We start from the raw sequence: 60,948 nt of genomic DNA, 5'->3' as shown, positions 1-60,948 counted from the left end.
TTTGGGAGATGCAAGGGATTTTGTACTGGGTCAGACGTAAGAGCCAAAAGCAAGATTTAGTCTCCATTTAGTAAATTCGTCTTTTTCCCTCAAAGGCACTGGTTCTGTGCTGAATATGAAAATTTGCTGAATGTTGTATTGCTGCGTAGTTGCAGAGAACATAAATTTAGTTTAAATATTGGAAAAGTTTGGAAAGCTTTTCTGTGTAATTCCTCTCTCACCCCTTCCCATACTACATCTGTGTGTTGTAGTCACAAAGTAGTTGCTGAAATCTAAATTTCTTCATGTGTTTCAGCCCAAGCAATGACTTAGCTGTAGCAGTAGTTCATCAGACAGTTTAAAGTCACTCTGCTAGCATTTGTTTTGAAATAATCATGTACACAAATGCATTGTACAACAAATGCATGCCCTGTTAAATTAATGTTGGCAAAACAAGTTCAGATGAAGAATAGCTGCACAGTTAGATCAGCGACCAGCAGGAGAATTCAGAAAATAACCTGAGCTTAGCACCAGTTTAGAATTCCTGTGTCTTATGGCCATAGGCAATCAGGTATGATAAGAGGCCATCTTGCTTATCACACCACAGACCTTCTTGTGCTCCCAGCTGCTACTGACTCACAGATTAACACTGAAAGTTATCATTGCATTTGTGAGTTTTACTTTTCTGATATGAAACATGATACAAAACTAGGAACTACTCTGAAAACAAATTGCCCCCAGCACAGAAGCCCCACTGTTATACAATTCTATTTAGCTAAAATCCCCACTTGCAAGATATACTGTTAAAAAACTCAAGCTAGTGTGACAGGAAACAGGTTTTCACACTATGAGGAAGTCAGCACTAAAGTGGTATCACAGTAACATCTCAGTTGGGGTTTGAAAATCGTGGGTGGTGAATGACAGACCAGGACAGGATTGTTTACAGTTATGTTCAATACAGTGTCAATTTGCCAAATGCTGGAAAGAATGCTGATATGATACTTCACTTACTGAAGGGGAGCAAAACATGTTTGACATCCTCTAAGCTTTGTGTACTCGTTTTTTTGGTTCGAACCAATTTCTGCAATCGTTTTAGTGTTCCCATGGACTCTGCTTTATCATCTGGTTCTGTACCCTGGCAAAAAAACCCAAAGTTGTTAAAAGTATCCAAACCCTACACATTAAAAACTAAAGGTAGCATGGTGCTTATTTTGAAAATGTTAAAGTCTCAGATTCAAAGACTTAATAATTTACACAATGCTTTAAAAGTTAGGCACTTCCTTACATGGGATCAGTAAATACAAAAACATGAAAAAGGCGTCACAAGAAGAATCAAACTTACTTCAGTGTTCATATTGCTGTTTACATATTACTTTTTAATAATAACCCAGTATTACTTAATGCTTAATTCCAGATTAGTTCCAGAAAACGTTTTATTATATGCATCCACTACATTACCCAGAAGCATTTTGTATGCACAGAAATCCAGAGGTGCAGTAAAACCTGTATGGGAGTGTGTTCTGAAATACCAATGTCTTCCTTTATTCAAGGCCTTATTTGTTTTCTAGACTAAATGCCAAAAATGTAAATACAATTCAGATCTGTTATTGCACATTCCAACAGTGTCCTGCTGGAGAAACTCAAGATTAGGGTACCGCAGACTCTTAGAGCTGGAACTTTGTGAACATGCGGCCAACTCACAAGCTTCCACTTATGTTAAAGCAGCTGCTATCCTGCAAATCAGTCCAGAATCACTTGAGTTTTCTTGAATCTGATTCTTAACTTCCCTGTGATCTTCAGAGAGAAATTTCATACTCTGACAGCAAATAACCTCACTTTCATAGTCATTTGCTGTGTTTTGTATGGGATATATGCTTTTCATTAGAAACCAAAAAAGTATATACATTAGAAATTAATAAAACTGCAATTCACTGATGGCTACTTTTTGGATCAATACTATCTGGCTTCTGTGGATGTTTGCCTCTTTACACTGATAACAAATTTGGCCTACTGTGTCAATGGAGTTTTGGAAATATTATGAGTGATTAAGTGCTTGTGCTGATGTTATCAGAAAGTAGAAATGCAGAGACCTCTATTGCACTCTCCCCAACAATTAGGTCACACATCTTAGCTCCTTTCTGCTTCCTCTTATGCATAATCCTTTGAGACAGTCATCATGGAGTTTGCCAGCACAGTCTAATGTGTATTGGGAAGGCTGTTTAGGGATGCGTCTCAAAAGAGATTCTGAAATCCTCAGCTTTCGTTTAGGTTAGAGGCTTTTAACTAAGTCTTAGTGTGAAGCATGTCTGAAGCCCCAGCATTAACATATTATAAGTTACATCCACCCGCTGTAGCAATGATAAGGGAGAGGGTGTATGTTAATTTCAGGTTTAAAAAAAGACCATGGTTCACTTGACAGATAACTGCTTAAAAAGATGGCTGTGCTTCAAGTGCCAAAGGTTCAAATACTCTTCTATGAAGACATGAGGTTCTGTAAGCAGAAATAGAAAGCCCAGGCAGAGGACATTTTCATGTGTATTTAGTTAATTTTGTATAACTAGAAAATTGTGTCAAAATTATAATAAATTAAAGCAGGGTTAGTGAGTCTAAAAATAGGTGTGATGTTCCCCTGTATATTTAGATGTTTTATTTTAAAACTTGAAAGGATTTATACCAAATGATTTGCACTACCAGTTCATCTTGATCCAGCTATAAATTGGCATGAGGACTTAATAGTCTACAGAATCTGCTATATACTCCTCATGTAAGACCAATGGACTAACAATATTAGAAATTGTCTTGAACCAAGCATCAACAAATGAAATAAACATATACCCACATGTGTAAAATAACACACACGCACACAAATCTAAAGCTAGTTTCTTTTTTCAGGCACTGTTCTGATGGAATATTCTTAGCTATGTAAAACATTATTACAACTAGTAGTAGACTATCTCTAGATACACCTGTAATAGTTTCTTTCGTGGCAAGATTCCACTTCTGCTGATAAAGCTATAGTGGCTTTTTTCCTTAAAGATAGGACCTTATGACTCCAAAAGTCCTTCTCTTGCTGAACACATTGAGTAATGCAGAAGTTCTCATAGTGAATAGCACTTGGGTTTAGACTCCTTTCTTCTCAGTAGCGTCTTACATTCCTTGAAGCCTGCAGACTGTCCTGGGAACTGGGACTGAACCACAGGTACATAGCAAGAAGCCAGAGAGTTGAATGTATACACCTTAGCATGTCTCCCATGCCTTTTGTAAGTCATGGCTATATTAGCATTTTAATTTCGATCAGGGGCATACATTTAAGGTGAATTTCACAGTAAACTGTGTTTTGGTCTCAAAGAGACACAGAGTTCATCACAAATGAACTGAAGATGAAAGGTGCGTTCCAGAAGTGCAACTGATGAACTCCAGCTATGTCCAGCAGAGAGGACCTGAACACAGGTAGACCACCCACAATGCATATAGTATGGACATCAGTTCATCAGCACCAGCCACCAGCAGTTCTCCTGTGCTGATACATATTATTCTGTGCTGGTTACTAATAAAGACAAAATAGAAGTGCTTTCAACTTCTGCCATTTGAAGAATTTATTTTATTTTGTAGACTAATAAAACCTAGTGGATTCGGGTTTTAAACTCTTTAGGTCTTCTTGAGGACTTTAAATGTAGAATAAGATGGGTAATGGTTTTAAACTGAAAGAGGGGAGATTCAGGCTGGATGCAAGGAAGAAATTCTTTGCAATGAGGGAGGTGAAATACTGGCACAGGCTGTTCAAAACTGTGGATGCCCCATCCCTGGAGGCATTCAAGGCAAGGCCGGATGTGGCTCTGGGCAACCTGATCTAGTGAAGATGTCTCTTCCTGTGGCAGGGGGGTTGAAGTAGGTGACTTTTGAAGGTCTCTTCCAACCCAGACTATTCTATAATTCTATAAGGTCTCAGCAGATCCATGTTAGAGTTCTAGACTGCTCAGGGCCCTTTTACAGCTTGTATCTGTGTATTCATCATCCACTGTGGGCCAAATCCAAACATCCTTATATTAGTAATATTCTGACTTGTATTTCAAGTCCCCTCTTCCCCCTTCCAAATTCAAAATAGCAGGACTGCAGTTTTACCTTAGTTAAAGAGGGAAATTGAGGTGTTATTTTTCAATCTCTCATTGTGAGATGTCTTTGCAAAATAAATCACAGTGGGTTTAAAATGCTAATATTGTTCTAATTTAAAATCTTTTGTAGTAATAATCATTTGTTCACTTATAAGTAACGATACAAAAGCAACATGATGACTTTGAGTTATGATCTGGGACTTTCATCATGGAGACATCAAGATAAATGGAAGATAATCTATTCAGATAATTTTATTAATGGGAAACTCTAATCCTCTTTACCTTAAAAGCACTCATTTGGTAGAGCCTATTGTTAGTGAAATGTCAGAAGTGCTTAAATAATAAATACAGTAACCCCCTTTTATGGAGAAAAAAACTCATGTAATATCAGTTAATGATGGGACAGCTTTTAAATACACAGTATTTTTATTTACCTAAGCATTCAAATCCAGAAGTTTAGCTGCTTGTCCAAACAGAGGTAAAACATTTTTTGATGTAGAAATCTGACAGACTATCAGGTGAACTGACCATCCTGGTCTCACAGTTTTAGTGTGTGTTCCGGCAACCCTCAGCCACAGCTTAGTGAATGCATGCATAAAAGTGAGAAAAACCTACTGAAAGGTAAGCTCTGGTTCCAGACAATTTTATTTCTGTTTACATTATCCGGAATCTGGTATCTCTAGCTGCTGCTGCTGAGGATATCAGAAAAGTGCAGTGACAGTATGTGCAGTGCTACTGGTTGAACCAGTAATGTAGACTAATTTGGAGTATGCTACTTTCTGGTAGCTTCCTTCTCTGTGGAAGGGGAAGGATCTTCCAAAAGGAACTCTGGGGGAATACTGAAGACCAGTGCACAGAGCAGCAAGTCTCCACTCATAAAAAGCTGTTCATTTAAAATACATTTAAAGACTTTGAAATTTCCACCCCTCTATGTTCTAAGGTCAGAGCATTTGCTCACTTGAATATTATAGCTGTGCTTTTGCCCAGTCTATAAGCAAAGCTATCTATAGGGAAGAAATCTCTCATGAATAAGAATATTCTTTATTTCCCCACTTAATGGGTTTTAGCCATGAAAAATCATGTCACACCACAAATAGAAACGAATGATGTAAAAAAATAAATCACAGGCTGCCCTTTAGCTGCAAATAATTCGCATGAAGTGTGCATGAATTCCTGTGGACAAAAATAAACATTTAAAAAATGCACTCATAAAAATGTATTACAGAAAAAAAGACCTAAATTGTGTCTGTTAAACTATTTCCAGTTTATCCAAAGATATTCTAAATACTTTAGAAATCTTTGCTTACTGAGATGTTATGGGGATTAACCTGGTGACAGAAATTCAGCAATTTGGAAGCTAAGTGTAAAACACTGTTGGTCAGATTCCAGCAATTTCAGTCCTGTTGAGCACTCTCTTTCCTGGGTGTAACTGCATTAATTTCGATAAAAGTACTTGCACAGCATGTCATTTTTCAGCATGAAGAATTTAGTCATGGCAGAGTTTAATCTCTGTGATTTTTCCTCAACTGGTTTGCCTTTCCCAAAGAACTGCAATGATTTAATCATGATTATCTATACATTTAAATTGAGAGTAAATTGTAATAGTGAGAAGACAAAAATTATTGGATGTTTTCTGTGTCAGTGGTGCTATCATGATTGTATCATTATTGTTTAATTTCTGGAACGTTCCAGTAACACCCTTGCTTCACAGAATGAATGTTAAAATAATACATCATGATAGAGAACTTTCTGCTTTATTTATACAAAAAGCTAGTTCTGTAAAATGTATTGAATTTGGATAAATTTTATGCTACAAAATGTCAGTAAAGCCACAGACGAGTAATCTATGGACAAACAGTACAAATTTTTTTCATGTGAGCCTGCCCCGTATACATATCCAACCTTTATATATTCTCATTATTTAGTCTGGTATTCCAGCTACACAAAAATGACTGCAGAGTCAAACTAAACAGGCTATGATTATAGGCAGATTTTCTCCTGGGAATCACAAAGCAATAAGAATAAGATATTCTATAAAAGATAAAGAAATCTCATGATTTATAATATGGATATGGATAAAGACCTTTCAACTTTTGCAAAACAACACACAGTAAAGGCAATCCTAACTAAACCATCATGTTCTTCTAGGTCACTGGCTGTTGGTGAAAAAAAATGAACAATTTTCATGGCAACTCACCATTTCACTGTTACCAGCCACGCTTGGAACGTGAACTCGTGGTGGAATCCACTGCTCATAATTTATCACCTAGATGGTAAGAAAAGTAAAATAAAAAATCCAACATAAATAAGATGAATAAACATAATTAGTATCACGTCACTGAATACAGATTGAGAGCTCGGCAGTCTGTCAGCCCAGTGCTGTGTGCATATAAAAGCAATGGCTGACATACGCTAGCTGTTAGCCATTGAAATCAGTTCGATATTGAGCTGTCTTAATTTCTTTAGTTATCTGGGACTCAGTAACATCTTTGAGACATCACAGCATATATGGTACAATGGCAGAGCCATGCATTAACTCATGGGATGTTTCCTTTCTCAGTGAGCAGGAAAGCCACAGAAGGCTTTCCTCGGCAGCAAACCCCCAGCTGAGGAGCAAGTGTCACCAAGGCATTTCTAAAAAGGGTCTTGTTCAGTCTGCCTCATCGTGTCTGGGATGTTGAGCCCCAGGGGTGTGAACTTGAATGGGATTAACAATGCAGAAAAAAATGGGAGGATCCCCAGAACTAAGCACAGACAAGACTATATACACTTTCATCATCTGCCCATAATCCATTTCTTGGTCATAGCGTCCTCGTGCTAGGAGCACCGTGAGAATACACTTTCCCTGGGGCACTGATGCAGTCCCTAGCGGGCAAGCATGACAGTGCTTATAACTTATCAGCGAAAGTAATGAACACTAGCCTTTTTTCTTCATGAATATGAATGACACTTTGAAGGCTGATTGCAACCTAAGAATTTATGTGAGAAATGAGGCATGAAACATTTTTGAAAATGTATTAGCCCAAAGACTGCATTACTTCATATTTTATGTCCTTCCCAATATGCTACAAAGGGTTTGACCCATTAAGGGAGCCCTGCTAGACATGAACAAACAAGAACAAAGATATGAAAAATAAATGCAGAAAGTAAAGCTATTTTTGATGTTAAGGTATTATTACTACAGTGTTGTTCATGCTGTGTCCCTCAACCTGCGTTTATGTTTTCCAGCACTTACAGAATGAATGGAAATAAATGAGCGTCTACTTACGAAAGCACTCAGAGATACTTATTTGCTCTCTTATTTTAGCAAGAGGATAAAAAAAACCCAACAAACTATAATGTTCATTCTTTGTGTTAAATGAAATTCCCAGTATTTCAGTTTGTGCCCATTGCCTCTCGTCCTGTCACTGGGCACCACTGAGAAGAGTCTGACTCTGTCTTCTTTACTCCCCACCTCAGGTGTTTGTACATATGTATAAGGTTCTCCTGAGCCTTCTCTGCTCCAGGCTGAATAATCCCAGCTCTTTCAGCCTCACCAGGTATGACAGGTGTTCCAGTTGCTTAATGATCTTCACAGCCCTTCATTTGATTTATTCCAGTATTTTCCCTATTTGTTTTGTATTGGAGAAACAATAAGCAGAACCATTACCCATATGCGGCAGGTCAGCTCAACACTGCTGAGCAGACTGGAAGAATCACCTCCCTCAACCTGCTGGCAACTCTCTGACTAATGCAGCTTAAGACACTATTGGCCTTCTTTGCTCCAAGGGCACATCACTGGCTCATGGTCAAGACTCCAGGACCTTTTCTTCAAAGCTGCTTTCCAGCCAACTGGCCACCAGCCTATATTGGCAGAAGAGGTTATTCCTCCCCAGGGTCAGGACTTTGCACTTCCCTCTATTGAACACCATGAGGTTCCTGTTTGCCCAATTCTTCAGTCTGTTGAAGGCTCTCTGTTGGGCAAGCACAACTTTCTGGTGCATCAGCCACTTCTCCCGGTTTTGCACTAACTGAATTTGCTGAAGGTACACTCTGTCCCATCATTTATCTGAACAATGAAGATGATAAACAGTACTGGACCCAGGACTGACCCTTGTGGTAAATCATTAGGAACTGGTTCCCAGTGGGACTTTGAGCCACTAATCACATTCCTTTGAGTCCAACAGTTCAACCTGCTCTCAGTGCATCTCACTGTCCAATTTTCTAGTCCTCATTTCATTTGTTTGTCCATATGGGAGTTATGGGGGAGAGTGTTGAAAGCCTTAGTAAGGTCAAGATAAAAAACATTAATTCTTTCCCCGCTTCCACCAGGCTAGCCATTTAATTGTAGAAGGCTCTCAGGCTGGTCAGGCATGATTTCCAGTTCATAAATTAATGCTGACTACCCCCAATCACCTTCTTGTCCTCTGTATGTTTAGGAATAGTTTCCAGAAGAATTTGTTTCATCACATTACTAGGGATAGAGGTAAGACTGACTGGCCTGTAGTTCCCTGCTTTTTCTATCTGTCCCTCTTGAAGACAGAAGTGACACCCCTGGCAGCTTCCACTTCAACTGTGTGAGCTATCCCACTGTATTTCTGTGATCCTGAGACCACAGCTTTGCAGCTGCATGCAGACCTCTAATTCCTCGTGTTTGCTCCCCATACTGTGTACATCAGCATTTGTGCTGGTTTGCAGAAGTGTGAGAGCTTCCCCCATAGTGCTCTTCTCTCAGTATTTCCTTATTCGTGTGGATAATGCAGTACAACAAATGAAAAAAGACATAATGAGACTATTTTGAAAGCTGAAAAGGGCATTATATCACTGTTTTCTTGATGATAATGAAAGCCAGATGTAATAATCACTAAAACTCAAAATAATGCCATTGACCCTGAAATTTTTAAAAAGCAAGTTGAATAGGTCTTAAATTGGTACCAAAGCTTGGAGGTATCCAAGTCTTTACAGCTCCTCAGTCGCATGCCCCAAAAAGCATACTCAAAAAACTAGAGAAGTCAAAAATAGAACTTTGCTTTTAAAATGAGGTGAAGGTTCATGGGGAGATGCTTTAATGGATTTTAAAGAAACTTATACTTAAAACCCCATAAGCCTTATTTCCTGTTATTGCTTCTTCCCCTTTTCCCTCCATATTTTATCAAGTCTGGGAAATGGCCTCTGAGATCTTAACCGGGAATCAATTGAGAGGCTGTCATGGCAGTATAGGGGTAGAGCCAGAGATTTGTCACACTGAGGAAAGGACTGATGAGGGAAATCAAAGAATAATCTGTCTTCTTTATACCTACAAGGTGAGAGAAAGGGAAAAATAGAATGACAAGAGGAAGAGTAAAGAGTTCTTTTCTCCTTTCCTTCCTCCTCACCTACATTTTGTCAGTGCAGAGAGGAGGTAATCGTGGGAACAAACTAATACAGAGATAGATAAAACCCTGAGGGAATGCAGGAGAAACCTGGAACATACTGACTTTCAAGTCACCAGTTCCTAATATGCAGATCACTTGACTTTTCTTTTTAAGCCAGATTGTGTCTCTAACCTACACTGGAGCTTAGCACAGTCTAATGTCTGGGTCTTCACAGCTCTCTGTCTTATCTCAGATGCCTTCAGGGTGATGCATGTACATTTTTTTCCTACTTTTAACGTAGGCATCCAAAAGGACTCCTGACACTGTTTAGGATCAGCAGAGGAAACGCAGCTTGGAGTCTTTTAAAAAGCGTAATGCTCACCTTGAATATAATACCTTCCCCCTAATGGAAAATTGGGCCAGATTTCCAGCATTTAAATAATTTACTGTATTAATTCATCATTTAGACACACACATAGGTGTGTGTTACACTCTTTTGTCAGATTCCCAAACTGAGTAAACTGTTATGTCTTGTGAAACCAGCAGAGCTAAGCTGATTTGCAACAGATATGAACTGGTTATTTAAATAACATATTATCAGGGCAAACATTGGTCTGGGAAAGAAATAAAAAGCAAATGCCAGTCATTTTAATTCCAGAGCTAGAAGTCTTTCTGTTCATCCCTCTGTTCCTCACCAGCTGATGGGTTCTTACCTACTTTTATGTTATTATTATTATTATTACTATGCAAGCCCAAGGATCATAATTCCTTAATTGCTCATACTAGTGGGATAACTAAAGTAGTAGTGTGAAGAGGAGATGCAGTATATGCTTATAGAAATTCAGAATGCATTACGATACATATGCCAGTATGGATCATGTAAGACTGATCTTAACACTTAGTATAGATCTTGCTAGACAGAATTCCAGCACATAATTTTAACAGAAAAGTATTTGCTCAGGAAAAGAAAACATTTTCAAAGTATTAAACCCTATATGATCTCCATGATGAAAATGGTGAGCAACATATGTAGTCAACAAAGTCTTGTTTTAAACTGCTTCTAAAAAGCAGAGGTATACTGACTATGAAGTTTAGACTAAGTAAATACTTACTGAAAGCAAGAAATATGCATTTTATCTGAATGAAATTTTAGATTCTGAAAAAAAATAAAGAGTATTCTTTCACCTGGCATGTTGTTTCTTCTATCTTCTTTCCTTGAAGCAAATGTATCCCATCACCAATAATATTATCTTTTGTGAATGACAGCAAAAAAAGAAAAAAAAAAGAAAAAAGAAAACATGCTTTAACATGTCCTGGTTTAAGTTTTTCTGAGGTAAATAATTTAATTTGATGTTTTCAGATGACATTTTCACCCTCTGAAGTTAATCTTGTATTGTTTAAGCATGCATTTTATTTCAAAGTGCTTTGAAGTAAGGCTACAGACCAAACTGGCAAACTGACTCACATAAAGAAAATTCATTCATGCTTTCTTAATCTGTACTTAGTCCTCTAAGAGTTTGCTAACCCAGAAACCCACCAGGTGGTTCCTCTTGCCCTACTAATTTACAACAGAAATTCTAGAATATTCGTATAGAAAAATTAAGGACAAAACCGAACTTTGTAATTGGGAACTGTTTAGCTTAGGTTAGAGTGGAAATTGCTTTTAAAGGATGAATGTCCTCCCATTTCTTCCAAGAAATTAATGGTTTACATGGGAAGAGTATTTACCTGCATTGCAAAAATGAACAATAATAGGTCAAATAACTCTTTGAAAAGTTTATTTTCAGTACATCTGTTCTGAAAGATCTACTTATTCCTAATGTTAATGCAAAGCATCCACCATTAAAATACTGTGGAAAGGCCCTATTGATGAGATGCCATCAACACAGATATCAGAGGCACTTCATTATTTTGTGGGGAAAAATATAGTTGCTAATCACAGCACATAATGCTATCCATTTTTTCAAAGTTACTAGAAACCAGCAGGAATGTTTACTGGTTTGGGGTTTTTTTCTGACATGAATCCTAACTTGGCATCTTTATTGCTGCTGAGGAATACCTTACAATATGAGTAGTTCTCCTGTTTTCAAAAGGACAGCTTGTTTAACATATAGATTCACAAAAACAAGCGAGGCTGATTGCATTGTTTTCTCTAGGATCAACAGGAAAAGATTAATTCAGTGAATAATTCCAAGTGAATGAGATTCTTCTATTATTACGTGAAAGTGTTTGAATGTGATAATGAAAATTTATATTCAAAGAAATAAGCAAAATCTTAGTTCTCAAAATGCTTATACTTATGTTGGGATTAAATGACACTACAATGTGTACAAAGCTATACAGGAAAACCCTAAATCATGTGAGTGAAACAATTAAAGGGCCACTGTACAGGCAAGTTAACACATACATTTTCATGTTATTTTTAAGCAAATTCTGAATCAAGAGACATTTTTAGGATTGTAATTTTTTCCTAAAAGAAAATTCTCTGCAAACAAAAACCATAACAAGTAACAAATAATCTTTCTCAGTTTTGCAAACTCACAAATTACAATCTGGACTTTGGGCAAAAAAGAGCAATAGTCTTTTAACGTGCTAGTTCCATCCTGAAACCATAGCTCAGATGCTTAGAAAACCCCATCAAACAGTTTCCTTTACTCACCATGTGCGTCAACAGGAAGAGGAAAAATGAGTCACTGAAAATTTTATTGCATGAATGTTTCTTTAAAGGCTTCTGCAATAGTTTCTGTGTTAATAGGACAGTGTCTTTCTCCTACAGACTTCATAGTTACTAGAAAACCAAAAGCTTTGCAAAAAAAATATGTTACATTCCCAAAACTAATGTGACTGACCAGATTTTAAGTTGTCTCAAGCATCTACAATTCTTAAAGTCACTGAGGGCCAGGTGTCTGACAATCCGGTTTACTTAAATATAGAGCTAGCTGGACCTCTAGAAGCAGCATAACTCACTTCAAGCAGTGCTTATGCAACACCAGATTAACATAACTGGGTTGTTCCTTGTCCTCAGGCTAATTTGTTTTCATCTCCTGCAGGCATCTCTGCACACTATAGCCCTGTGCTCTGAAAGCTTACTCTAAAAATGGAGTCTTGAAATGTTCAGCCCTTGCCCACACATCGTCTTAATGTCTAGCCCAAAATAATATTACTTGGTAGCTGTTTGCAGATGAATAACAAAGAACCATGGGGCAACATACAACATCCTTAGTCTGAAAGACTACATACAGTGACACTGTTTTTAATGTAATTTCATTCAAAACCAAATGAACAACAGCAAGATATTAAAGCAAACCTTAGTGGTCCCCCCAGCCATGAACTCTTTTGCTATCCATAATAATATGCACCCACAATACTCTTAAATCTTGCTTAAATCAGCTCTCCAATTCACTGAAACATGGAATAGGGTATTTGAGTAAACAAACACAAAAACACACGTGCAAAATATATCTGAAAGTTGCAGTGTTCTTTTCTTCCTGTTCTGGCAACAGACACCAGTCACTTTACTGTGGAATGAATTGGGCACAGTGGAGAATTAAGTCTGCTGACTCTGAGAGGTGTCAGCTCTTTTCTCTTTGGCTCTGTAACACTTTTGTGGAAGACCAATAACTGTGAATTGCATAGTCAACTTTTTCAATAGTGATGCTTTTAGGCAAATCTGGTACTGATGATTTGGGTTTGGGCTTGTGAGCAAAGATGATTCCCACTATTTTATCTGTGGAATATGTAAGTTTTTACTGCCTTATCACTCTAGAAATCTGATTTTTTAAGTGGTAATACAGCAGCATTAAGGACCTAATCCAAAGGCTTCCAGTGTCAGTGGATGTCTTTTAATTTAATTCAGTGAGATTTGGGTCAGGTTGGTGAATACAGCTCTGAATAAAGCAGAGAAGTCTATGCTGGCCACCATGCACGGCTTATTATCATATTATGCAACACACTTACAAACCTTGAAGATCATCTCTGTTAAGAGAAAGGTTTGATCAATAGTGCCAAATTGATCGATAGTGATACACTGTAAATCTCCTTGCAATGGTTTTCACTACCGTGTGAAGGCGACTTCTCTTAAAATAATTTTACTGCAGTAGGGGAAGGGAGACTTTTATTTAGCTGCCAGTTTTGCTTCCTGTATCCCTCTGGGCCCCTGCTCTTCAATTACAACACTTGTCAGCTTTTAAAATGTGCACTGCTTCTTTTTCATGCTTTGGATGTTTTAAAGGGTAAAAACATCTTGAGTAGAAAAGAGACTGGAGGAAGCTAAAAAAGTTCTGCTTTCTCATTCAGGCTCTTTCCACCTCCAAACTGACAATCTCTGAAGTATTTTGAGGAATCATTTAAAAAAGTTTTTGTTTAAAAGTAAAGCTTGTCTGGAGAGAAATCCCTAATATTTCTTTCACCTATCATTACAACCTTTCCCCTTGAAAGACAATAAGATTTACTGAAGGCCCCTTTCCCCCTCATCAGTTCAACACAAGATGATGAAATTCCTGTAAATGTTCCTGTCATCTCTTCTTTCTGGTTGTGGTTCAAGAAACCAAATTTGCCTATACAGTATTGCATTTTCAGATCTATTTTTCCAGCATTTCAGAGTTTATCTTCAAATGGTGAAGTGAATAAAATCCAGAGAGGAAACTGCTGCCCTATCCTCTGCTTTCTTTGGCATATCAAGGTAACAGTGGAATCTCCCAACAGTGGAAGATATCTAGATCATCTGTACAGGAGATACTAAAAGTAAAGGTATGGCCATCTTCTCCTGTTGTTGGCATTAAGCAGAGACAAAACATGCATCCACTTTAATCTCACATATCTTCATTTTTGTTTCTGCTCAGCCTTGTCTGGTTTAGTATGATTAGGCAACTATAACAGATCTGCCTTGACTTTAAAAAATACAAATATAAATTCAATTCCTGGAAGCAACATTAAGCAGATTATCAAGGCATTTTGGTTTTTAAAAGTCCAGTTTGTGTTTAAATAGCCAAGGTGACTGCTCACTTGTTCTCATTTTAGTGAAGTTATACTGATCAACTTAACAATGTTACAAGTAACTTCCCAAATATTAGCTATAAGGTTGCTTCAGTAAAGTTGGTCAAAATCAGTTTAGAAAGTGAACTGGACAAAACAGTTGCCTACAAAATTTTGCCAACTCTCTTTTGCAGTTGTCACAAGAACAGTATACAGGGAAAATGGACTCCTACTATAGGTTCACATTAGAGTTGGCAATCCCAATACAACATGACTATGACAATTTACTGTAGCAGAAGTCTTCTTTGTTCTTTGGCCCATGGACTACAGTGAGTTGCTCACCGAGTATGTTCTTAGCTTCTCAGTTTTAAGGTAAGCTTTATTTTAACTGCATTTTTTTTTCTTGAGGACAAGATAAATCTCAAAAGGTCCTTACAAATTATTTAGCTAGATTATTGGTGAAAAATGAGAAATTTTCCTAGGTGCCCTTTTAAATACTTCGTGAAAAATGCAAAATCAGCTGAAAAATGCTTAGCAATTACCTTCAAGCTGACAGTGCCTTCTGATGTACGAATCATTCTCTGGCTTCCTGGAAACCTGCCAAAGTGTGCCATTCAAATTTTTCCTGTCTAAAGTAAAAACACAGAGCAGTCACCTGAATTCATAGCAAACCTGTGAAATTACAGGAAAGTCTATAAAAATAGCATCAGAATGCAAATCAAGCTTGCAGAACACTGTAGCATCTGCTCAAACACAGAAATGAATCGATAATTTCACGATACAGGAAATTCAATTAATAGATGGTATTTACTGAGGGCAGACTTCAAGATTTATCATCTTTTTCTGCTGTCTAATACCTCATTTAACACTGTTGAAACATGATCAGAATAATTGTTATCTTAACCCTTATTTTAAGACCTAGGAGCTCACAGAACATCTGTTCCTTTATTTTGCTTCCAGGAGTTGTATAAATATTACTGAATTTTACAATTACAAGTTAGTGTGTTAGCAAGAAATTGCAGCAAAGATGCTCACACATGCTCAAAGACTAGTACTGTCTCAGCTTGAATGGCAGAAACTAGGCTGTCTTGGAGAACAAAATGGCCATTGTCCTGTTCTCTCAGTGTACTTCAAAGTGGTCATGCTTTACAGTATATTGATAACCATTAAGATTTTGTGTTTTCTGGGGTTTTTTTCTGTTTGTTTTCTTGGTTTATTTTTTTAATGTTGAGTTTAACTCTATGTTAGAAAATGATCATTTTGAAAGTACTTGTAGATTCTGTAAAGTTCTACATGAAAGTCTTCCCATTGCAGGGCTACCAAATGAAGCCTTAACACGGGAAATTTCATCTATAGATGGGACACGTTGTGATGAAATATAGCTGTGTTGTTACAGGCAGATATGATAAACTTTTTACTCAGTAAAGACTAGATACAGCAACTAAACCCAAACTCCGAAGAATAAATGAACGTTAACTGGAAGCTCTCACTCAAAAACCAGGCATTCATCAGGTTTTAAGAAATTGATGATTATTTCTCATAGAAGTTTTACAAAATAGAGTCACAAGTGTGAACAACAATATTCAGTGCCAGGATGTGTTGAAAAAAAAAAAAACAACCAACCCTGAATTTCTTCTTTAGTGAACTTTTTTTTTGTGAAAGCTGAAGCAAAGTAGTTTAGGGCATGAATCTGAATTTGATTACATCAGAGACATTTCATTTTTTAAAAGTGGTTTAAAGAAATACTGGACATGCTGAGTATTTCTCATGCTGTCCCATAATGCGTTATTTAAATCACAATTTGGCTTTTATGTTTAAATATTTATTTTCAATATCTGCCTACAAACATGTCTGTGAAAAGCAGGGAGAGGAGGAGAATATGTTGACAGTTTAACTGTACTTTTTCCTTTCCTTTAAATTTGCTCCAACAACTGTAAAGCAAATCAGACCCTTAACTGAAATTGTCTCTGTGAGATTAGCACAGGTATACAGCAAATTATTTAAGCAATTACTAACCAAATGCTTCATTTTCAGACATGGACTTCTGGATGGATCTAGAAGAATTAAGAGAATTTATAATTAGCTCAGTGTCAGAATGAAAAATGAAACCATACAATCAAATATGGATATTTTCAAACTAATTATTCAAAGCAGGGCACGGGGTTTTAGTTGTGCAATTCCCACCAGCTTTAATTGGAGTTACTTGGCTTTTCTCATTCACTCAATCATCTATATTCCTGTATATTCTATATTTGCGTATCACACAAAACTCTGAAAGCTTCTGAGAATTCATTCTGTAAAATATGTTGTTCAAGTTTCTTTTTTTTTTTGTGAATGAAGAATCAGGGAGCCCATGAGGAAGAAAACAAGAGGTACTTTTCTTTAGGTATGATCTGAAGTGTCCTACAACTTTCAGAAATTTGTGTCTGAAGTTTGGCAACATAATAATGGATTCAACCAAGGAGATATGTATGAACATACTATCCCCATAACCTTGAGTGGTGTTGTATTGCCTGAATATACCTTGAGCCTTTTGCACATTTACATCAAGGAATAGTCCTAACTCACATCTGTGGTCAATGGTTTACAGACAATGATTTACAGAATATACTAATTTAACAGAAGAAAAAAAAATCCTTGAATTAACAAAGCTCTACCCTGTGAATTATTTTGTTTCACTTTAGTCATAAAAAACCCCAATGAAGAGTAATTTATGAGCTGGTGGAGGAAACCAGAAGGTTATGTTACATGGGACCAGAAACTCTCTAACCCATGACAATGATCAGCAGAAGGGAAAGAGCACAGAAATGGAGATCCATCTCCCAGTTTCAGGCATGTAGGTGCTGCAGGTTTTCCTGAGCAAGAAGGTGCAACTGAACCGTTGTGTTTTTTAAGGAACTGGTCTGTAAGCATTAGCTCCTTTTGAGACCACTTGGATTTATTTATTATTTTTTGCTTCCAGAGTTCCACAAATTTATTCTTACTGCCTGAACAAGGTGTACTTCTGTTCATTTCATTGGTGCTTCCTTGTTGCCCGTTTTAAGAAAAACAGAATAATAATTCCTCTTTCTCCATATCCACAGAAAAGCCAATGTGAAAATCTCCATTTTATCAGTGGGGGTGTCATGCCAGGATGACACTGGATGTCTGGATGTCTGGACATTCACAATGAAATAGTCTTCATTACAAAAACTTTTCATGTTGAATGAAACTCTTTTCATCCAGCCTACTCTTTTTTTATATCAATTAGTCAAATGATCTAGACAAACCTTGTAAATTCTGATAACTAATTTAGAATAAGATTAGTTTTGGAACAGAATAGTTTTAATTGCATTGCAAGATTTGACAATATAGCTACAGACTACTATTTCTACTCCTGGAACAGACTTAGTTCTGATCTAGGTGATTGCATCATATTTGGTAGAGCTTGGTATGGGAATACCTGGGTAAGGCCTACACAGTAGTTTGGGTTCCTTAAATACATTAAAGAATGATGAGGAAACCGTGAATAATGGAATACTATCCATACTTTAATTAATGCAGTTTTAGGATCATTTTCACATGGCTCTGGCTGGTCACAGATAGCTGAGATCTCACAGCTCTGAGTGCATACATCTCTCTATTTGCAGTTAATAAGTTACTAGTGTTTTTGTCAGATGACCAGAAATAGATTAAAGCTGTTACTTAAGACAAAGGATCCCTTCATTTTCTCTGAAATTTTAATTTATTTTGAAATTTCTCAGCAATAGATATAGAAAACACTGATGTTCTGAATTTAGTGTAGCCCCACTAAAAATGAAGGAAAAATCCCTAATTCCAGGGATTTTCGTGTCTGTTACAGCAGACAGATAGGATCTGTCTTTATCATTCCATTAGACAGGATTTCAGATTTCATCTGAAGGGGATCACTTCAGTAATGCAATAGCCTTTAACCTGAAGCCAACAAAGAATTTTCAGACAAAATTCCTCTGCTTACTAATATAAATTAATCATTAGCCCAAACCATAGCATTGTGTCTTAATAACTGGATGCAAAGTGTGATGCTGACACAAATATACATGATAAAATACAGTCTGACCTGCTTTATCTGAATAATATCACAGACTATTTTTTTACTTGGATTAAAAACACAAACAAAAAGAAACTATTCAGGAGATTATCAGGTCAGTGGTGCAAATGTGTTATAAAATAGGTTACCACTTCAATCTTTCAGAAGAGCAGACATATGGTTAAACCAAGCTCAGATTAAGTATGTTTGATTTTAATTGTCCTTGTTCTGATATTTTGGAAGAAAGCTTTATGTATATAAAAAAATCATGGCAAAAAAAGCTTTAGTAATGCATTACAAGCATGTTACTTGTTTTCCAACTACAACATTAATACATGTAACTGTAAGGATTAAAGCAACACCGGTAAACATTAATAAAACAAGCATAAAAGATTCAGACAAACATAGTGACACTGTGTAGACCTCAGACTGGTCTCAACTTACTTTCTTTTCTTGGTCAGTGTGTTCTCAAATTCAGGAAATTCCTTTTAAAAAGATAGAGAAAAAAGTCTATGAAAATCAAAAATATTTAATTCAAATATAATATTTTCCTCACTGGAAAGACACTGAATGATATACTTTTGATGAATGTTTTTAGTATCCACTAATATTTACAGTCTTTCCTTTTCCAGCACCTGAAGCTATGGAGCTTAGTGCAACAAAGAATATATGTAATTATGTGTCCTGATTTAGGAGGCTTCACTATCCATGGCTCCCAAGAAGCTGACAACAGTAATACCCCTGAAAGAAGAGAGAACAATACTCTTACTCCAAAATGAATATCATATTTCTTCAGTAGTATGATTCTTTTACATTTTATGAGGATAAAATAACCACACATTACAATGGGATGTGGCTTTCTGAGGGACACGGAAGGATGTAGACTGTAACCCCATTACATGCAGAGTAATGTGGAAGAGAGTATGAAATTCTGCAAGTAAAATTGAAAGTTGTGCATGTCAGCCTGGCAAAGCTCTGGGGTACCCCAAATAAGAATCAAACACTGGTTTGGAGGTAAGATTACACAGCCCCCTAGGCCAAGATTACATGTACCCTGAGAAGATGTGGGAAGGGAGATAAGAGTTACATGGGTGTTGAAAGAGTGAACAAAAGGCTGCCTCACTCTGCAAGTAATGCCAAAACATCTCACTGCATCTTTGCTATCACAGTTACCCTGGGACTAGAAGTTAATTTTAACTTTAAGAAAACCCGAGGATGTCATGCTAGGACAGAAGAGATCTCTGATCTATTTTGATATCTCCTGAGACAGAATATCAAAGCACTGTATCACTTTCATATCTATTTCTTCCAGCCTGGAAAGCAGAAACTGGGATAAAAATGTCCATGATGAATGCCACTTCAATCTGCTGTGAACAAGAGACGTTAAAAAAGCCCAACAAAACCATTCATTATTTTATAAATATGAAAACTTCAGTGTATAGACCTATTTTTCATATTCTTATGTTTAATTTATTTCCTTCGTGTAATACTATCTAAATCTCCATGGCTCTGACCACAGTAATTTAAAAATGTCATCCAGGTTGCATGATGAAAATCCAAAACATGCACTAGATAAAATAATATAAGTGAATAATTGAGCATTTTATATTTTTCTCCTTCTGCTGTTAAAACCCACCATAGATTTTTTTAAGCTTCTTCAGAAGAGGACTGTTTTACTGCACTGAGATTATTTTAACTGACTGTAGGAGGTACTGTTAGCACCTGGATATTTGTGAATACTGATAATTGTATGCAGTTTCCACAGATTTTTGGGTTTTTTTGCATGTATGGATTAGTTCACAGACACTGTGTGCAGACCAAGAGCATACAGAACTTATCGCCTACTTTGAAATACTGCAAGCAATGCAAGATAAATTACTTGCTGAAAAGAAAATCAGCATTTTAGTCTTGGGACAAATCTTTTCAGCAGCTCTAAAGAAATGGCTAGATGAGGTGCACTGGCACACAGAGAAGTTGAAAAACATTGAAAAGGTGATTTTAAGGCTCCTTTAAAAGGTAGTGTCAACATCTCATTAAAAAAATATCAAATATTTGATTTCAGAGAGGCTTGTTAGAGGAAGCTTTATGCATGGAGGTCAGAGACCAAAGGATATTGTAAATTAGAATCTGTATATGACCCAGGGCAAAAATTGGAGACAGGACCCCCTCTAAACCTCAGTGTGGCAATGTACCTGGAAAGACTATTAATTCTTATCTTCACATGCCAAACACCTGGTGTGGAACATATATTGTAGGTTTAATCTTTTGCTCCATGATTTGAAACCAAGGCTTAAGCATCAGTTTCTTAAAATCCAGCAAAAGATGCATATATGGCGTAACATAATACATTGAGGTGATTCTGACGTGAATTCACTTGATATCGAGGGATGCAGTGCCACAGTGAAAAATGACAGCGGGTTTAAATGATCACTTAAAAACGGCACCTTTTATACAACCCATTTCTTCCTGCTATGTCAGAATCAGCTGGTTAAATTTGGTGTCCTGAATTCAGCTGGGATAGAGTTAATTTTCTTCCTGGTAGCTGGTACAGTGCTGTGTTTTGGCTTTAGTCTGACTAAACAATAACCCACTGACTTTTTAGTTGTGGCTAAGTAGTGCTTAACCTGACCAAGGACTTTTCAGTCCCATACTTTGCCATTAAGGAAGGACACAAGAAGATGGGAGGAAGCATACCCAGGACACCTGACCTGAACTATTGTTGTACATTGGGGTACAATAATAAATTACCCTTGTTTGTACTTTTTTTAAAAATATAATTTCAGTATTTGACTACACTTAAAACTGTAAATAACTGAAACTAGAAATTAAGCAATTTTGAAACATTTTTTATCTTAGAATGCAAATTAAGGTCAATCTAGACTCTACTCTCCATATTCTCCAAAGTGCATAATTACCTTGTTTATGGGAACAATTCTTTCTTTCCCTATCTCCAGTATGAACAATCTGCTTCCTAGAAACAAACTGCACATGACATTCAGCATTATGAAATTATTAATAAAGTCCCTTCCTCCCTGCTTTTTCCAAATAACTCTGAATTAAAGAATTAAATGAGTCCCTCTGGTGTTTACAAGCTCACTGAGAAAGCTAGAGCTCTTGTGTCTGTTCAGACTTGCAAACAGGAAGATGATCATTTCAGATAACTAGCCTCTTCTTTCTCTTACTGGAATCAAATGCCAATTATAACGCTGCAGATTAAAGCAGGTATCATGACTGATTGTGGTTTTCCTGGCAATAACTTAGAAAGACTGATAAATTATTTGGCACTTTTCTGATATACAGGGTAGTTGATCATATCACGGTCAGCAGTTGAAAAATACGTGCATCTCATGACTTTGGGTGACTGCAATCTGACAGGAAATATATGAAAATAGTTTTAATACTGAAGACCCTTTTCTTGAGAAGCTTCAGACAGTTCATGAGGTAGAAGTCTGTAACACCAAGGCACAAGAGGCAGGAATTCAGTTTCCCAGTTAGTAGCATAGCTACAGGAAAAGAGTATCTGTATGATTGATTACATACTGTTGGCTACCAACTGTTTCTGTGAAGGTCCAGTTCAGCTTTGATGTGCATAAGGTTCAAAAGCAACTCCATTACCAATTTTCCTTTTGTTTTGAGAATATTACTGAAGATGAGCAACAGCAAAGTAAACAAAATGTTAACCAACCAGTTCTCTGAGAGGATTAATATCAAAAGGCAAAAGTGTGTGACAGGCACAAGATAGTACCACAGGAAAACCTGAAGTGGGAAGATTCAAGGCAAAATATTTTGTATACTAAATAGACCTTATGAGTTATGTGAAGGAGAACAGTGTACATGAAAGAGAGATTATTCTTCCTCCATGATGTGTCATCAGGGCAGATATTTGGACAAGAGCAAAAATAATCATGGTTCAAAAGGTATCCAAAGAGTATGTTCACTGATTATGTCCTGCACAGCTTCAGTGACCACAGTACCCTATATTTCCTATGTCTCCAGAAGAATGTCACAGCTCAGCTATGATTAGGACAAATCACAACAGACAAGATTATTGCAAGAAAATAGCTACCTTGCTGCAGTATAAGGAAAAATTTCCTTTAGCCCTAGCCTCTCTTTTTTAAGTTGAAGGGAGCAGACCTTGAACGCCTGTCCCTGTGATTTCTGAAGCTGTATAGAAAAAAAGAAGAGGCAAAGCCTCTTAAGGAGGAAGTGTGGTGCTCCAGGTTCCTCCACCCCAGGAGATTTAACAGGTCTGTGGAATCTGCATGGCCATGGTTCAGCCAACCATTTAAACACGCACTTGAGCCCGTACCTACTTAGCAGTGCACTTAAGTATGTGCATTACTGAATAATGATAGATGGCTAAATCAGGGCCTGAGGGAGCCAATAATGTTCTGAATTTATCATGCTGTGGGGGCTGCCCTGCAGCCTGGAACCAAGTGACGGAATTAAAAATGGGAGAGAAGTACAAATGGGCTCAGTTAATAAGCTTAACGGCTTCATCCAAGGTGTAGGTCTAATAACTCACATGCTAGAAATAGCAGATAAGATTACACATAGTCCTTTGGCCTTAGTGACATTTTTCCGTAGGTCCCACTGCTGACACGTCACCGCTAATCTTGTTTTCCATTTCTAGAGAGTATTTTATAAATAATCATGTTGATTCTACAGCCAGCACAGTGACACAGCATCCAGCCGTTATTTTTAGTTAAGTGCTGAGCTGAATATTCTCTCAAAACAGAGCAAAATAAATCCTACAGCTAGTCTTAGAAAGCTTCTTGTTAATATCTAGTGAGCCAACAGTTTGTTTACCCATTTGGCATTGCTTTTAATGATGGTGAAATTCAACTTGGCGATGACTAAATGTGCCATCACTAAAAAAAAAATCACCTTTAGGAAAACAGAAATGTAGGATAAGAGTTAGCAGAAACCAAAGTTCTGGATTCTTCTATTCATTGCTGTAGATGTATCTTCATAGTCGGCTGGTGCACTGGTACAGAAGATCTCTACTGGTGCCACCAGGAAAAAGCGACGGGTTGTAGTAGTAGGGGACTCTGCCTTGAAAGGGACAGAAGCGCTCATCTGTCACCCTGACCCGGTCGCAATGGAGGTGTGTTGCCTACCTGGGGCACGGATCAGGGATGTTGCAGAGAGGCTGCCTGCTCTAGTAAGTCCCTAGTCTAAGAAGCGGACTATTACCCGCTTCTAGTGATACATGTGGGTGCTAGGGATATAGATAGTAGTAGCCTGAAGAGTATAAAGAAGGACTACAGAGCCCTGGGGGAGGTGGTTAGAGGCTCTGGAGCTCAGATAGTCTTTTCGACAATTCTCCAGGACACAGGGGTGGACATTCCAAAGGCAAGGAGGATTGGACAGGTTAATAAATGGTTAAAAGGGTGGAGTCATAGTCAAGAGTTTGGGTGTCTTGGACATGGGGCCTGCATTTGTAGGCCAGGCCTACTGGGGGCTGGTGGAACTGCTCTGATAAATAGAAGAGTGGCTTTGCTGGGAGGCTTGCCAGACTTGTCAAGGATGCTTTAAACTAGTTGTGTTGGGGGAGGGGAGCATCATTCCATCCCAACACACCCAGTCAGTTGCCAGCACCTATAATAAATACTCTGAGCAATGTAGTAATATTCTAGCCACTCCAGCCACTCAGCTGGCTTCATTTGGAGCTCGGATCAGATGCCTCTATACAAATGCCCGTAGCATAGGGAATAAACAAGAGGAATTAGAGATGTGGGCACATCTACAGGGCTATGATATAATAGGCATCACAGAAACATGGTGGGATGGCTCCTTTGACTGGAGTGTTGGAATGGAAGGTTATAGGCTTTTTAGAAAAGACAGGCCCAGTAGGAGGGCAGGGGGAGTTGCCCTTCATGTTAGTGATAGGCTGGAGAGTATGGAACTCTGTCTGGGGACAGCTGATCAGTTAACAGAAAGTTTGTGGGTCAGGGTTAAGGGGAAATCAGTGATGGGACACATTACTGTGGGGATCTGTTACAGACCGCCTGATCAAGAGGAACCTGTGGATGAAGAACTCTACAGACAAATAGGAAAAGCCTCACGCTCACAAGCCCTTGTTCTCATGGAGGACTTCAACCACCCTGACATCTGTTGGGGTGACGGTACAGCCTGGCACAAGCAATCCAGGAGGTTTCTCGATTGTGTGGAAGACAACTTCCTTCTGCAAGCAATAAAGGAGCCGACGAGGAGAGGTGCCCTGCTTGACCTCGTGCTCACCAACAGGGAAAGGCTCGTTGGAAATGTGACGCTCCAGGGAAGTCTTGGATGCAGTGATCATGAGATGGTCGAATTCGAGGTCCTCAAGACAGTGAGAAGAGCGTGCAGTAAGCTCACTGCCCTGGACTTCAAGAGAGCAGACTTCGGGCTCTTCAGGAACCTGCTTAGCAAGGTTCCATGGGATATAGCCCAAGAGGGTAAGGGGGCCCAAGACTCTTGGTTAATATTCAAGGATCACCTGCTACAAGCTCAGGAGTGTTGCATGCTAACTAGAAGGAAGTGCAGCAGGAGGGCCAGGAGACCTCCTTGGATGGATAAGGAGCTGCTGAGAAAAATTCACAAGAAAAAAGAGGCTTATAAAAGGTGGAAACAAGGACAGGTGGCCTGGGATGAATACAGGGATGTTGTCCGGGTAGTTAGGGACCAAGTTAGGAAAGCTAAGGCCCAATTGGAGCTAAACTTGGCAAGGGATGTTAAAGATAATAGGAAGGGATTTTATAGGTATGTAGCGGCTAAAAAAAAAAACACAAAATCAGCACTGAGCAATGAGAAAAATGTTTTGCTGCAGTTTTTTTCAGATTAACATACAGGATTTTCTAACCCTACACTAGTAGCAAAATCTGCTTCTCTAGGCTGGCTGAATGAAAATAAAATTCTGTATTGGGTGGGTTGATTACTTTCATGCAGACAAAAAATTCATAAAGCCTAACTCTATATTCATATAATGAAGAGTCTGAAATAATGCTGCCAAATCAGAAAACAGAACAAACCAACAAAAAGCAAGAAACAAAAAGCCTGACAAGCATGTTCACTGTAGTTTCAATTTCTAGTCTTACACATTGTGAAAACCTTAGCAGAGCACAGTGCTGTGAATGTGTCTTTTCCATATCTTGACAGGATAAAAAGTAAAACCAGAAAACAAAATCTGCTTTTCATTTTCATTTTAATTTTTCTAAATACTGTTCCTACCAGATACACATCTATTGGACCAGGAAATATTGGTGTGGTTGTTCTTAACTATGAAGTGGTGTTGTAGTCACAGCAAAGTTGAAAAAGACTGAATGGATGTAGGAACTGAACTATAATGTCCACCTTTGTTAGTAGAATTGCATGTTTCAATACAGTTGTGTAATACAGCCCTAGCAAATAGCTAGAGCCTTATACAGCTGAAATACTACAAGTATGCTAGGATTGAGTTACAGCTATATTCCACAACCATGATAAAACACATTTAGCTGGAACAGTGTAGTAGTTTTATACTAACAAGATCACAACCTGATAATGGGGGAAAACCTGTCACACAGGATAGCATCTCCCAGCTACTACAGTAAAATTCTAATGTAGGCACATATCAGAGCCCAGGTTCATAGATCTGTGCCAGTGTTATGAGGAATCATCTTGAGATCTCTGCCCTGCTACGCTCTCAAAACCAGGACCATTATATAAAACACCATGGCGATTATCTGGAAGAGAGGGACATGTGCAGACTGAGATGGTTGCAGCAGAAGGGTCCCAGAAGAACAAGTTATTTCCATTCCTTTAGGAATTTGACAAGTGCATGCCATAATTCCCCAGCCATTCTCCTATCCCACCAGCTCCAGCACTTTCTCCATGCAAGTTCTGTGTGCAAACCTGCTTTGTGATATTGCAAAACCAACAGTCTCATAGGTACAGAGTACCTAACCCAGAGTGCACATGGGTAAAGCCTGGCATAATTTCTGAAGTAAGCAGTCTCTCTGCATAATGAACATCTTTTCTTTTTATTCCTTCACTGGACAGCATCATGTGTTGCTGTAGATAGAGATAGTAATTATAAATGAAGGAGCATTGTAAAACAGAGAACAGATATTATTAAATGAAAAAGATTATGAAATTTAGTATACTGTGTTAAAGTATGTGTCAAATCCTCAATGATATATTATACCAACACCATACCAATAATAAAGGATTAAGCAGGGTAACATTATTTGGGAAGAAAAAAACCCAGCAGAATACAACCTCCTTCCTATTTGCCTAATGAGGTCTTGTAAAATGTCAATGTTATATCAGCAGCCATCAGTTACAAAATTCATACCACCCACACTTTAGAAATACATTTATTAATTAATAAAAAGGACAAACAAAGACAACAATAGCATATCCTATAGCAATAAACTCTTCTAATAGCTGTACTCAGCATTTTCATATGCTACTACTTACAAAGAGAAATTCCCTCGCACAGTGAGGCTACACTAATCTCACTTTGCTGCTAGCTGTATAGGAACTCATGACCTGTTTTTCAAGTGTGCTTGTTAAGACTGGACAGAAATTGGGTCATTGGCTCTAAAGAGCCTAAATAGTTTAAACTGCCCGCACACAGAGCAATAGGTTTTTGAAAAATACACAGCATACTTTGTAATGAAATTTTACTTACCAAAGATGTAGACCTATCAGGTGGTCCACAGCTTACGTGCATGCTCACAGGAGTGTTAGCCTGGCCGTCAGTAGTAGTTGTATCCTTGGGTTCTGGATGTTCTGGGACAGGCTCATACAAGCTGTCCATTGAGCCCTCCTAAAACACATTTAAACAGATTTTCAAAGATGAACACTTGGAAACACACTGAAGTAACAGTAATTCAAAAAGCAAGCAGTTTGTGTGATTTACAAAATAGAGTGATTTCCCCTCCCTGTCTTTTGAAGTCCTTTACTTACTTCTTTCTCTGAAATAGCATGTAGAAATTGATTATAGTAAGTACCCAAAAGCTGGAGTTTACAGTATCATGGCTTAGATTCCATGGATTCACAGGGCTGAAAATGAGCACACAACAAAATCTAATATTATCTGCTCATAAGGAGTAAAATCAGCTGTGTATATCCATCTGAAAACCACATGAACATTTCTGCAAAAACTATAAACACAAAAATTTCTATATGAACTATAAAAAGTGTTTTCTAGTTAGAAGAAAAAAAAATCTATTTGCATTCAAGTTTATTTTTTAACTGTATGCTATAATGCACATGGAATGGTTCTGTTCCTCCAACCACCAAGAATATCAGCCTTTTAACAGAAACAAAGATTTTCACATTTATCCCACAACTCCAGGAGCCAGTATTACACATACACACCACTATTACATAATTCAGGAGCTAAATGAAAGCAGATGGCAAAACTAAAAAAACTCTTAACTAATGATCCTAGATTTTAGATGTTGCCACTTTGATCTGCACTGAATATTTTCTCAATGAATTTTGATTATCTATTTTAACTGCACCAGTTAAGGGATAAATCAAATTTATAGCAGTATGACATACAGCAGTGCAAGACTATTGAAATTAACATGGTATATTATTATTAAAAAACATTTGTTCCTCTAGTAGAGAAGATAAACACAGATGTATATCTGAAGTTATATTGTTAATATGTAAAATTTTACAGGAAATATTAATGACTGGTGAAACAGCAGTTCAAAGATATGAGTAATTTTTGCAAGCACAGTGTTTATCTATGGTTCCTTATTTGCTTCAGTCTACTACCATCTTGATAACCCAAGATAAATGTTGTAGGAGAAATATTACAGTTTTAACCTCTTGAAAATACTCAAGTTATATACCAGTTTATTCTAGGGATGAAATAGCTAATGGCTCCTGGGAAAATGGCACACGGCTTACAAAGCTCCCTACACATGGCTTGTGCTCCTAACAGCCAGTTGCGCCTGGGTTTTGACAGCAACAGCCTTTATTTGTAAGAATAGTATTTTTTCTTACTATAACTATGTTGCCATGTAGTTCAGACTTCCAGTCTGAAGTTGTGGATTGAGCACTTCTACACAGCAATCTTGTTGCACAGTTCCAGGATTATGCAATGTTATATGCAACCATACCTTCTCCCTCAATGGTGAAAGGACTTTGATGAAGAGGTATTTAATGGAAGTGTAAAAGAGAAAGTGAGAGAGGGAAAAGAGACAGAAAAGAGAGGACAAGGAAGACTGAAGGAAAAAAAAGAGGACAGATGGGAACAGTGATGGGGAAAGAGAAGAAGAGGGGATAGACCACAAGAGAATAAGGGAGAAAAGGGCATAACGGGTTGCATATGGGGAAGAGTGCTCAAGAAGGAAAGGAAGAATGTAAGAAAGAGTTCAAATGAGAGAAAACTCATGTGAGAGAGATGGAGTGCAAGGGTGCAAGAAAGGGCAGGTGTGTAAGAAAAATTAAGTATGTGAAAAAAGAGCAAATGCATATGAAAAGGCCAAGGCATGAGGAGTCAGAAATGCATAAAAATAATGAAAGTATGAGAAAGAGGATGCATGCAAGAAGTAGAGCACATGAGAAACCATGAGTGCACACAAGAAAGGATACAAGAAAAAGTGAGTGCACAACGAAGAGCGAGTACACAGAAGAGAGAGCAGGTAAAGAGGAGAAAGGAAGAAGCAAGACAGGAAGGAAGGGAACAGGAATGTGAACATGGACAAGAAAGTGAGCAAAAGAGCAGAGACATGAAAATGAGTGTATGCGTGGAACAGTGTGTGAGGCAGACCATGTGGAGATCAAGGAATAGTGTATAAAAAAGAGAATGTGTTGAAAAGTGCAAGAAAGAGATGGCATGAGGAAGAAAGTGAGCATGAAGGTGTGGGGGAGTGCACCACTGTAGTAAAGACCACAAGGTCACAGAAAGAGTGCAAGATTATGAGAAAGAAAATGAAGGTGCAAGAGACCAGGCATGAGAAAGAGAGCAAGGGCATGGGAAAAGTAGTGGGCATGAGAAAATATGTACCAATGTCCAGAAAGAGCAAGTGTACAAGGAAAAGTCAGCATGAATGAGAAAAGAGTGTGAGTGTGACGGAAGGGGATAAGAGAGAAAGGGTGAGAGAGAAGGAGCAAAAAAGAAGGAGGGGCTAAATCAGGTGAGAGAGATGGTGAGATCAAGTGGAATAAAGAGGGAGGGCACAAAAGATGCAAAGCCACAAGAAAGAGGGGACACTCCAGAAAGGGATTGCATAATAAATAAAGAGGGAAACAGCACAAGGAGAGGGAGTGCAGGGGGTGGTGAGGGGCAGAGAGATGAAGTGAGAAAGCAAGCATGCGGGTGTGAAAAGAATCAAGAAAATAGTTGTGAGAGCGGGTGTGAGAGCTCAAGAAAGTAGGCATATGATAAATCAAGGGCATGAGAAAAATCAAGGGCATGAGAAAAGGAGAGGGTATGGTAAAGTATGCTTGCATGCAAGAAAGAGTGAGCATGTTAGAAAGAAAGTGCTGGTGAGAGAGAGAATGAAACCGCAAGTTTGGGAGGAAAAGGGAGAGAGCACACATGAGAGGGAATTATCACCAGAAGGAAGATGCTCTTGTGTGAAAGAGCAAGTGTGAGGGCACAGGAAAGGGTGGGTGCAAGAAAGGGCAAGGTTGAGGGCAAAAGAGCATGAAAACACAAGAAAGCAAACACACAGGAAGAGCAAGAGTGCAAGAACATGAGAAAGGGCAAGTGCTTGAGAAAGGAAGTGTGCATAAAAGGTGCAAGCATACATGAGAAAGGGCACAAGAAAGTGAAAGAGAATGTTCGAAAGAATGTTCTGGGAAAACATGACACAGAAAAGAAAGCAGGCATGAGGAAGCAAGCATCAGGGGATGAGAAAAACAGAGTGCAAGAGTGCAAGAAAGGGTGTGAGGTCACGGGAAAGGGTACAGTAGTGTTAGGAAGCACTGGCCCAAGAAAGGATGTGATGGGCTGAGAAAAGGAGCAGGCACAGCTTTTGAAGCGCCTTGCATTGGGAGTTTTATGGGAATAAATATCCTAGCTCAGATATAGAAGAAAATAATTATATGTACCTCTATTCTTTGCACAACATTATTGTCATTGTATGCAGAGACTACATCAACCAAAAGGCTGAGAGATGAGTATTTAGTAATACAGGCATGTCATTCTCCAGCTCAGTGTTTACACACGAATTCCTGTGTATAGTGATATGATAGCAATCCAGCTAAAATGAACCAAGGAATATATGAAGATGATTACATGGGAAGCACTACAAAACTCAACCACTCAGATCACTCCTATTCACATTGCACATTAGAGGACGGTCTTTCCACATTGAGGTAATCCCTCTTCATTAAAACATATTTTTACGTCAAATCAATTTCTAAGTAGCATCATGTGCCATAGCAGGATTCACATCTTTCTATTTACTCTATGGATTCTTTCAATCTAATTAATAATTTATCTGTTACATTACTTTTACTAATACTTATTTTCTCTGCATCCTGCACTATAGAAATATTAGTTTTCAGTGCCATGGTCTGTTTCAGTTCATAACATTAGAAATAATATATTTTACATTGTGATAACAGCACAACGTTGAACCAACTATCAAAATAAAATATGTAACTAGTTCAATGCTACTGAAAGTCACTAAGACAATTAGACTTTCATTTTGTACTTTATGTTTTACTAGCAAAATTGATGGTTAGCAAGCTACCATATGGAAGAGAAATAGACAAATGCGAAGTATCTTAATTGGCTCAAACCCTAAGATCAGTATTGAACTTAAAAAACTGATCTGAGCAACCCTGTGATTAGGAGTGTTGTATCCTTTCTCTACTGCCCTTCTTACACAAGTTTCTGGCATACAGATGTCAGCACTTCCTAAGTATATGAAATACTTCCCTGACTTCATTAGTTCCATTACTAGTGTCACTGTTCACTGACAAAGAAAGTAGGATCTAGTCTTTAATTATTGCCTTATGTCTTTCATGCTCCCCACATGCACTTTTTTATGGAGACTTTATTCAAATTAAATTTTTCTTTGAAACAAAAATACATCTGGCTGCAACTCTCAGTAAATGAAATGATGGGCAAGAATGAACCAGTGTACTGTAATGGGATCATCTACACTGGTTCCTCCTGATGGAATAGTCCCTGACCCACACTTGTCTTGTGTCAACCAACAGGCATCCAAATGACTCCTTGGGACAGTTGTTAAAACACCATCAAAACCATACTTGACAGGGAGATTGCATGCAGCTACCTTGTCTTGGGGGTTTGCTAGAACAGACACAATCCCTGTGTGCCAGGAGTGTGCACTCACAGCCCAGAAAGCCAACTGTATCCTGGGCTGCATCAAAAGAAGCGTGACCAGCAGGTCCAACAAAGTGGTCCTGCCCCTCTACTCTGCTCTCATCAGACCTCACCTGGAGTACTGTGTGCAGTTCTGATGTCCTCAACATAAAAAGGACATGGAACTGTTGGAACAAGTCCAGAGGAGGGCCACAAGGATGATTAGGGGACTGGAGTACCTCCTGTATGAAGACAGGCTGAGAAAGTTGGAGCTGTTCAGCCTGCACAAGAGAAGGCTGCGTGGAGACCTCATAGCAGCCTTCTAGTATCTGAAGGGGGCCTACAGGGATGCTGGGGAGGGACTCTTCATTAGGGACTGTAGTGATAGGACAAGGGATAACAGGTTGAAGCTTAAACAGCAGAGGTTTAGACTGGATATAAGGAAGAAATTCTTTCCTGTTAGGGTGGTGAGGCACTGGAATGGGTTACCCAGGGAGGTAGTGAATGCTTCATCCCTGGCAGTGTTCAAGACCAGGTTGGATGAAGCCTTTGGTGATATGGTTTAGTGTGGGGTGTCCCTGCCCATGGCAGGGGGGTTGGAACTAGATGGTCTTAAGGTCCTTTCCAACCCTAACTATTCTATGATCCTATGACTTCAAGATACAGTAATATATTTTATTTCTCAAATTTGTGGGTTGCTGCCATTTATTAGTCAGGATATCAAAGCAGATAGTTTGGTGACATGATTTCTTGCAATTGTATAGAGGAGCAATGCTTGATTTGTGCACCTTTTTGTATATTGTCTATCATAGAAACAGTATTGTTCTGACTTAATTGTCTGACAAGCTAAGCACCATAAGATAGAAAATACACTGCAAATTCGGAGTCTAAGGTTGACCTTTTAGCATAATATGCCTACAAAAGAAGGGACACAAATGATAGGCCTATGATTTTGGAAATGGAAAAGGGACACGAGGTTTTGAAGGCAAATCTAATTTGCCTGAAACCCCCTTGAGACCAAGGCAATGAGCTGATGCAAAATTAATCTCAGTTGAGAAACCAAATCATTCTGAAGTCAACTCAGGATACAAAGTGCTGCTGCGGAAACACTTCAAGCTGGAGCACTCATACTAGGAGATCAAAGGGCTCCAGGTGGCAAAAAAGTGAAGTAATTTCTGTTGCCTCTCTGGGAAGGGCAGAGTCTGTCCCAGGCTTCGCAAGACCTTGCAATCATCTTGTGACTCTTGAATGTCTTCAGCCTCCATTGTCACCACTTGCTACACTGGTCCTAGAGAGACATGTGTCTCTCACGCTAGATATATGTCTCAGTTTTATGGACAGGTATGAAAGCAAACCCACAAAGAGTCAAATTCAAAGGCATAAGCTGATGTTGCTTTAACTACCATAGTGTTCCACTACTTTGGATCAGCAACTCTGTATCTATTCTGTTTTTAAACAGAATATTTTTGCCATTCTCTCAGACTACAGCTTACTTCAACCACTGTACTCAGTAGGGTAGAAAACTAGTGTCTGAGCTATAAACCAATGCATTTTAAAAATATATGCATATGTAAACACACACACAAGCATACACTTGTTGCAGTGTGAAATCTTGTCAGTCAGTCTACATGAGGAAAATGCTTGCGTCAGAATACTATTTTTTGGACAGGTTTTTTTTTTGTGTGTGTGTTCATAGTCTAACTTCACTTCCATGATTTCAGGATTAGCAGTTATCTAGATGTTCACTTGATGTAAATGAACAGTGGCTATTTGCATCTACTAGGCAACTGTCTCCTCTAGTGTCTTTAAGTCTTTTTTAAAGTCTAAATATTTTATTGCTGTACATTATTTCTGGCTTGACTGTCTTGAGGAGAAAAATATCCTTATACTGATACTTCAACCACTTTGTTGCCAGCTTTTTCACAGTCACTAGCCAACAGAGCAAAAGTAGCTGGTGCACATACTTGGATCACTAGCTCATTTCCAAGCTAGAAAATCTGATTACAGGAAGAAACTTCACTGTGGCACACGCACAGGGCTCTGAATTTAATGAAACACACTAGTTACCTAGGAGTTAGCTTTAAATCTTGATAGCTAGTGAGGTGTTTTGCTAGGTGCTCAAAAAGACTACCAAAGCGGAAAGAATGGCTTGCATGCAATCTTGTAAAGAATGGAGTTTATCTTCTTAGCAGCAATCTTTAAACAGAACTAATTATTTCATTACAGAAACTATCATTGCACTAGTTTTCACTTGTCTGAACCATCCATTATTACTGCAGTGATTAACTCTCTCACAGAAACTCCAATTGCTGCATACCCAGTTTAACAGAGAAGCTGCAACTTGACCTACTCTCACCCACACAATCTACTTCACATCTTGTCTAAATCCTGACTTGTCAAATGATACGAGGCTCAACACCTTTTTAAGAAGTGAACAGAAAGCAAGAAGCTGCTCCAATGGAACAATAAGAAAATACTGATGAACAGTTCTGTCCTAAAGAACTTCAGAAACTGGTATTTTCAAGCTGTCACAGATTGTACCACAAAGCCATTGTTAACTTTGAACAAATACACAGGTATTCACATTAAACTATGATCAAAAGTGTTATTGAATTCCCAGAGAACTCTTTTTTATGAGTGACTCCTTCCACAGAATCCCCAAATAACACTGGGTTTTACTGTAAGTACTCCAAAACAGCTTTTAATCCTTATGATCTGGAGAACACCAGTACTGCCCACTAAGACAGGATTAGCTATCAGGAAGAATGGTTTAGACAAAGCAGCTCCCCTATTTGAATTTGTGTCAGTGCAGTTTGAATACTGATTTTTATTGTTCTTTCTAAACACAGAAGGAAGATACATTGTATGTCTGGACAAAAGATGGGAAATGGCAAACATCTACTCTTCTGTTTAAATACAGCAAATATACTAATCTAATTACCATTACTAATATGGAGCATTGCTATTGGCAGATGGTTAAGCTTTGAAAACAGAAACAGTTTCCTTGGATTTCCTACCCTGACTTACTTGTTCATTCTGACCAGTTGTCTTGGGGCAAAGAAAGAGCAGAAAAGCAATAAAGAAAAAGTGGGGGAAAAAAACCCCAAACCATGAAGAAGGTCTTAAATCAACTCCTCTGTCTGTGAATAAATATTGCCATATGAATTGTGTAGCCCTGATGACTATGTATTCATGCTTGGCTTATAGAAAACTAATGGCTGAAAAGTTCTAGCAGTTCTTTCAAGCTACATAAAAAGGAAAAAAAAGATGCTATTATGTAAAACACCACTATCCTAAAACAAATTATAGAATAAATATATTTAGTAATTTTAACATATATATGAGCTGTTTTCTGTGTTGGGGTCAAATGCTTCATGTTTGAATCTGCATATATTTCAATAGTCACACACAGTGCAAAGTACATTTGTTATATGATTTTGCTTTACCTTATTTTTACTGAATCATCTTTTGCTATATATAATTTCTCATACATAAATTCTTTCATCTATGCTAGAGAGACTCGCTGTTCTTGTGCAACCTTTGAACAGTTTGTGATACAACATCTTGATTTTTTTCCATCCAAACACACCCACCAGTTCAAGTTATCCATTTAGCAACCCACCAAAAAGTATGTGTGTGCACACTTACCAGAGAAAAACAGAAAAGATTCATGTTGTTATTGAGATCCACTCCAGCACCCCCAAATTCTGCCCCACGAACTGCTGCAGCACAATGCAGCTTCTTCTTGCTCTCCCAGCTGTTTGTACATTTCTCCCTGGAGATTACTGCAAGATAAAATCCCTGCAATAATCCACTGGATTCAGAGCCCATTATCAAATGAGACAGGCTTCCCCAGGCCAGTACAAACTCTTTCTGAATTAAAGAATGATGTTTACCAACAAAACACAAGCATGGTCTGAATGATTATAATAGACTTGGGAAATGCTCTCTTGCAATCTGTTGTTTTCATTTAGTTTATCATCTAGTAGAAATAAAAGTCTGTCTGCCTAAGACCACTGGAAAGCACAGCTAACTCCAAGGCAAATCTTCTCAGTTTATTCAGATTATCAGAAGATGCACAGAAATTCTTGGTAAATGGTGATTTTGTATGCAGATTTATTAATTTACAAAATTCAGTAGTTATTGTTGACTGCATTTTGCATGAAAGCATCTTACTTAGGGACCTTGGAAAAGAAACCTGTGGGCCACAAACTATTAAAAATTAAGAAAACATAACTGCCCCAAAAACCTCACATTCTGGGCCTGTACACTAATGAATAATTACCAAACTGGTGTCTAACATGTTGACTGCTTGATGAACGCGGGTTAGGACTAAACCAATTCTGCTATTAGAAAATATGATAAATATTGTAATTTAAAAAATTGAGAGTATTCAGAGCTGATTTATGGGTTATAATGAGAAGTATTATAGTGTATATGGACAGCCAGCTAAGGGATAAGCAATTGAAAGAAAACCAGTAGCCTACATCACTAAGTGGTATAAATCAGTAAAACTCCCTCATCTCTAGGGGAGTAGAACAGCTTGAAGAAGAAATAATGCTAAAAACACTGTGAATCTCAAGTTGTTGATTATGATTTACCTGGAATTAGTCTGGTTTTGGAATAATATTGTCTCCTAAACCACAATCAATTTCCCATAGCTCCTATTTAAATGCTATACTATTTGATTATGTGAACAAACAGCAGCTGGTACCAAAGGCATAAGCTGAAATTCACCACAATTGGAGAGCTAGTGTCATTTTGTGACCAAGATCTTAATTTTCTTTCTTTGGGCCCAGAGCACATTGCAGGGGGGTTGTCTAGATAACCTCTGAAGGTCCCTTCCAACCTGAATTATTCTATGATTCTATGATTTGTAGATGTGAAGCATCTCTTTCATTGCTCATACTTCTGACTATTTCAGTTTATTCTAATAATTCTGCAGTTTGGTCCTGCACACCAGTGACTTTGAAATATCTGTATTTTGTCAGGACAAATACAAACTGAAGCAAGGCTCACAAAAAAGCATTCCAACAAACACCAGGAGACAGATAACATTCAAGATTTTAAAAGGAAAACATCTTTAGTCTGCACTTTTCCTATTTACTGTGAAATATATAGAAGTCTTCTTTGAAGGCTTTTACCAGGCCTTCTTTTCAGTTATTATTTCAGGTTGGTTTCACATAGTAGAAAAGTAGTGTTGGTTAGGAAGGGCTTAATGAAAAATGTTACAGTTTATAGATGCCAATTAACAGCACACTTCTCATTTATTTGTACAAACTTCAGGAACATAAACAGGTTTTGTCAATTACCACCTAACAACACTTTCCTAATGTGATTATACAAAAATAGACATCTGAGAGGCCTACCTCACCACAGATGGGCTTGCACTTGCTTTGTGGCTCACTTGCTAGTTTCCTCGTGAATTTTCTTGGTTTTTTTTTAATGTCTGTTTGCAATAATATTTATCTGGAAAACGCCAGGAAGACTGAAGAGCTAGGAAAATGACAAGATATAATAAGGAACTAACACCTAGATAACTCAGGGGGAATGTGTATTTTTTATTCAGACTTCTTTAACCTCTTGATTTTGGGTTTTGGCTTTTGAGGGGGTTTTGCTAAGAATATTTACTCTGAAGCCTTTAGGAGGAAGTTTCTTAATTTTATACCACAGATTCTCAAGCTGGGAGTAGCTAAGAAACCAAAGCCCTTGCACTGAGCTATTCAGTTTTAATTTTGCTTACATTTCTAGACATACATAATATAGGAGAGAATGTACATGAGAGAAAAGAGAATAATAAGAAAAAAAGATAAGAAGCAGCTGTATCTTCAGTTACAGACATACACATATGTAGGAAGGCAAAAATACACAGCTGTACAAAACAACTTTTTGTGAAGAGAGATAAATGTTCATCTGGAAACTTTCTAGGGCATTGGGCCAACTGTTATTTCAGCTGTTCTTGCTTTACCATTTGGATGGGTGCATTTTATCATATCAGGCATGAAATCTCATGAGCTAGCATTATTCCATTGAATTAAATTGGGAAAACCAGAGGTAAGTACTTTGCAAATGCAGAGCTGGAGATTGAAACTGGAGTCATACTGGTTTAGACTCTATGGGCATGCTTCCTGAGTGCAGGCCACAGATAGCTTATCTGATTTCCTTCATCCTCCAAAAGGCAGACCTCCAGCACTCAATTGCTCTCATTTCATATCCTGGTGTATTCATCCCTCTGTTTCCAGCTGTATCAGCTCTCTGCATCTATCTCCAAAAGGCATTACAGTGACAGTAACTGTGTGAAAGCTATTCTAGTCAGTTTTAAAATGTTCAGTTAAAATACCCCACTTGAGAAACAGAGAAATTTAGCCCTCCCTGATTTCCATTCTGCTGGGCTAATAGTTTTACAAGGAACAGCCTTCAGTGAAGACTTTGGATCCCAAAGCACTGCTACAGATATTCTGGATGCAAGCCACTAAGACCCTAAGACCAAAGACTGCAAATTTGTTATTACATGGTTTTGAGTACTTTCAGTACTCCTCTTATGAAAAATTAACAGTTTAGACTTCTACTAATTGACTGATATAGTCATCTCTAAGGGTCAAGTTTGTTGGTAGACCTAAACTATAGATGACATTACCTATCAGGTTCCAGTCCTAGACTAATGGATGAATTACAAACTGTGAGGAAACACCCACTATAATAATTAAAATAAGATGCAACTGCTTATGAAAGGTTGATCAAGATGATACAAATAAAATACTCAGCACGAGTTCTTGTCTCTTGATATCACAGATCTCTGTGTAAAGATTCTGAACTTTGAAAATAATTTAAAAACCCCAGTAACTAAGTAGAAGAAAATTGAAGGCAGCATCAGCATTGTGACATCTATGTACATTTTATCTGGTATAGATAGAACAATTTGCAGCAGCACTAGCACATCAGAACAAAAATCCACTCTGTAAAAGAGGTATAGAAATCAAATTTATCAGACAGGAAATACTTGAACCTTTGCTTCCTAGTTCTATATTTGCACTACTGTTAGCATTTAATTCTGTTTCCTCACTGCTACATGATTTCTACAAGCTTGTGTTCTACGTTCTTGCGAGTAGTTAGAACACATTAGTAAAGAAAGAATGAGGCTTTCATATATTGAGTTTTGTATTCCTGCATAATGAATAGACTTCATAGCTGAGATCATTAGGTATCCTTGGGCTTCTCAGGAGACCGGGTTTTGGCTGTGTATTCACAGTATGTGGCAACCCATAATCTAGGCTGGCATACAAGCAGTTAAGTTTGAAGCATGATTCAGGTACTCACAATTCAGCCTTAGCTCCAGGCTTGTGGTCCTATGAAAGCTATTCTACTGGTGCAGCCTCATCTGTCACTGGAAGAACTCATAAGCAGAACTGTGCAATTCACAAATTCCTTTGGTTTGCTGGACAAAGGAAAAATAATGTATTTGTAAATGGTAACATGGACACATTTCAGTAAATCTGCAACAAATATTTACCCCTATTTTCTTTTCCCTTTTTTTTTCCTCACACAGCATATCTGTCCTTCATGAAAATGTACATCTTCTTCTCCTCTGATCACCATCTTTGTCATCTGAGCATCTGCATACAGATAGAAAACTAAGAGCAGCAATACTACTACCTGATACAGTATGAGTGTCAAATTATATGCTAAATGGTCACATTTCTCTATTCACTCCACATAAAAGGCTGGATTGTTACTCTGTCATGAGCTCAAGGTAAACATACTGTATTGCCACTATGCTCCACAGGCTATCCTGGTGGAAAGTGGGAGATTCAGAAGGCTTCTTCTTGGCTCTCCCATTTCTTTAGAAAGAGACTGTGTATCTTCTTGCAGCCAGCACCTACTCAATACACCACATGCTCTCTCACATGTGAAAACAACCACGCAGATGGCACACTGGATAAAATCCCTGCCTCACTTCACTTCCTTCTGTTCCTTTATAATAGGAGATGACAAAGCAGTTCTGGGCAGAATGCTTTCCTTGTTGACCCACAACCTCTGACCTAGTGCTCTATGAGAAGTCACTGTCTGAAACTAGGAAACCGCTGTCATAAAATAAGCTTAACATTTCTTACCATCAACACCCCCTGAAGATACTCCAAATGGTAAAACACTCAGTTTCAGATCACAAACACGTAGGAACGCAGTAATATCTTGGAGGCAGAGCTACTAATATTTGATATTCTTCAATCAAATGTTCCAGTAACTGGCTCTAAATTACATCTACTTAATAGTTTGGAAAGGACTCTTGAAGTACCAACTAAAAATCTGATTATTTAAATGTTATTGATTTTTTTTTAACTTTTAAATTCTGCTTCAATTTGGAGACAGCTTCTTCATTTCCTCCTTTTACATTCAGCAGCTAATTCAAAATTAGTAAGGAAAAAGCTTCACCACCCCCTTCACCCCTGCCAAATTGCAGTATTCCATTCTTCTTTTGAAAAGGCAATTTTACAGATGCAATGACAAAGTGAACGCAGCAGCTTTTACACCTTTGAAACAAGGATTTGCAGAGTTTAGCTTAGTTAAAAATTATTTTAAGCTCACTCAGCATAAATAGCCATAATGTTTATTTCAGGCCAGAAAATCAAGCAAATAAAGACACAAAGAAACAATATTCTATAACTCAAAACTGAACAGACAAATAAAATGCTTTTGCAGTTTCCAGAACACCACATAAGGTCTGTGCCTATCAAAGTCACTGTCAAAATTCCTATCAAATTCAGTACAATCAGAATTTCATGTGCCTTGTCCTGCTAACTGATCACATTTAATCACAACATCATAAAAGCACATGATGTTTTATAGGTGTTTCCTATACTATAACGTTTCCTATATTGTAATGTTCAGGAATGCCTTGAAGTTAGCATTCTTTTTAGAATAAGTAACCTCATTGTTCTTTCCCTTCTTTCCCAGAAGATTTACATTATTTTCCATAGCAGTTATATTTTAATCAGAAGAAAAACTGCATCTTTGTTCTAGAGAGAAAATTTGTATTTCCCAATTGGAACAGCCAAATCCTCTGCTCTATAATTTTACTTAAACTCAGTGAATCTGTCCCACACATTCTTTATTGCTATCTAGCACTATACTGCAATTTAGAGTGAAAACTGCTAACTTCTATCGTCAGGCCAATTTATGTATTATCAGACAAAACTGATGTCTACAGTGAATTATGGGTATAGGAGTCATTATCTTCCAGGAGCACCTTGAAAATGAGATGTCTAATCTCAATAATGTAAGTTTCCTGGTTAAATAAATCCCCTGTGCTTAGTAATTCTATGCATTTATTGAAAAGATGTCACACCCCTCCCCCCACCTTCTTAGACTTTAAAAAAACATTTTAAAGCCTCAAGGGGATTTGAATCCTTACTAAACAGTATTGATTTCTGTACTTACTACTTAGTATTCTTAATCACACAGTTCATGCATTTTTGTTATGTAATGGATTGGGAAATTCAAAGGACCAGCCTGAGTTGCAAACATTTAGCTTCCCATCACCCCATTTGCCTTTTACTTTGATGACTTTTTTTAATATCAAGATGACAGTCTCATTAAACACACCCTGCTTAAAACAGGTCCAAACAATCAGCACTGCCCTTTAAGTTTGTAGCCACCCAAGCCTTGTGTGAGCATTTCAGGACAGAACTCTGAAAGGCCAGCAGAGGTTTTCCAATCCACTCTGCAAGAAAGATTGCCTCTCCACTTTTGCCTACACGAATTCAGGTTAAGGACTTCAGTCATCTATTTTTTCCTTGATCTGAGAGCCTGATCCAAAGCTAAATTAAGCCAAAATAATCTATCTATTGATCTGAGCACTTCTGGCAACTTAATTCAGAGCTCCTCTAGCAATTTATACACTAAGTTGCATACAGCCTGAGGGCATCTTTCTAACCTAACCTGTAGCCCCTGCCTGTGGCCATAAGCATCCTCTCTTGCTCCCACTCACAGCCTTACCTCAGGAGATACCCACAGATGGCTGCTGACAGCACCAAGCTCCAAGTGAAAAAGAAAGATTCAGCTGGCTCACACAGCCCATCGCACCTAGAATAGTAACCTCTGAGCAGAATGTACTATTTTGTCCATACCACCATCTTATCTGCAGTTTTCTGAGCTAGAGCTGGTTCCCAGACAGCTAATTCAGACTCGCATCTGCCTGTATTTGTAGATGCAACAGAGATTAAAAATATTCTTCAGTACTTCAGGGGTCTCTACTGAGACTTGGGTCCTGTCTCTGCTCTCGCTCTCATACAAATCAGGAATAACCCACTGGAAGATAGTGAAGCCACAGCAGTATCTAAAATAGAAAAACTAAAGCCTAACAATTTTATTGGTGAGCTCCTGGCTTACATTTAAATTTTGTTGTCAGGTCTCACCTTTTCAGAAACCAAAATTAGGGACTCAGAAATTCCCCATTCCATTTTCATATATCTCATGGATCCTTAGCTGATTTAGATATGTACCTACTGCCCACAGCCTGCTATTTTACAAATCATTCAAATAAATTCTGCTGTACAAGCATGACATCTTGACCACACTAATTCAAAGTTAGATTCAATAGCTTTTTAAATCCATCTTCCTGATAAAAAAGCAATTCTTTTATACAACCAGAGAAGACAAGCAATCCATTAAAGGCTATACAGTTGCTGTTCTGTCAAATAAAGATTTTCTCTAACACTCTGCAACTTAACTTTTGATCTGTACTTAGTAAAATACAGTACTAAAACCTAAAGTTTTAGCCCAGTTCTGAAGTGTGAGTACCAACACATTCAGTAAATACAAAATTTGCTGGAAAGACAATGTTCTAAACATTTTAAGGCAGCAAATATAGCCATGAGCTGGAATCAACCACACAGAATAGTTCATGTTGCAGCAAGAAACGCATGCTCCTGCAGAGAGCACTTCTCAGCTTACTGTTTGACATAGTTTGACAGCTCCATGCTTTTTGGACAGATCCTTAATATTCTTTGGAATTAACTCTAGATAGCCCTTAGTTGGTACATAGCAGCAAAGCTTCATATTTTTCATGTGAGCTAGGAGGGCTCATCCAGTGTCACCAGTTACACCCATGTAGCTAATTTTTGCGACAGTGTTATTTTTCAGAGGCAAGGATACATCAACTGTGGCAGTGGCAATTTGAGCTGTTTACATCCCTGTGCATGCGTCTGCAGAGCCTCCAGCTTGGAGTGTCCTCATTTTTGACTATCCATGACCCTGCTATACTGCCTTGCTGCCTTTCTGTGTGTTATAGCACTTTCCTTCACTTCTACAAACATATTGTGTCGTGTAAGAGATGGAAGGATTTGCCTCCTAGGGCCCTTTAAAAAAGTGTTCATCCTCATGTCCTATCACAACTCATGCCTTTATGTACCTGCAAAATATCCCCTGTTTGCACCCACTATTACTGGCTTTTATTAAGGTAATCAAATATGCACAAAAGGCTGCCATTAAGGGGGAAAACTCTGCACACTGCTGTCAGGCCATGTTGCAGGAACAACACATGGTATATCAGTGTGTTCTAAAATATTTATGAAAAACAGAATTTAAATTTGATTATCACATGCCAGTAAAAATTCACATTGGCTACACACTGTCTGCACCAGTCACATTAAACCCAGGCTTATACAGTGGGAACTGTAGATGCCATCTGCAGCCCTAAAATAACCTTGGCTACCTACCAGCACATATTCATTTCTGTGGAGAAAAGCCTTGCTTGCTGTAGCGGAGTCCTCGTGGTACCTCAGACTGCCAAATTGTCTAAGAGCTAGTAACTGGATACTATCACTCATTTAAATCCGTCCTAGTTAAACAAGACGCTTAGAGTTGGCAGTTCTGAAACTTTATGAAAGGTTGAGTAGGTAACCTATCCCAGTTTAGCAGGACAGTTTGCCTCAGGCATCTCACCAAAAGCCCACGATGATTAACTTGAAAACTGGAACACACATGAAAAAAACAGTAGAGAGAAAACCAACCAAACAACAACAAAAACAACAACAACAAAAACAACAAAAAAGACAAAACCAACTAAACCAACCTACTGTTGAGGAAATGTGTTTTTCTGCTTTACTTAGAACAGTCCTTCAACAGGACATTAATTACAGACAGATTGAAAGGGGAGACTGTACAGTGGTATATCTTTATTTTCACAGTAACTTCTACCTGAATAGCCTAACTTCTTTTAACTTTTGAGAAAAAGGAACAATAGGGACAGTTCTTGAGAATACTACCATCCAGGTACAGGTTACAGACAACAGATACAGTTACAGTCCAAAGACTTGTACATCAGACAGTGACCCATCCCACTATCACTCCCCCGCTCATATTTTGCTCAAATCCTTCAAAGTAAGATTCAATGAAGTATATGTCTATTTTATCCTTAACAATGAAACCACCAAGATTTGTCATAACTTTATTGAATCCAGATGTGGTTCAACAACCTGTTACCCTAGTAACACACAAAAGAAAACACTGCTGTATACAGAAAGCAAATGCCCACTAATAAGCCCCAAATGCCTACCAGGAATGGCTTAGTGAATTACACAGAGATTTAGTGCTACAAACTGCTAGAAGCAGTTTTACCAGGTATAGTGTACAAGCAGGACTTCAAAGATGGTTCTGCTAGACACACATGCCCACCTTCATCATAGGAAATCATATGGCACCATCATTATCAGTGCAGCTCTCTTTAGCACAGTGATAAAAACAAAAGTTCTGGGGTTTTAATGGTCTTTAGGACAGTTATCCTATGAATATCCCTATGACAGGGAATGTGGTACTATTTCTGTGTTATCATACAGTTCACCTAATTGTCTTTATTGCTTAAAAGCACATTCACATGCACTTCATTTAGCAGCCACTGATGATGGGATGTCTGAATCCAAAACACTTATATTCAAATCTGTAGTTTAAGTTCCTTCTTCACTCTTAAGGTGCTTAAAGATACTTAAAAATATAAAGTCTGTCTGTGAAAAAGTCCAGATACTGTAGAATTCTTGACAATATTGAGCAGCCAGGCAGTTACCCTGCTTTTAATTTATATCAGGGTCTATAACTTATCCATTCATGTTCCTCGGTTATCTCTGTAATTAATCTGACTGCTTTCCTCAGAGCAAACGTACTCAAAGAATCTTTGCAGAGAATAAAGGTGAAGGAGGTTAAAGGTGTGGATACAACTCACCCCTCCTGCTGCCTCTTACCTGGCAGCCCACCAACTGTATCCCAGTGATTGCAGCATCCTTTCTCATTATGGGGATTAGGGTTCAAATTTTCATCTTGGTTTCTGTTCCTCTCTTTGATGTGGTTTCTCCAGCCATCAGATGAGAGACTTACTCCTTCTGCAGAACCTTGAGTTAGGCTCTGTTCTACTTTATACAGACTAATTATACACCAGTTTTGCTAAGGATGGTGTGTGTGCGTAAGTATGCACATGACTCTGGCCTCGTTGTTAGAGCAGTTGCTTGACAGAGGATGTAATTGGAATCTCCAATCCCAGGTCCAATAAATATTAAATATTAATTTAGTTCACTAAAATAGAAATGAAAATAAATGTGTATGCGTATGTCCAAGCCCAGGTGTTAGCTACAGCCATAGCTATGTGAGATACATTATTTATCTCACATATAGCAACTGAGGCATAATACATTATTAAGGGATTAGGTAGTAAAAAATAAAAACCACAATATGAGGGCTGGAATTATTTTTCTGAGAATGACTAATAACAATTTCAGTCACAGCTGGAGATAGGATACTCTTCTGGTCTCATCCAAACATCTCAATATACTGAGCAGTATGTCTGCTCATGTGGTATTAAGCACTTCAGAGATGTTTTCCCATGTTCAGAAGGTATCCTACACTTGCATGTTACCTGTTGATTTTATATTAATCCCAATAGCAGAAGATAAGCTAGAGTCCACCCTACAAAAAGACAGTGGGAGCAAAGATGAATAGAACAAAAGGTAACAGATGAGAATGATGCAGGTATGCAACAGATATTTGTAAGGGAAACAGATGAAAATACCATGTAACAGAGATTCTGTGCAGCTGTCTATGAGACGTACACGATTTCACACAGAAGCCCTACTGAACTTGACAGAGAAATCTTAATGGAGAACTTTTAAATAAACTTACCACTTTCAGGATGAAATATATATGTATACTCTTGAGGCAGAGAAGCATATGTCTATATATAAATACTGGATTCCATAAACTGGTCTAAAATAATGCCTAGAAAACCTGGAAGTATAGATCTGCTGCTCTCTTTCTTTTTAAAGCCCATGTTATGCTAATGTGCTTATTTACAAACTGAACATGAATTCTGTGATGTTTTCTGTTCTACTGAATATCACAGCAAACTTGCCGCTTGAATGTTTAAACTGGATATAATGAAGAAATTCTTTCCTGTTAGGGTGGTGAGGTACTGGAATGGGTTGCCCAGGGAGGTAGTGAATGCTTCATCCCTGGCAGTGTTCAAGACCAGGTCGGATGAAGCCTTGGGTGATATGGTTTAGTGTGAGGTGTCCCTGCCCATGGCAGGGGGGTTGGAACTAGATGATCTTGAGGTCCTTTCCAATCCTAACTATTCTATGATTCTATGACTTTGGATTTGTAGAAACTCAGAAATCATTTTATAACTAGTGCAGCCATAAAGCTCTGCTAAGTCTAAGTGCATAGCTTGAACTGAAGTTTCTAGGAAAAAAATACCAAATCACACAAGTGAAAACAAACATGAGGGGGATCTAATTACAAGGGATAATGAGACTTTGGTTGTAATCTCTTGCATGTATTGGTATTATCAGCTGAACCTTTGGATAGGTCTGATCCAAAGTCTGCTAAATGTTAATGAGGGCATTTCTTTTGATTTTAACATGTTCTGAACTTAATCCTAAAATATTTTGGTTTTCTGACATAAAGCATGGTGTATGAACACAAACCTTATATGATATGAAGCATTACAAATAGTGTCTCATTATTCTTTATTTGTAATGCAGAAAAAAATAGCCTTTTTAGAAATAAAGACTCAGGAAAATAGGTTTTTCAGCAGTGAATTTCTTAGGTCCATGCACTTAGATTTTGTCTGAGATGTACTATAATCAATATTTCCAGGTGAAGCAATTAATTTCCTCCGTTTGCCAAGTGAATAAAACTCTTCCAATGCAACTTTGACTTTCATTATAGTTACAGTCTGTTATTGCTAATGAAAAAAAAAATAATTCCTAGCTTTTATAATGTATCAGCTAGATAAATTGTTAACACTTAAGAAGTCTCCAGGCAATAATGAATGACACAGTTTTCTGTGTTATCCCTGATAAAGTTTAGGATATGGAAAGCAGTTTAATCCTCTTTCTACACTCTTCCATCTGTGCTTTAGAGCTACCATTCTGAAGCACTGCTTCAAATGCAATTTCATATTTTCAAACCTGAGATAATTTTACTCCACAGTGTATTTTTTAATCTTTGTAAAAAAAGTAAAATGTTTAAGGAAGCCAGGTCAGATAAAACTGTGGAATATGAGATGAATGGTAGTTTTCAGTGAAGTAGACCTTTCATAAAGGTTGCTTGGAATATAAAGTTAAACCAAAGTAATCACTTTGTTTACAGAAAATCTGCAAAGTGTTAAGATTTAACCCCACTGTAATTATAAAGCACTTTTAATGCAGAAATAGTTGCTGACAAATATGGCTTGAGGCACTCTTTTTATTGCACCTTGAATAAGCTGTTGTCTATGCCTAATGTCTTTGATTCTGCTTTCATATTGCAGAATGAATTTACTTGGTGCAGTTTTGCCATTAACCTGTTCAGTCATGGTTAGGGCTCATTTCTTTCTCTGTGTAGGAAGCTTAAGTTTTGTGTTGGATTTCTCCACATTTTATCAAATGTGCGTTTTGCTGCTCTGAAATCATTATGGATAAAGAGACTGATTTAGTATCTATTGGAGTAAATTGACTGACTCAGTTCAGAGGCTGAGCCTAAGCAGCTGTTCCAAGAGTAGAAGTGAATACAGAGAGACTGATTTAATAAACTCTATTTTCTTCTATTTCTCCATTTTTCTGCACCCACATAAAACCCTACATTCAATAATGCCACAGAAATCCAGTCAGTCCAGTGTCTTGCTCAGGTCACCATATGGTTGTGGAACAGCTGGTTAATGTTAAACCTCCACAAAATTGAGATCATGCATACAGGCAGCAGCAGATACTTTGAAGCATCTGCAGCCACAGTGCAGCATCTAAGAGAGAGCCACAATTCATCAAAACACTGCCAGAGAAAGTGTTCCTCTGTAACTCTTTGTTAGTTTGAATTTGAAAACCACATCTTAGTACCCATCTTATGTCCAGGGACTAACCTGAACAATATAGCCCACCCCAGCTGGTGACCTAAACCCACCTAAACAAACACCTGTCACCTCACAGACAGATAATTGCAGCCAAGCACTTTGTCAGAGACTTAAGAATTACTTCCAAGGCTCCTGAATTGTGAAACCTGAGCTGTGTCTCCTGAGTGCAGGGTGGAGAAAAGGGGTCTGTGGATTTTTCGGGGGGTCAGGTGACCCACCTCTGCAGAGGATAACCTGCTGACATTGAAGTAGAGCTGCTTCACGCTGCTTATGCCAATAACAAAATGCTCTTTTTAATTTTGTTTTCTCTAGGTCTTTATTGCCACATGCTGGCTGCTGGGATTGCTAAGGTGCAGGCTCCCATCTTCACTTGCCCTACCCACATGCATCTGCTCCTCCTGTGCAGTGTGGGATGGGTGATAAGTAAAGAGCACCTCAGTGGACAAACCTGGATTTGAGCTCACCGGTAGGAGAAATGACACATGGAACTGAAGACAGCTTGGCACTGGTGGAAAACTAGCCATCACGGCTAAATTATAGTTGTATGTTCTTTAAAGAAGAGTGGCACAGCTATGCTACTGTAAAGATGAAAGTTTCAGAAAGCTCTTGGGAAAATATAAATACCTCTATATAAGGTATTCATGTGGTCTCTGGTTTGCCCCTTTGGGTACTTAACTGTGACCTTATCAATATTGACAATAATCCAAGGAATCATGTAGGAGAAGCAAGGTCTGAACCCTGCCTCTGCAAGGGCAGGAAAGCTTACTTCAAAGCTGACGCCTCAAGATTCAGGAGAGTGAGTTGTCTTGAGCCTGATAAGATTGGAGGATAGGGGCAACTGCTGGCTTCCCTCTTTGCTTTCCTTCTCATCCTTGTTCCAGCACCCTCCCTGGGAACTTGGATGGCAGGCTGAGGGGCTTTGCCTCCTGCAAAACCTGCTTCCCAGAGACAGCATTTGGCTCCTCACACACCCCTTGGGAGTCTGAAGAACAGGAGGGGGAAGCTAAAAAAGGAGGAAGAGGACCTGGCTACACTCCTGCAGTTTAACCCAGACATTGTTTCATAAAATTAAACAGATGCTTCTCAAGGGCATGACACATTGTAGGGGCCTCCTTGAAGTAAGAGAACTGCTAAAGCCTTCCAGCTAAGGCTGACAGATTTTCTGATAACAGAAAATGAAGCAATCTAAAAATACGTTCTTCCAGCTACCCCTACAATCAGTTACAGGTAGATCATAGCGTGTTTCATAAGTGTCAGAGCAAGCTGTCCTGACATCATTAGTTCTTTATTTAAGACACTGATTGAAGAAGATGAGCAAATTATTCATGAATATTCAAATACTAGGACAAACAAAGCGTGTAAGCAGATTGATATGAACACTCTTAATAACCTGACCCAAAGATAATTCATGGTTTCTCGTCCTGAATATTTTTTTTAACTTTTTGTAGCTATGATGCTACTTGACTATGTGTGTTTATTGTACTGCCCTATGAAATAACAATTTAGAAGTATACAGACAGAAGGTAGGTTTTTGAAATAGCTAGCTAAAATTTAGCTATTTTTTTATAACTTGTCAATAAAAGAATAGAAATATGATACTTGGTGTAGTAGGAAATAAGTTTAGTCCTTGGATACAAATATAGAGCAAGACACATGCTTTTCTTAATGGAACAATTAAACTAGTCTGCCTTTTAGAGAATTGTGAATTAGTTTGGAAATCTTCATAAACAAGGCTTTTGGAACCTTGAGAAATTCTGAACTGAGCATTCATATAAACTGTTAGTGAAGTAATGCTGGGATTTCTGAGACACAAAAAGCTTGAATAACATTATGACTTTACAAACTTTATAATATAGGAGGGATGTAAATAAAATAGTAAGTATATCCAAAATGTTAAGTATTCAAGGTATACTGTGGAGCAGCAAGCCAGTGGATGCAACACAAGTAAACTGTGACCCAGGCATCAGAGCAGCAGGGGGTACAGTCACAGGATGATCTGTTTCTATAAGACATTTTTGTCAAGTCTTGTGAAGCCACAGAAACCCTCAGTGGGAGATAGAGATCTTCCTAATAGTAAGGAACATTAAGAATAAACAGTGTTAAACATATATGTCACTCTGTCTGTGATGGAAGTGTACCATATTTCCTACTAATTTTTTAACGACATTCATGGAACTGTTTAGAAGGAAGAGCTACACTTGATAGCCGTCAGAGAGATTTATCTGACCTACCATTATCTGACAGTGGACACCTCTTAACTGGAGCTTGGGATGCAGACAACCAGAGTCTCATTGTGAAACCAGAATGTATGACATGAAAACCTGGGAGAATGTTTAACAAAAAGAGTAAAATGACAGGTAAGAAGGTTTTAATAAAACTATGAAAAGGATTCTTTGTTCTTTTTTTAAAGGAAAATTTGTGCTTCCTCTCAAAAATACTTCTCAGGAAATGATTATTTCCTAGTCAGCTCTAATCATAAGTTATTATTAAGGGCACTAGTCTTTTTTCTCTTTTTGGCAAGGAAAAAAAAGTAATTAAATGACACAGATGTCACTTGTTCCAACTGTGCCAAACTGTATTGACTATAACAGACAGTAAGCAGCAGCATTTGAAAATATTAGTGTAACCAGAAAGGGGCAGATTACATTGGGCTCATAAAGAGCAAGAGCAACAGGAAGAAAGGGGAAGGTGAGCGTCCTAGAGGAAGCAGGAGCAAAGGAGAATACAAGAGAGCTCCATTCATTCCCTGCCTTGAGTTCACTTGCAGACATTAAATCCAGGCCGTTTTTTGCAGTTTTGTGGAAATGTCAAGATTGTTGAAAGTAGCATCCATCATTTCACCAAAGGGGACAGGGATTTGATCATATTCACTCATGCATTGGCCCACCGAGCTAGCTGCGTATGTACGCTGTATATGCACTCTATTAGGGAGACTCTCCCAGAGGCTACTGGAGGGCTTTCAGAACTGTGAGATGCTCTCTGAGTGACTCCCTCCGTTCTTTGTAGATGAGGTGTCAAAGGGGTAGGTAACCCAGACAGGCCCAAGAACCCTTGAACACTTTCACTTGGTCAATGCTACGCTTTTGACATAGTGCGTATAGCCAGTCTATACACTGAGTTAAGTAGCTGTGGTTAATTGGTGGCAGCCTTAATTAAACTTTTCTGAGCAAATTTAGTTAATCATTCAAAACACATTTGTGAGATCCTGAAAAATGAGCAGCTTACCCTCCACCTTTGTGAAATTACTGTTAATCATTCCCTAATGTCTGCATCATCCTATTTAAACCTTCCCCCTGTGGTTTTAGACTTCTTTCTGCTTGCTAATCCACCACAGGGGAGTGATATGTAAACATACGAATACATTATTGTAGGCTTCTCTTGTTTGTGGTGGTAGGTTCTATCAAGCCATATTTATAGCCTCACTGAGAATGATTTATAATTAATTCGTCTCACCTTCAATTGAATTAATTTAAAGGTATAATTCAATTTAACAAACATGCAGCTTAGTGTGCTGAGCAGTGAAACGTACTGCAGCTGTTTCACCCCATCTTTCTATTTTCAGCTAGCCTCTTGGTTCAGTGGTATTCTTATATATCAAACCAAGTACCACACTGGAACAACAATGGACCATAACAAGACAACAACAGCTTTTAAATCTCCAAGCTGTGTAACTATAACCTAGGTGTTCCAAATTTCTCTAAATTCTCCTTCTCCATGAAGAGTATGTCCTTTACTGTATGGCTATTATAAAATCCTGCTGATATGAACTACTGCACTCTTGCTCCTAACTCTGCTGAAGTCCATTATAGACAACCCTTTCCTGTGATTTATGCTTCATTATAAAAATCAAATTTCTTGGTTGTCAAAAGTAAATTGACTGCAGCTAGCTGAAGGAACTAACTCCCTGACATACAGAGCCATCACACCAGTCTAAGGGTGTAACTTCAAATGTGATGGAAGGATATCCTATAAATACAGAGCTCTCTTAGAAAGGAAAATGAAAAACCAGTTATCAGATTGAGTGAAGAAACTGAAAATTGTCCCTCTCCTAACCCTAACCCGAACCACCAGAATGGGCTGGGACTTGGCCGACACTCAGAAACCATCACCCAGATAAAAGAGCTGTCAGGAGAGAAATTGTTCTGCAGGATACTGCTCCTCTTATCAGTCCTTCTGCAGCCCCAGTACAGCTGGAGATCTAGGTATTGTCTTGTTCCTAACACTAAACCTAATCTTCACTGTATTTTTAAACATAAGCCTATAATGGGTGGGACCCCAAGACATAGTTGAGATTATAAAAAAATATTACAGAATAAACCTTTTTGTAGCCTATCCCTTCCTTTGGCAGCCAGACCCCGTATACCCTCACTCTACCCAGAGCCCCAAGTTTTGTCTCCCTCCTAACTCTTTGTCTAATTATAATGCTAACCCTAATGGTGAATATAGACTAAGCTTCAGCTAAGGATGAACAGCAGTGGCCCAGAAAAGAAATATTTTGGCAACCTATCCTTTCCACTAGAAAATTCTCTGCAGCCATACTTCAACAAGAGATACAGGAGCTGTCTCTCTCCTAACTCTAATCCTAACTCTACAGTGAAAGATGAGCTGAACCTTAACCTGGGAGATCAGCCATGGCCCAGATGAAAATGGTGTTATAACAGATTTTTTGCAGCCTAATCCTACTTTCAGCATTCTTTTTGCAGTCACGCTCTAATAAAAGCTCAAGCTCACTCTCCTAACCGTAACCCAAAAGCTAACCAGCAAGATGGTGCTCACCCACCACTGCCCTTGGCATCTACTTTCCAGCCACTTTTCAGCAGGACAACAAGATTCTATGTCTCTTTAAAGCTAAACATAACCCCAACTGTTTAGCTTGGCCTTAGCTAGGCATTTTCCCAAAACCCCCAGACATAATACTGATTAAAAAGTAGTTAGGGTAGAAATTGTTTTGCAGCCTACTTCATTCCCTGATACAGCTCTCGCACCTCCAGTCCAACAAGTGCTGTAGCTTTTGTCTCCAAACCAAACCAAACCAAACCTTCTACCTAACTTTAACCTCAACCTTATTGTTTGAACTTTGATGAACTTTAGTTAAGGATCCCCTGTGCCTGGCTAGATAAAAGAGTCAGGAGAGTAATACTCTTCTATCCCACCTTTTGATATCCCCTTTGCAGCTCGACTCCAACATGAGTCCTAGGCTTTGTCTCTATCCTAATGCTAACACATCCTTTTTCCCATAATTCCTTTCCATCTGTTCATGCACACATACATGAAATCTCTTACAAGTTTTAGCTTCATTCTTTTCTTTTATTGTCATTACCGATCTACCTTGAAACTTGGGAAAAGGCATGTACAGTTGCTGCTCTGTATATCCCATACCAACAAAGTAACCTACATTATCAAAACAAAAAAGCTGAATATATCAAATGCATCACATAAATAAAATGAAAAAGAGGAAATTATTTTCTCTACATTTCTCTGTTTTGATATTTCTAGACTTACTAATCATAGTAGAAGCAACCATATTTATACTCTGACAGGTGATTCCTGAGTTGATATGCCACTTCATGCTTTAAAAACAACCATCCTCTTAGCACAGAGTCTGACTTAGTAAAACTTGAAATTAGCAACTATACCAGGCTTGGACAAAAATGGGTTATTAACGGCCCATCCCCCACCTCTATCATATCTGAAGAATGTCATGGCCTTACAGTGGCATGCTTTTTGAACCCTTTCCAATTTCAGATATTTCCTTTCTCTTTTAGTACCTCATTGCTTTTGCATCAATTACAGCCTGACCTAAAGCCACATTGGCAGTGAATGTGATATATAGTAGAATCCATTTAAATGAATTTCTGATGAAAGAATAAAACTGTTAAAAGAATAAATTTACTGCACAGATTTATACAAATCCTGTATATGCACTGAAATCCTCTTAAAGGAAAAACTGATGGAAGATTAAAATGTTAAATGAATTAAACCCCAGCATCCTAGTGAAATATAATGATTATTTGACCTATTAAATGGGTAGTTCCACTGGCTATATAATGATAAGTATTCAGATATATGTCAATTTTAAATATGTAGTGAAAAAATGTAAAGCAAACAGTGATCAATGGGAATATCTATTAAGACAATAAACTTACAGAACAGCAGTGAAATGTTCTTGGAAGGTCTTTGTTCACCCAGGCATGAAGCTACCAAGTCCTCAATTTCTGTTGAAAAAGAGAGACTTTTAATGATTATTGAAAGTTATTAATAGCACAGCATAAATGTAATTTTTGCTTTGCTTAATTTTAATGTATTAAAATGTCTATGAAAGCCATTCTCTTCTCTTTCAGCTGGACTACCCACTTGTGATAAATTTTTAGGGATCTGTTTTAAAAAAGATCATGACCAACATTTGCCGTTAGGGCTGTCTGTATTCCATTTTATGGAAAGTATCTTTTAAAACTGTGCCAAATTTGTCAATACTAGTGAAACATGCAACAGTATATGTGTTGCAAGCACTGCAACATGTATTTTAGCTTTTGTATTTGTAATGTATAGTCAAGAATCATAGAATCATAGAACATAACATATAGACATATTTCTGATAAATATATCCATGCATTTCAATGACAAAATAAAAATGAAGAATTTTGTCTTTCCTAATCAAAACCCACTATTTTGGTAAGACTAAAATCCTGTAAAATGATCCCATTATGGAAAAATGTATGCTTTATCTGTATATCTTGGTTTTGGACAGCTCTTCAAGTAACTTGTTTCAGGTTTAAATCCCAGATTAAACCACTAAAAACATGCACTCTAAATCCCCTGGCAATGAGTTGAAAATGATTTTATACATTAGTTTCCTACCTGAGAAGAGTTGAGTTCATATTCAGTTTAGGTCATAGGTGAAATGAGTTTGTCAGTTGCAATCTAGTCTGTAATGAATTTATATCTTGATCACAAAATTACTGTACCACCCAATTAAATATTGCCTGAAGGGATTGTTCGTTAGAGATGGAGACCCAACAATGGATATTAGAGAATAAAGTGCATTTTTAGTGTATGAAGAACTGTACAATCCCTAGATAGTCCTGTCTTGGTAGCAGGATGCTATACAGGGAAACAGCATCTTTCTTTCTGCCAAGTGCGCCATTTACACCACTTTGTGTTTATATGACCCTACAGATGTAAAAAAATTCACACTGGGAAATACTATAAACCTTGAATCACAGCCTCCTCTGTAGAAAACGCTTTGTAGAAATTCAAGAGGCTTTCCTGACTAAGTGACTGTGAATATCCTTTTGCTATTTGGTTCAAAGCCTATATTTTTGAAGGATGTATGGACAAGACAAAGCCTTCATTTGGGGGGGTCTGGCAGGCAGTGAAGCATGCTGAAAGCTATGACTTCCCTCTGCTGAGGGAGCAAAGATGATGTGTGAACTTCAGGCCACCAGAATCATAGAATAGTATGGCTTGGAAGGGACAAAATGCACACATAAGGGTATTAATGCAGAAGTCCTTTCTTACAAGGGAAGACATTTTCTGCCTGTATCCCTCCTGAAAGCAAAACCAGATAGCTATGAAAGACCAGGAGGAATACTTGAGCCCCTCAGACAAGGTCAACTTCAAGTCCTTTCAGTTTCCCTGTGACTTTCTTGTGAGCTTCAGAAAAATTGGGAAAGGGAAAATTTGGTTGTCTGAATAGGAAAATGCAATGAAAATATGCCTTGGAATATTTAATATGGAAACCTTTCAAGGTAGAATTTCTCCTTCAATTTCCCTTGTTACATGGGTGATATTGTCTTTCTCTTCCACTCACACTGAGATCTTGGACCACAGAGAAATTTTTAATTTACCAAAACTATATCCACAGTTACATTCTGCTAATCAATACACAAAAATAGCCATAAAGAAAAAAGATATGGAATGGAAATAACTACACAAACACTCCACTTATCCCTAAAATTGTGTTCTACTGCACCTTAGAGAGCAAAAGTGCACACTGAAAGTACAAATAGGTGATTATAGGGAGACATGAAGTATTAACTCCATGAATAAAAAACTGGATGGCCTGGCTAGAATAGTGGTGGTGAATGAACTGTGAGACTAACTTGTGGAGAATTGCAAGCTGGGAAATAAACAACAACTGTTGACAAGCTGCTAGAGAGACTAATCACTGAAAAGAACAGATGATGGCTACATTAGAAATGGGGGTATTCAAAACCAGTTATGAGTCAGCAAGGATCAGGTGAGAAGCTGCATGAGACAGAACTCTGTTTTGGTAATGGTTTTACTGAGCCAGGCAGAAAGAGCATTTTTCTTAATGATATAGTGACAAAATCAAGGTGTGGGGCACATTCCAAGAAGTCCTTCAAAGCAAGGATGGAGAGGATGCTGCACATACATGCAAGCTTTAAATACTTTTTGAGAGATATAAAGTGTTATTGGCTTTATGGGACAGCAGAAAAATGTTGGTGTAAAGGAGGTCTTGATTGTTCCATTGCCACACATAAATAACAGCTTGCAAAGTCTAATACTCACAGTAAAATATTTGGCCATACAATAGAAAAAAAAGCATTTCCATCCTCGTCTCTTGGGAGCCCTCTTCTGAAAGACTCCTTTAACGGTTGAGCCCACATCCCTTTCTATTAGTACAAACAGGAGAATTAGCTCACCATAGCTGATTATTGTTCTAACTGAACACTCAGATCAGGTACTTGCAACCAGTCCTCTAACCGCTTCTTTGCCAACCTTTTCTCTTAAATCCTTGCTTATCACAGTGGTAAAAATCACTGAACCAACACAAGAAGGACTTGAACATCTTTTAGCATCAGGAAAAGAAATAACTGAATCCAAATCTGAAGCTATAAGTGGTGTTTAGTGGATTAATCTGATTTAATTCAAGAAAGTCAGACTCAGGTCACACTCATTAAGAGAAATTTAATTTTGTTTTTTGCTTTTTAAACAACCTAGGAAATATATGACCTCCCTGCCAAATATTTATCTATTTATAAGCATTTTTAAAGGTGCTGATTACAGTGCTAAATGTTAATTTACTGTAAGGGTGGTGAGGCACTGGCACAGGTTGCCCAGAGAAGTTGTGGCTGCCCCATCCCTGGCAGTGTTCAAGGACAGGTTGAACAGGGCATTGAGGAAGCTGGTATAGTGGAACTTGTCCCTAGGCTGACTCAGCTATAAGCTACACAAATCCACAGTAAAAAACAGTTACTGTCACAAGAACAATATAAGAGACATTAATAGTTAACATGGATCTACATAAGGAAAAAATGTGAAACAGTGCTAGTCGGCATAACAGAGGGGAGGTGGATCACAGATACCTTAACCGATAAGAATTGAAGGGAAGATTTGAAGCATGACAAAATAATAAACACGGTAAATGTTCAGACATTTATTAGGATCATTGCCCAAGAATGAGAGCCATCATAAGGAAGGTTTGATTTGTTTGATGTGATATGATTAATGTATCAAAAATAATGAACCCTGAATAACAACAGTCCTGGGCACTTCTGAGAGAAAAGGTTTTACGAAGTTCAGTGGGAGACGTCTGATGGAGCAACAGGAGAAGAAAGTGAGGATATAACTGGAAAAGTAGACCTTTAGAGTTTCAATTATACAGAAATGAAAAGGAGAAAGAAAATGGAGAACACACTTGCAAAGGCACATGAAGCTAAGGGGTGTACATGCAGTTTGTATTAAGATAGCAAAGGCTGAAGTATGATTGTATTGTGAAGAGAAAAGCTCAAGCATAGTAGGAGAAAAGATGGCAGAAGGGGGAAAATACGCAGATGCAAGGCAGATCGAGGACAAAATACAATGGTATTGAGGCAACTGGAGGTGATTAGAGAAGGACTCAGGAGCTTGCACCTTAATCAGGGGAGCAGATGACTTGCAGAACTATTACGAAGACTGTACAGCAATCTGAGATGGAGCGGGGAGGTCAAATGGTCAGCTCATGGGAGAAAGGCATAATACAGGTTTCACTGGAAAAATTTGCTGCTAGCATTCAGAGAAGTCAAGACTAAGGGTGTAGAAAGGTTTAAAAAGGGTATGCAAGGCTGGAAAAACATGGCTGAGTTTGTCAGCATGGAAAAGAACTGTTTAGTCAGGAATACTGTAGAGTGGAAATAGAAGGGAAATTCTTTTGCAGTGTGGGGAGACAGGTGTGGAGAAACACCTTTCACTGAAACACTGCTGGGTATATTCACAAGTGCAGCAAGCTGAATGCTGAAAGTGATTCTGAGTTGCAGTGTAATAGGGCAGACCATGCAAATAGTGAACACATTGAATGAATTGATGGTAAAAGAGAATGGAAAGAAAATAATACATCAATGTAGAAGTTAAAATACCACCCCAAATCAACAAAACAATCAAGAAAAGAACAAACAAGACCCTCCTTCCCCTAGAAATGCCTGAGAGTGGATGAGGGATTATCTTCTATTACCTGTAAGAAATGATAGGGAAAACATCCAGCAAGAAGGCCTGTGGGTGACAATTACTTCAGTATCTTGAGAATAAATACTTTCTTACCATGTGTTCTCTAGGGTGGAGAAATTCCACACTTCAGATCAATTCTATTGATTCAGAACAGGAGTACATAATGATTAAATTATTTGTGTGAGGCAACACAGAAAACAGAGCAAAACATTGACCCCAAGATACCTGAATCCCAGGTCAAACAGTTCGTGATCTAATAACTGTCTGTTGGCTGGTAGAGACAGAAGTCTGATATCCCCCTACTCTCTGCAGTCTCTCTTCCTTTTCCCAGTACAGGTCTATTAATGGACAAACATCTCAATTAAGATACTACTCAAGTGAAACAGCAGATTATGTCTCAAACTATTTTGTCTTTCTCAGTTTTCTGCATTCACTATGAACTCTGAAATGGCAGGAAAAAAGCACACACAGAAATGGCTCACTTCTTATCTGCTGAGAGGTGGGCTGAGAGGAAAGCAAACCATGCCCCATCACATCAGAGAGTTTAATGCTTCTCATAGGATAGGGAAACAAAAGGTAAAAATTCACTGTTTGTGAAGTATCTACCTGTGCTGACAGCTAATTTAGGCCCAAAACACACGCTATGCAGAGAGAATAAATTCTTACGACACAAGTCCAGATTCTAGGGCAGCCTGGTAGTGACACTGAGGTAACACACTATTTGCATACATTTCTGTGGTACTGCTCTTTGTTTTGAAAAAACATATTTATGCAGTTTCACTAGGTGCATAGGTATCATATGCAAATAAATGGGGAGAAATTGTATGCAAATAGCTGGGGAGACATGCCTTCTTAGGGTTCTGGAGTTTGGATTCTGTTTATAAAATGGAAGTTAGGGATACCCTTGTACTCCTTTCAAATTTGGAGATTTAAAATAATCTCATCTATTTTCAAAGAGTTTGTGTCTTTTATGGGCTTATTTTACAAGTAATTTTGATTTACTCACAGCTTACTGAACATTTAGAAACAACATAATTTTCTAGCTTATTTTTTATTTGAAGGATCTTTGGGACTTTATCATCTTCTTAGCTAAGTACTTACTTAGCCCTGTGTGTTCAGTATTTTGAGAGTTGCTTTTAATAGATCTGATCTTGCATGCACTTCATCTGCAGAACTCCTCCTCAGGAAATCTACAGCACAATAAACAAAATAAAGAACTTCACCTCAGTGTATCTCCTCAGTGGTTTTATGTGACTTTTACTTCACCTCTTGAACCTCTTCAACACACTGTCAAACTGACTGTGCTCTCTGCTTATCTGAGATTACTTTCTTTCCACTGAAATGCAGTTCATTACTTTCTTCAATGGAATTCTAAACCTGTTCTGTAATAGATTTCTAATCCCTAGCAAGCCCACGCATTACGAAGCAACCACTGTGCTTGCCATACGGTTAACCTGATTTTCAGTGACCCTGCCACATAATTTTCATTAGGACTATGTGATTAGGAAAATACCACACCAACAAGAATGTGATTCCGCTTGCTGGCTTTCCCTCATTATTCTGAGAAGATTCTGACTATCAGACACCTTTCAGTCTCTAAGGAGAGCTGTGATTGCTTCTCCTCAGAAATCTGCTCTTACTTTAAGGTATACTCAAGAGCATTGTAAGACTTTGCTTCTCAAGCTCAGAGTGATGGGTGCACTGTTCCCTTTATAGTTCACTTGCTTGTAGAAGAATTAATAAATCAATAGATTTTTTTAATCTATTCCAGTAAGGATGGCACTATAACATGAAGCATGTTTCCATACTAGCACGCTGTTAAAATAAAAGTGGTGTGTGTTATTTTTATCCTGTTTCTGATCACGCAAAACATTCTGACCACTTGTGGTCATTAATAATCTTACGCAGCTTTTCACAGCAATAGAGGACTTCATCAAAATGTCCTTGGAGAATTGCTGCTCATGTAACTGTATATCACCTAACTATATCCTTATTTCACCAACTGTGGAGTTTTATCGCATGCCCTGTAACAAGCTGTCCTGAGATTATACTAAATATTTTTCAATAGTAGCAACTGTTAATTTCCAAATTACAGAAATTGCTGTACTTTGGAGGTTAACAGTTGTGAAAGATACTGTATAAATATTGAAGCGTTAATGTTTTCTGTTGTGTTTTCTTTGTTGATTTATTATGGAGTTTTTATGAATTATTTGGACATTAGTTTTAGAGATACTTTCCGATGCTGTGTTATACCAGGCACCTTGGGAGTGATTCCTGCTGAAGAAAGACAGCTAAAAAGTACTCAGGTGGGTGAACATAATGTTCTTTTCACAAATACACAGAACTTGTTGTTTTCAATTAATATACTGTTACCATGACAGAACTATTCTCCTTTATCTTTTATATACACTGGAGTCAGG

At 38.1% G+C, this 60,948-nt stretch overlaps 1 protein-coding gene across 1 annotated transcript; it reads right to left on the bottom strand.

Moving 5' to 3' along the window:
- Positions 1-982: 982 nt before the first annotated feature.
- On the bottom strand, positions 983-35,385 carry SAMSN1 (SAM domain, SH3 domain and nuclear localization signals 1). Its single transcript, XM_031051336.2, has 9 exons — positions 35,362-35,385; positions 27,103-27,240; positions 18,891-18,931; positions 16,415-16,452; positions 14,941-15,027; positions 10,798-10,800; positions 10,610-10,674; positions 6,289-6,357; positions 983-1,114 (listed from the first exon to the last, which is right to left on the bottom strand). The coding sequence occupies exons 1-9, from the start codon at positions 35,383-35,385 to the stop codon at positions 983-985; spliced, it is 597 nt and encodes a 198-aa protein (XP_030907196.2).
- Between the last annotated feature and the right edge of the window lie 25,563 nt (positions 35,386-60,948).

The sequence above is a fragment of the Melopsittacus undulatus genome, chromosome 2 (assembly GCF_012275295.1).
Source record: "Melopsittacus undulatus isolate bMelUnd1 chromosome 2, bMelUnd1.mat.Z, whole genome shotgun sequence".
Classification (NCBI taxonomy): Eukaryota; Metazoa; Chordata; class Aves; order Psittaciformes; family Psittaculidae; genus Melopsittacus; species Melopsittacus undulatus.
The sequence above is the reverse complement of the archived record's forward strand: the minus strand, read 5'-3'. Positions and strand labels throughout refer to the sequence as shown.

What these genes read in the sequence shown, in the direction of transcription:
- SAMSN1 (XM_031051336.2), bottom strand. Translation starts at nt 35,385, where the DNA reads ATGAATCTTTTCTGTTTTTCTCTG. An exon ending in CTGATAGGTCTACATCTTTG is followed by an intron (nt 18,932 to 27,102) that starts GTAAGTAAAATT and finishes TCTTTTTAAAAG; the next exon opens with GAATTTCCTGAATTTGAGAA. An exon ending in GTCTGAAAATGAAGCATTTG is followed by an intron (nt 15,028 to 16,414) that starts GTTAGTAATTGC and finishes TTTTTACTTTAG; the next exon opens with ACAGGAAAAATTTGAATGGC.